The sequence below is a fragment of the Saccostrea cucullata genome, unplaced genomic scaffold (assembly GCF_032062105.1).
Source record: "Saccostrea cucullata isolate Sc308-1 unplaced genomic scaffold, CSIRO_AGI_Scuc_v1 ctg1275, whole genome shotgun sequence".
In the NCBI taxonomy this organism is placed as follows: Eukaryota; Metazoa; Mollusca; class Bivalvia; order Ostreida; family Ostreidae; genus Saccostrea; species Saccostrea cuccullata.
The window spans coordinates 4747-76835 of NW_026939992.1; the positions used below are offsets into that span (position 1 = coordinate 4747).

The following is a 72089-nucleotide window of genomic DNA, read 5'->3' on the forward strand; positions in this document are numbered from 1 at the left end:
ATTACACGGAACCGGTTAGAAATCATTGAATGGATCCGTTGAAAGAGTTTGCCACACCGAGTTCATATTTGGAAAATTTAGTTACTATTGCTGATAAGGGACAACTAGTAACAAAACTGTATAGCAAACAATATGGATTCAATTTTTCTATCGTCAGATTTCCTTATTCTAGTATTTGTAGCAATACCCCCCACTTGCGTATTGTGTTAACATCGACAAAGTTACTTGGTACTCAAGAAAACACTCCATGTACAATAGTTCTAAACAGAGGCTGACTGCTGATAGATAAGTGAATGTTACAGAAATTTCAACAAACTCGTTTAAAGATAGCATTAAGTAAATTCTTTGCTCGCTACAATGACCTTGTTAGCAAGTATAATCTATCATTGGGTCGATATTATATAGCTGACTTATCTGACTTGACATACTATGTTAAGACCTTTGTTTCTATGAATTTGACAACGATATGATCTGTTTACCAGATGATTTACATAGGGCTCACGGCGGATGTGATCGGTCTACAGGGGATATTTACTTCTGCAAGACATCTGATCCCACCTCTGGAATTCTCCAAGGGACCATGTGAAGCCCTCTTTACAGATTTTATTGTTTAAAGGTGTTTTGAGATCAATGACTATTCGTTATCTTTTTTTAAAGTAATATTTTTAATCCAAAGGGTTTGAGTGATAAAATGTCTGACATATAAGCATAGATTGTACTCACTAGTGTAACACATTGGTCCAACACCAGGTGCAGAACGTACCATCGGGATGCATCGGTTTTTGAAGAATGGGTCGTTTGGGGGAACTTTTATAGAGAAGCATTCATGACTGAAATCGTATAATTTCCATTTCTTATAAATTTTAATTATTTTATTTATTATACTGTTCTTAAGGAGGCTGGGAGGTCAACAAATTAGCTACAAATTAACCACCAGATTTAACTTATTTTCTTATTTACGGTATCTTAAGCTGTCAACTATCATTTGGCAAAGAAAAAATTCATACATTTTAGTTTTAAAATTTGATCATTTTTGAATATCTTTATATGGTGCTCTTCTTTTAAAGGAGATCGAAATAGTCTGAAAATGGCTGCCACCCCCAGTCTCTTTAAATAACGATTTGAAAAGCACTTCCGAGAATTTAGATGACTTTATTTGAAAGAGTATTCTTACTTGTTCTTGTCTCTTCCACAGCAATCTAAAGTCTGGCCATTCTTGTCTATGAACCAAATATGAACCAAACAAAGTAACATTCAAGTAATATACATATTCTGATTTTCATTTAGGAGAAAATGCTTGTAAATACATAGGTATGTTTTATCACCATTAATTTAAAAGACATTGTGTCTATTTAAAGCAAATTCAATACGAGTTATTAAAACTTGCGATCAGTTCTTTACAGCAATAAATATATGTATTTCAAAAACGTTATGATATGATTTACCTCTGTATGCAGGTACAGATAAAATATCATGCTCCAAAAATTGTCCCCACTGCATAACCATAGCAGATAGAACCAAGTTCATATCCATAACATCACTTTGTCTATGGAATAAGTTACTGATTTCCCTTGCACTGGGAAGCGGTTCTCCAGTGATGTCTAAGGAGATTGGCATTTCTATTCCTTGATTAAAATATTAAATGAAGTTTAGTTTATACTAAAGTATGTTTGAAAATGAGATTTATGACAAAAAACCTTCTTTTTTTTGATAATTTAATTTAAAATTGAAAATTTGTTGGTTTTTTTTATTTCATTCATAAGCATGCAAAGAAATTTGTGATTTTATCCTATATAGTTCACAAAAATATATAATTTTTTTAATGTCCTTAAAAAGTTATGAAATTGGTTTCAACAATAGTTGAGTAGATGCATATGATAAATTATTAAAGAAAATTGCATGAAGGAGGACCTTTCTGGAAATATGACGTCATTAATTTGGTACATTTCTAAGTTTAATGCAGAAAAGCTTCAAAATGACACATTTCTCTGCTAATTTCCCAAAGCCCACTTTAAATTTTGATATATTTTAGGGCGACAAAATTTCAAAGAAAATTCCACTGAAAATTGATGTCTTCTGCAACTTTTTAAGAAAATACGGGAAAATGCACAAGTTAATGACGTCACAATTAGTATTTAGAAGGTTATATGAGAAAAATCATTTGTGTTTTCTTACTGGAGAGAATTCCTATGATTCAGAAAGAATGAATTTTGATTTCATATATCACTTTCAAATTTTAGAAAATATAGGGCATAATTTGTATTGAAACTGTACCTTCTTCTTTGTACATAAACAAAAAAAAACGTAGAATTTGATAAAGTATTTTTAGCTTTACTTTGATATATTTGTCAATGGTTATTGTAATTCAATCAGAAAAGGTCCTATCAGAGAACAGATAACACAGACTAACCATCATGATACCCAGGGGACAGATAGCGCCGGAGAACCTGTCCAGACATGCCCCAGGTTGGGGATACCATGTTATTGCAGGAACCGTCCAGTGATCTGTATTGGTCATCGCTACATTGTCCATGAGATGGACCCAGTTCACAATCCTTTTCTGTAAACTTTAAATGTAACGGTATAAGGAACTCGTCGTTTTCAATCAAGGCTGAAGACGTTGTATTTTCTCTAAAATTGAATAAAACAAAATTACTTTTTTGATTTAAAATTGTTTTGATTGATTATTTTTTTCTGTTGTTGAATTCATAATTTTATTATTTATGTTGATTAAATTCAAGTAGCGTGCAATGAAATGCATATCTAATAAACATCCTCTGTGTGATTCTGCTGTTTGAATTAATTGTGTTGTATCCGTAATATTAAAAAAATGTCATGTTTGTCACATTTTGTATTGACACTGAAGGAAAACATTTATATTACCATAGTTTATCCTTTTTAGTCTAATTGATATTTGCTCATGTACTTACAAATACATTTAAAAATTTTTACAATCATTGAAAGATTTTATAAAAATTGATCATTTTCGGATAAAGTGCATTTGATTGCACAATATTCATTGTATACGAGTTTCTGCATGCATGGCAATTAATAATACAATCTTTGGATTTTAATTTCACTTAAAAACTAGGGTAGTGGACAATTTGTCGAATCATGAGTCGTAGAACATTAAAATGAAATATGGAGATTATGGTTAGTGTCCAAGCTTAAAACTCCATTCAAACAATACTTATCAGGAGGTACGCAAGTACGGACCTCTAAAACATAAGAGGTGGGACCATGGAGGAGTAAGCATCCCCTGCGGACAGGTCACACCTTCCGTGTACTCTTTGTCATGATCGAAAAAATGGGAAAATCCGTAGGCAATTCATTATGTAAATAATGTCCAAATAATTTGTATGTAAAACGTCCATCAGCATTTGACTTAATGAAAGATTGTTAAAATGATAATTACTCGTAAGCAATCTCCTCAATGACGTCATGAATGAAGTTATACTTCCGGGTCTCATACAGAACAGGGAACATGTTGCTTGGTAGCGGATTTTCAGCATTAAAATCTGTGGATGTCTTTAATTCAAAAACAGCTACAATAGAGACAATAAAGGATTGTTATCTTTTGAGTATTTATTGACTCGAAGTTTAATCTTACATTTAATTTGAAAGTGTAGTTAATCTCATCAGTTGAGAACTTATTTTTACTATTTGCTTTTCTTTATCAGATGAAAGGACCCAAGAAGATTCCATATTGAAACATAATGATATTGCCTTAAAATTATACATATATACCATTTGTCTGCTAGCAATTCAATGTGTAATACCCAAGATTTTATATTGAATAATACCTTGAGTGCAGAATTTGTAATCGTTTATATACCGATAGTACATGATTACATGATTTTCTTGAAATGAACATTTGATTTTAAATTCAAGAAATCCACATACTCAAGTTTTCATATTCAGGCTGGTTTTTGATGACAGTATAGAGGTCTTCAATGACAGATATATTAACACACTCCGAAATCACGAAAAGCTGGAAACATATTGTAAGGAAAATCATCTTTCCTAGTCTGTTGGCAACTCTACAATTGAAAATTGAGATGTTTTTATGTTATGCTGATATGATGATGTAGAGTTTACAGATAGTTCAAGGCAAAAATATAATGCTTAAACTCTCTCTCTCTCTCTCTCTCTCTCTCTCTCATAGTGTTTTAGTTTTGTAGAAAATATGACAATTTTTAAAAAATAAATATCTAAAGATGAAAATTATTCAGAGAAGTGCTGAAGAATAATTTTTATCAATTGTAAAGCAGTGTGTAATATCAATTTTATTAACATGAAATTCTTTTAAACTTTTGTATAATCAACTCAAAAAAGGTAGAAATAATTAATTGGATAAAATCTTAACTGCTTCAAAAGAAAAGGTTGACATAAAATACAAAATTTGAGAAGTTTGAAAACAAGAAATACTAGTACCTTATGCATACGTTATTCAGATTTTATGTTTCTGAACAAAAAACTAGTTCTATATAAACTTTTTAATTTGAATATATATAAATTTTATTTGAATGAGACTCATATCTGCAATTACTTTGCATCGATGATGAGACAACATGATATTATGGAATTTAATTATCATTCAACATTAGGAATGTTTAATGTATAATTAGTAACAATCATTAAAAAAGTGATTTTATTTGACACAACTTATAAATATATATATTTTGTTTAATTTCCGGGACTTTCATGAAATATACATTGTTGCTTATTAATAAAAGTTATTTCGATAAAATTTACGGAGTTAGTAAGAAAACATATTCTAAATGGCACACAGACTACGAACACTAAGGCCATACCAGACATATAGAAATACCATTGCCAAAACCAAAACCTTTCAAGAAAGTGTACAACATATTATTAGGAAGTCAAAAAAGTGCCTGTAAAGTCCTCATGATAATAGTTTAGTATTCCAAGCACTTTTTACAATACTTTACGATTAAACTATGGTAGAAAATATAAACGCAAAATAGATGATTTTATAATCAGAAGGCCTCTATATGTAGTCTTGGTTTGACATTTGATTGGAGTGCATCCTTAGAACCTTGCATGATACTTCACTTGGATATCAGGCAATTTAATTAGTACAAAATCCACTACTTCTGAACCGAGAACAAATATTGCATAAAAAAGATTTCCCCGTAAATAATACTACATGTAGTACCTGGTATGTCTCGTTTGTTTGAGAGAAGATATAAATTTAATAGACTGAGAAATTTGATGAAATGTTAAAATACCAAACAGCAGACATGTTGTAAGCAGAGTAAACACTCAAGCAAGAAATCGAATCAGGTGTCAAAGAGGACTGAGCATCCCTTCGACCATTCAATCTGCTGTTTGTCAAGATTGGATAATAAAAACGTCTGTAGTGAATATAGTTTTAAAATAATGCTTTAAAATCTGCTTGAGAGACATTTCATCTTATGTTTTTAAACAAAGTTATGGTCCATAGAATTTGCAAAATTTTGACTGAATATGAAATGGTTGATATTCCTTTATCGTCAACGTTATTTTTCGACATATCATGCCTTTTATTAGACGAATCATATGGAGAATACGAACAGTATTTAAGAGCAAAAGTCCATAAAACAATACAAAGTCGGAGCAGAGCAAACACGGACATCAAAAACATCATAGGTGGGAGCAGGTACCATGGAGGAGTGAGCATCTTCTGCCGACCGGTCACAGTCCCGTCGTGTGCTCTTTGTCATGATCGGGAAATTACGGGAAAATATCTATCGTCAATTTAGTGTATAAATAATGGACTTAAAATTAGTATGAAAAATGTCAGTCAGCATTTGACTCAATGATAAATTGTATTTGCTGACAAGGTCATGTATCGACCATAGAACTTACGGAATGATGACTTTAAACGAGACTGCTGATATTCTTGTTCCTCGTTTTAGAAATTGTTCATACTAAGGTACTAAGGGTATGCTCTTGCGTATTGAATCAACTGAGATATACAAACTCCGTTTGCAGGTGATGGAGGTATATCGCTGCTTAAGTAAGGGAAGCTGACGATTGTAAAGTTAAGGTCACCAAGTTTAACATAGAATTTTCTTGTCAGATTACCATTAAAGTCTTTCTCAAGTAAAATATCCAAATATGAAACAGATGTGTCAGACTCTGTGGTTTATTTTATTTGAAGCTCACCGGGATCGATATCGTATCGACATGAGAATGGAAGTTATCATTGTTTATTGACAAGACATCGTTGATATAATTATGTAAATGTCGAGTTGAAGGCCACAGCAAGTGTTTTCTTCTTTTCACGCATAAGATTTTGGACAAATTCTGTCATATGAATACAAAAATAGGTCTGCTAATAACGGGGTGCAATTGGTACCCATGGAAATTCCAATAGATTGTTGGAAGACCTGGTTTCCAAAAACCTTATAGATATCGCCAATCAGAAACTCGAGCATACGAGGGTTGTCCCAAAAAGTCGTAGACAATGTTTTTAACTTTTTAAACATGCAGCCAATACTAACCAAATTTTGCATAGACATATTATATTCAATGTTCTTTAACATTGTAGATTTTTAAATATTCATCTTTCATATCAATAATATTAGGACGATTTAAATGATTACCGATAAGGTATGTCGGCGCACGGACAAAATTCGGAATAATTTACGCATATAACTATTACATTTGCTTTTATTTCTTAAGTACTATGTAAAACATTGAACTCTAATTTAAATCAGTGAAATCAGAATCAAAATCTTAATAATATGTCAAAATTTCATATAAATAGCTTTGGAAACAGATGATTGGTGTCATGATTTTCAAAGTGTTGTTGGAATTGAGTTTGATGAAAATGACGTAGTCAAACGCGTAACCGGCGCACGGATATATAATTAATTGTTTTGAATAAGGTTTGTATGTATCAGAGAGAGAAAAAAAGAGTACAGAAGTGACATTATCACCTAGATTTTAATAGGGAAGTTATTTGTAAATGGCAGGAGATTTAATGAGAGTTTTTCCTCATTACCAAAAAATAGTTACAGCATGTTAGAAGTAGAGTACTGTTTGTAAAGGTAAGCAGACAATGGGGAACAGTCTTGGTCACGAACGACGTCAAACAATGCGTGTTTTCTGCTACCTGCAATGTATGGCGATCTTTCGACTAAATTTCGACTAAAATTTGAATCTACTTAAAAAAAACAACAACAAAAAGCCAGACAGTAGTGAATTTAAATAAGTCCCATAGCCAAGAGTGGTCTTTCACTTTAAAAAAAATTGAATGTTAACAGACGCGTGTGAAGCAGAAAAGAGATCATGACGTTATAAGAAACGTAAATTACGCTTGCTTTCGTGCGCCGATGTACACTTACATGCTTTCTTTATTTTTTCATAATTTTCTTATTAAATGTGATATCATCATGAAATTTGAAAAGCATGATCATTAAATATTACTTTTTGCTACGACAAGAAAAGAAACTTAATTCAACAATGAGAAAATAAACTGTTTTCCCTGTCTACGACTTTTTGGGACAACCCTCGTATTTTCGAAGTCAACTTCAGAGTACTTGTGTGTACAATCAGAATGTTTTTGAACAAAAAATTTTGCAAATGACCAATGACAAGGTAAGTAAATTACGAGTTCCATTTTTATTGAAGCAGCTGTCAAAAAGATATCAAATTAAAAAGCCTGGGCTTTGATATTGTTCGTAGATGCTCATGTAGAACGTATTCTTGCACATTGTCTTAAACTTCATATGCAGATGTTAATGATAGAATGCAAAAGAAAAAGGAAATTTATGACGGAGAAGTTTAAATCATTACGTTTATCATTCATGTACTTGTTGTGGAAGACACTTGCGAGTACAGTTTGAACTGGAATATTAGATGACAAAGCATTCTCACATAAGTTTTCATATTAATTTGCGATGCATATATACTTGTAGTTTATAATCATAAGTTTACTTCATCTTTTTATCATTTTAGAAGTACTAGCAATTTAAAACAAAAGGAGCATTGATACCATATAAAAGAATGTCATACGTTTGGGGGTTATTCTGTACAAGATTTAAAATCCCAATACATGTATAAGTAATACGAATGGCATATTTAGAATGCATTAAATATCCAAACATTAATAATTTGAATGCATATTAAATACTCAAATCAACATATTCTATTCTAATTATTGTTTTATCATTGATTTTAGACGCTAGGATTAAAATGAAAGTGTAGTTTTTCGTGTTGTTCCTCCAGTTGCGGTCAACCATAGTTAAACAAACACGAGTGATTTAATAAAGGAAACCACAATATGTCAAATAATGTTGTCCAAATGCGTGGTGTTTGTCAATCCTCAAATTCTATGCCTAGTCATGTCATCTCATAATTTTTTTAAAGACGTTCTTAATCTTATGAAAATCTTAAGTCCACTAAAGTACCTTTTGAGCTAATTGAAATTAATTTTAAATGGCATTGCGGACTCGTGTTTTGGGGAGATTTCTTTCTATTAAAAGTTGTCATTTATCATGCAATAAACCAGTCATATAAGATCCTGTTCATTTACTGTACTCATGATAATAAATTTATATTTTTAAAAAAGTAAACAATAATTTGTAAGCGAAGTACATGGTCCATAAAAACTGTAGAACGGAATTACGCACTTATTATTTTTAAGTCCTAGATTGTATCCAAAAGATAAGTCGTTAGTATGCGGTCAATTTGGTTGTTAGAAGGAAATGATTTACTAGAAGATTTTTTTTATAAAAAGCGAAGCACTTGAACTCTTAATGTGGTATATAAATTAACTATGACACTGAAGTTTATATTATGATGTTTATCATGATTACTGTGTTATTTGCCTGATATGATTATTAAAATAGTGTATACATAATGAAACGTACATTTGTTATGTGCTTTCCTGTAAGTTTCAGGAACTATCGAATAAAGTTGCTAATACTTTTTCCAAGACTAAATGAATACATGTGTATCTGATTTTTCATTTTGAATTATTTGGTATTCTGAAAGAAAATCAAAATCCCAAATAGTAAGAAAATTAAAACAGAAGAGGTTGACATTGTAAATTTGTACTGATGTTCACAAATTACACTTTTATCCCCTTTGACGCTTTGTACCAATTCTCTGTTTGTTTATGTGTTTGTTTTTGAATTCTAACAATCTAAAAATTCAAGTGTTTTGGTCAATATAGATCAGTTAGATTGATTTATATGGTACGTAACCGTAATAAAAATCTCTTTGACAAAAAAATCCTTCTTACTGAGCAGAAAAGAGTAAATTTGGTTCTGACATTTGATCTTTTTATGTACAAGACATCAATAAAACTACACAACACTTTTTGTTTCGATAAGAAATAACTTTTTAAGCTCTCCATTTGCCGCCAATATATGCCAATAAATAGAGCTGAATGTTTTCAATCAAATTATAATTAGAATATATATTGCATTTTTTTTAAATTAACTTGCAAATTCTATTCATAGGATTTGTCCCATGTTTATATTTTGCAAGTAAATGAATGACTATGCAGTTTGTTTAAAGCAATGTTCATTTTTAATCAAATTCATTTCATAAGAATTTTTTCATGAATAAAATCAAACAAGCAAATGACAATATACGTCAACTTAAAAATTATTTGTCTTCAAAGAAATGCTAAAATAAAATACAGTATAAAACTTGCTACAGAAAGGAAATATCGTTTGGAGACTAATGTATGTTTTTCAATAAGCGGAACACAATAAACGTTTTCAAGATTTTTGAATGCATAGACATGGAGGCAAAATGAAATCATATCTAATGTCCGATTATTGTTATAATTATTATTTGCTCAATTAATGTTATAGCATCTCACATCTCTCTCTCCCTCTATCTCTCTCTCCTTGATCTTATCTTATTCTTGCATAATCGCTTTTTATGTTTGACGATTTTATAATAATCTGATAAAAATGTAACTATAACATCTGAATTCATGGATATAACTATAAACAACAAATGTTACTCTTATGGACCAATTTATAGAAAATATACTCATTGGGTTGACCTTGGCCAGAAAAGAAAAGAAAAGATTGGTGTTTCTGGCCATGATTTATAAAGGGGCTATGGATAAAAAAAATCTTTTAAGATTCTGTTGGAATTTTTATCGTGCCCCTTTATAAGCAAAAACGTTTCTATATTTTTGAAGCAGTCTTTTTTGTGTTAACGTTTTATTTGAAAAGTACAAGCATTTTGTTCGGACATTTAGTTATTTATGTGTAATTAATATTTAGATATATCAACATTTTTTTTCTTCAGTTTTAGTTATATTTTGATTAGATATATGAGTATATCTCATTAATCTTGAAATAAAAATACAATAAAATCTGACGCATTTTAATAATATTTGGATATTTTTTACAAGACAATCGACCTCTCGAAAGTTAGAGACATGTACTTATATGCAGCAACCATTGCCATGAAAAATAAATATGTTTACTGTTTTTTGTTTTATTTTTAGTCAACACTACACTAGATTCATTGCAGAGAATTTGAAACCATAAGCCTGTCGACTGTTGTCTTAAATCATAAGCAGGATCATAGCTTTCTCACGTTTTTCGTAAGCTACAAAGTATACAATATAAGTAATGTAAACGTGTTATTTAAAGTCAATAAGAATTCAATTAAAGTAGTGATTTTACATATTTACAATGAAACAAATTGACATTGAGGCCCCATTTGATATTACAACCCCAAAGCAAAACACCTTTGCTTGCCGAACTTTGCAGCAAAATAATAAAAAAAGAATATATCTACATGTACATGTATATCTAGCATGTTTTTTTTTTAAACTACAAATTTTATACCACAAATAATTTAATGTGTCGTTCAGAAAGGTCCCTCACTATGATTAAAAATAATGATAATATGGTCAGGAATTGTTTTTAAAAAGAACTAGTATTTTGAAAAGCTTCATCCATTTCTATTTCCATAGAAATGTGTAAATAGCAGGAAGTTTTTTAATGATAACTTTAATTATTGTTAAATTAAAATGACCCTTTTTACGAAAAGAGAGAAAAATCTATCCAAAGTAGACTTTTTTAATAATAAGGATTATAAAAAATCACTTAATGGTTACACCATTTCTTTATCATTATATTCGTTATTTACATAGCACTTTGTGAAGTCTATAATTTTTATAAAGTTTTTTAACACTTACATAGAAATCCAGCTGATATTAAGTCCGGCTACCACTGAAGAACGTTAATATGTAATTAAATGTAAAGGATACAAATATACCATGTTAATTAGACAATCTATTTGGAGACAAAGAAACCGTGTCAGATTGCAAGGTTCGCTGCGTATTGCTTCAACTTTGTGGTAAAAAGTTCAAATGTTAAAAAAAATTGACATTCATCGGTTTGAGATGTATCAAACCCACGTAACTTCGTGAAGGATCTAATGATTTTAGTTAACACCTAAACGGCTATATGTCACAGTGCTTACCTGAGTAAATCATTCTCTTTCTTGCAAAAGGAGGTAACGAACAGTAATCAAGATAAAAAGTTCATTGTATTTATACAAATAAGGAGCAAAGTAAAGAAGAACCTCTAAAACATCAGAGGTGAGGTGAATAGCCATAAAGGTACAACCCACTGAACCTTTATACATTCTATCTATACAAAATTACATTTTTATTGAATTGGATTTCTGTATATTTTTATTCATTTTTTATATCAGCAGTCTCTTTTAAAGTCATCATTTCGTCAGCTCTATGGTCGATGCAATGACCTTGTCAGCAAATACAATTTATCACTGAGTCAAGTGCTGACTGAAATTTTTCATACTAATTGTTAGTCCATTATTTATACACTGAATTGACAACGGATTTTTTCGTTATTTCCCGATCATGACAAGGAGCACACGGCGATGTGACCGGTCAGTAGGTGGTGCTCACTCCTCCATGGCACCTGATCCCACCTCTGATGTTCCGGAGGTCCGTGTTTGCTCTGCTCCTATTTTGTATGATTTTTATCAAATTTTTATCAAATTTTTATGGAATTTGAGATTGAATACTGTTCGTTATCTCCATATCCTTCCTTATATCCAAATCGTTGCCTTAACATATCTACACAATACTTCCGATCTACATAAACTTTTCGGGATACCAATGCCTTTAAAACCTTTTATACGGAATTTTCCATTTCTTGCTCCGTGGACCATTGTTTTATTTTGTATTCAAGGATCCTCTATTTTGCAAATTCATGCAAATAAATACTATCATTTTTCCATTATAATTTCACTTCATCCTGTTTGCAAACTCTTTTAAAAATGTTTTCTTAATTTTCTCATGCATAAATTTGTCCCTGGACCATAATTCGAAAACATTCATAGTGCACTTTATTGAGAACCTTATTGCATTAATTTTCATGCACTGTTCTACGGTTCTGGTTATTTTTTTTCTTATCTTCATATATATGTCTCCACTATAACCCAGAGTAATGCTTTGAAAAAAATACCAATGTCCTTCCATACATGTATAAATATTGTGTTCCTGTAGTCCTTTATAAGATTTTTTAATTATCAAGGAGTCATAATGGGAGGAAAACGGATTCTACATCATACCGAGGTGTCTGATTAGATCCTTGTGATGCTTAGATCTTTTTAATAGATTTAATATATTTTTTCCTATTATAGCTACATATAAAAATATTGTTGCTCTATCCAAGCTCCGAACGTCATGACATGCACAATCATGCATTCACTCCTGCTGATCCTAAAATGCATTTTAATTTTTTTTTTAAGAAAGCACACTTCACTCAAAGGACCATGATTTTTTACAAAATTATACCTACAATCACCAAGGAAGCTTTCTTTCGGGGTGGGGGTGGGTGGATAACGTTCTTTAACGATACAACACTGTTTTCGTTATTTCCTTATTTTGTCTTCTTTAAAAAAATCGCTACACTCGATAATTATTATTCACCTGAATTCCCCTTTAAGCAACATAACTTTATGTCACTCCTAAGCTATTGCAAAGGTGAGCTAAAATATTACTCTTGGAATGTTTAATTCATCTTATTTAAATTAGTTTATTCCACCTGTCATTTATTTATGATCTTTAATACAGGAAGAAAAATAAAAGTTTGGGGAAAAAAATTACAAACGCTGTACAATACTTTAAGTTATTGTTGAGTACCACTCATTATTTTAACATCGTCTAATGCACTACAAGTATGGTGTTTCTGGAGTATATCAATGCTAAGATAGACATTTTATTTCATATGCTTCAACCTTTGATGTTTTAAAGGTCATCGTTTCATCTTCTCTCCATTTGTATTGTTTCAATAGATTTTAGATTGATAAATATTTGCCATTTCCAAATTTTATTTATTCGATTCAAAAGAAAAGTTTTTGTAAGACTTTTTGGAAAATTATTTCATGACCTTAATTTTAGATATATATTCAGAAACCTACATTAAGTGACATATATATGCATTTATCTCCATCTTTTGATTTCTATAATGGGATATACCCCTTAATCAATCCAATGCAATTAACTATAATTTTACTATATATTACTATTTGCATGCATCATGTCCAAATTTAATCAATAAATATCATTAAAATGAAGGTTGATGTCACCATTATTGTCTCTTTAAAAACTCGTTAATTTTTCTTTTAAAACAAACTTTCAAGATCGTTATTGAAATGAAACTTATCTACATGAAAAATATGGAGATTACAAACAGTATTCAAGATCAAAAATTCCATAAAACAATACAAAATAAAAGCAGAGCAAACACGGACCTCCAAAACATCAGAGGTAGGATCAGGTACCATGGAGGAGTAAAAATCCCCTGCCAAACTGTCACACCCGACTTGTGCTCCTTTTTTTGATCGGGGAATAACTGGCAAATCCGTTGTCAATTCAGTAATTGAAAATTTTAATATTTTACTACACCATATACATATAACAGAAATTTAGGCGTGACTTACATAAATTATTATAAATTATGAGGCTGGTTCAAGTAGAGGTGTATAGATGTTTTCTTGCTTGACCATCCTTTTTACGTATTTTTTAGACTGTGTTCATGTTATTCCCTGGTATTCAGCATTTCAAAATCAACATACACAAATATCGACAACAGCTTTTTTTCTCATTTACGATATATTTTCTATTATGTTTTGTTTATCGGAAAGTGAAAGTAACTGTTTTCCAAGACCTTCGCGCTTTTTCTTTTCTTTTTTTTTTTCTCAAAAAAAAAGCTAGAATAACTAAGGTTTCATGCCATGCAGACTTCCCGTAGGTCTAAACCTAGTCAACTAGCGAAGATTCTGTGACTCAGCAGACGATGTAATTCGGCCTGTCATAGAACAGATTGCTAATTAGTACAAATGTGTTACAGATGTAATATAAGTTAATGTTCTTTCATAAACTTTTTACTTTAAGCGCTATATTCAATGTCATGCATTTATCATTTGTCAACTAAAATTTAGCTTAATCTTACTAGAGGGAATAAAATTAATTTGTACATGTTGAAGGAGTTCAACACAATAATTTGATTTTAAAAAAAGGAAATTGTACATTCAATTTAAAATTGTTATTCTAAACAAGAATTCTAAGAGCATTAGCAATACTAGTCCCCTACCGGCAAGTGTGATCTAGTTCCCGATAAAACTTGGTCTGTAACTCATCAAGATGCACTCACATAGGGAAAAAGTGCGGAAAACCAAGTAGGACAGACTGACAGACAGACATAGGACAGACAGACGGACGGACTCAGAGGAAACCTATAGTCCCCACCGGTTTCACAGGAAGCGGTCTAATATACATGTAGTCATCTATACATATATAAATATTTTTAATGAAGAAAAGGACATTGCTTTGCCCGATTTGTATTGTTAAAATAAATGCAGTTCTTTATATCTATATTTCGTTATATTAATATTCCTGCATTCATTATAACACATTTAAAATTGTCATAAAAATTTTCAGATAATTTTTAAATTTGTTATATCGAAATAAATTCGTTCAAACAATCACTTTAGTATTTTTTTTGATGCTTGAATTTCGTTCCGCTTTGATGACTTAAATGGGAAGTGTGTTAATTTTAATTTTTATGTACGGAACCTGATTACACACACCAGTAGGGTACTGATATTGCTAATTTAAATTTATATATTTGTTGAATATCCCGTTGTTGAATTTAATAAGGCATATCATCCTAATATGACTAGAAAGTCTAATACTAACAAACCAACATATCATCTTCAAATTAAAGATTTTTTGACATAGAACTGTTTGTACAATATTAATGATTTAGTACTCCTCCATGGCACCTGATCCCACCTCTGATGTTGTTGAGGTCCGCGTTCTGCTCCTATTTTGTATTGTTTTATGGACTTATGATCTGGAACACTGTTCATTATCCCCATATGTTTCATAAGAATAAGTCAAAAATTAATTTTTTTCGGTTTGTCACCAGTCAAACAATGTAAAACCAATTTACGTATAAGTAATGTTTATTTCTTTCATGATGGGGGGGGGGGGGAGGTGGTTCAAATTTTTGGGCCGAAGAGAAGATCTAGTTCATGAAAGGTGTCTGCAGATCTTTAAAATTTGAGAAAAGAACTCTTTTAGTGATCAATTGCAAATATAGCTTGGTGTATCGAGAGAAAGTTTTTAGGTAAAGTAAATGAATAAACATATTTTAAACATTTTATTCATAAATATGAAGAATAGTATAAATTTTGGCGTTTTTTCCATCTTACAGAGAGGAAATGTATTGGCTTTATCCATTGTCTGTGAGAAAACGGGCTTTCATATTCCTTAACATCTATGTTAAACTGATAATTAACTGAAAATAGGTATCTGGGTGTCTTTCGACATGATTTCAGAGTTCCATACAAATGCTTTACTTTCTCTATTTATTTATTACAGTCGTAAAGACAGAACGCTTAAATCGATGATGATGTCATAATGTATCTAGCAGTCTAGACAGTCTAAACGCTTTTCCTAGTTTTTTGACCTTAAAACGTTTTATAAAACGAATAAATTTGATTTATGTCCGTTGTCTACAAATAATTCAACATTCATTTAAATCATTGTAAATGTTATGATTCAAATCCTTAATTAAATTCCAGTGATTCATACTCATTACAATAAGATTTTACTTAAAATTGCATGGTAACTAGCAAAAGAAATAAAGAATTACTTAAGGGTCATAAACCCTCTGCTCTCTCATATGAAATTTTCCTTTCACCTTTATGATTTTCCAAAGGAAATGAATATTCTGAATAAAATACAAACAATTATAGCATGGCTTGCGGGGCAAAATTTGACAAAAAAGACACTTAAACTTGACATATATTACAAAGGAATAATAGACATTTGTGTCGTTAAGAGTTATCTCTATTATCAGAGTATCAATGTACCTTAAATGAAAAACAGTAATCAAGCTCAAAAGTTAATTGAGACAATACAAATTTTACCTATAGCAAACAATGACCTCTAAGCACAGCAAAGGCAACATAGAAGAGTAAGCTTCACATGCTGACCGCTCATCTCTTGTCATGGTCGGGCAAACGAAAAATTCTCTGGATAATTCAGTGTGTAAATAATGGCCCTACAATATAGGTTCGAATAATGCCAGTCATCATTCAACTTTAACGATAAATTGTATTTGTTAACAAATCATTGCATCGGTCATAAAACTTGCAAAAGGTATGAAAATGTCAAGTTTAAGCTGGAATGAGACATACTGCTACATTTTTATCATATTGATTTTATTTTATTATTACTGTCAATAACCTCATATTTATAGTCCAAATAAAAAACGTACCTATGTGATAAAGAATATGTTTTAAAGATTGCGTTTTCCATTAAATTTTTAAAGATATATAAGAAGGGTAAAACAAAAGTAGGCTAAATTTCATGCCTCGTGTTATATTTTTCCATAAAAATAAACTTATATATAAATATCAGTTATTTTTTCCGTCGAATTTGCTGATTAATAATTTGAAGCATACGAGGGCTGTCCAATTAATAATGTCCTCAGTTCTCGGAAAGAAACAAAATCTGCTTTTCAATGATTTAGTCTTAATGATATCACTTAGATATTCTTTTTTAATTAAAACACATGTCCGTAACTTTTTTTTTATCCAATTTCTGATTGTTTTTAGAACATATTTTGAGTATGGCCCTTCGTATACTGGACTATGGCAGATCCTATGGTTTCCTGGGCTTGTTTCTTCTTTCTGAAAGGTGATTTTTTTTTCCAAGTTTTCAAAATGAAGCAAGTCAATGAAGAACATTGATTTAGTGGATTCATAATTCTGGTTCCACTCTCTCATAAACTTTTCAATTTTTTTTTCAAAAATTTGCTTTCTATTTCTTCAGAAATTCATCTGCCTCCCCGAATAAGATTTGAACAACAAGACCACTAATATTTAAAACAAATGGAATATAAAACTGTTTTTGTGCTTTTGTAATTCTTTGCTCTTCTCAGACCTTGGTTGTTTTTATCAAGTGCACCTTATTGTAAATTTATTTTGAGAGTTTAAAACAATTGATTCAAGTTTCATTATCTGTTTAAATTTCAGACAAACATTGACAACTACAATTTTTGATTTTTTAAAATAATTAATTAGATATTATTACACGCTGACGTTTTTACTCAGTTTTTAAAACATAGGGTGACCATTTAGTACTAAATTTTTTTATTGTCAAATGTTTCTTTAAAACAGAGTAAACTACCCCAAAAATGATGCCTATTTATCTTGCAATGCATCTTAAAATCAATCAAACATCGTCAGTGATAATTTGTTGACTTTATGGCAAACAGTATATTGGTTGTTATTAAGTTCTTGTCGCCAAGGACGGTACCCGTTTTTGATGCCCATTATATCATTTTTGTTCATTGAAATACACCTGCTCATGTGTTTATAAAACAGAAATTGATTTCATATATTTCAGTGAATATTTCTTTGGGATTCTTGACGAGTTTTACAGCAGTTTTAATGAAGCATTTAATTTCACTCTAGTTTAATGATTCTTAACCATTCATTTTTTAATGCAGTGTCTAGAAGAGCTCTTGTTTTCCAGCTTTTTACAATGAAACTATGTGATGTAAAGTGGTCATATAAACTGTAATCAATTTATTAAAGATTCAATCATAAGAGAAAGTCAAGCTTTATGTCAGATAATTTATATGTTGTATTTCATAGAACTCAGGACATTACTTATTGAACAGCCCTCGTACAAGATACTTTTTCGATCATGACCCCGATCAACTATAACATTACAAAACAGACTAACTTGTAAAATAGATATTCATTGAAATCCACCTGCTTCTCTATATATTTTATAATTACACCTGATTAAAACTAGTAAATATCTGTCATTATCCGTTTATTTAAAATAATGATTAAAAAGATTATTTAAAAAAAAAACATATCATTAAAGTTCCGTGTCTAATAAGGATTTTTTCTTTTGAATCGGTAAATTGGATGGAAATGTCCTATTGATTGGTAAAACATAAATAAAGTAATCAAGTTTGGATTGAATACAAAAAAACTTAACATTTATGAGAAAAGCGCTTAAGTAGGACTATTCAATGGGAAACTTGACGATGATAAACGCTGCTGTGGTCCTATTTGTCGTATAACTTTATTGAAAATTGACCATCAACTCCTCAAGTCAGTAATTTATCCAAGAATGAAATATAGAAGGCAGAGTCTGTTATGTCTTTTTCTTTTGATTTCCAGTTCTTTAAAATATCGACTTGATATGCATTGTATGTGCGAGTGTGAAAATAATTACTATTGAGCAATAAGCAGTCGCTGATATATAGTATGCAATTAATTTCGTATATAATGTATTTATTTTTTAATTTGGATAACCAAAATTTAAAAAAAATGATTTTTATGTTTTTATTAAAAAATGTTTTTAAAAAGTTAATAAAGAGCATTGTTTTGATAATTGCACTTACTGGAATAATTATCGAAAATAGTAAATAATTTCTTAACATAAATCCACTGAAAAATGAAATCATTTAAATGGTAATCACTGAAATATTAATTAACTAACTTGTAAGTGTAATTTGAATCCTTTTGAATTATGAATCCCATTAAAGAACTAGTATCTGTCACACAAAAATCATCCTATTAATTGTGAATTAAGGTAGGATTCTTCTCACAGAAGGATATGGAGATAACGAACAGTATTCAATCTCAACGTCCATTAAACAATATACAAAATAAGAGCAGAGCAAACACGGACCTCCGAAACATCAGAGGTGGGATCAGGTGCCATGGAGGAGTGAGCATCCCCTGCCGACCGGTCACACCCGCCGTGTGCTCGTTGTCATGATCAGGAAATAACGGAAAATCCGTCGTCAATTCAGTGTATAAATAATGGACTAACAATAGGTATGAAAAACGTCAGTCAGCATTTGACTCAATGATAAATTGTATTTGCTGACAAGGTCATTGTATCGACCATAGAATTTACGAAATGATGACTTTAAACGAGACTGTTGATATTCTTGTTTCATCAACTTGCTTGTCAATAATTTACCTCGTTTAAGAAATTGTTCATACGTAGAGCACGCTCTTGCATATCGAATCAACTGAAATATATCTATACTCCGTATGCAGGTGATGAAGGTATATTGCTACATAAGTAAGGGAAGTTGACGATAGAAAAGTTGAAGTCATCACGTTTATCATATAGCTTAGTTGTTAGATTACCATTAGTGTCTTTTTCAAGTAAAATATCCAAGTATGAAGCAGAAGTATCGGACTCGGTGGTATCTTTTATCTCTTGAAAGCTCACCAGGATATATCGTATCGACGTAGGAATGGAAATTATCATTATTAATTGACAATACGTCGTCGATATATCTAAATGTCGAGTTGAAGACCACAGCAAGTGTTTTCTTCTTTTCACGCATAAGATTTTGCATAAATTCTGCTTCATATGAATATAAAAATAAGTCTGCTAATAACGGAGCGCAATTTGTACCCATGGGAATTCCAATAGATTGTTGGAATACCTGGTCTCCAAAAACACATAGATATTGTCAATCAGAAACTCAAGCATCTTCTTGATGTCAACTTCAGAGTATTTATGTGTGCAATCAGAATCTGTTTTAACAAAATAATTTTTCAAATGACCAATGACGAGGTAAGTAAATTTACGAGTTCCATTTTTGTTGAAGAGGCAGCTGTCAATGACACAAATCTGTATTTCTTGTATTTAAAAATAAATGAAATTTTCACAGAATCAGGAAGACAATATTATTAAGTGATGGTATCAGATAGATTAGTTTTGACCGTTTTATATTAGAGTCAAGGTCAGGTCAATGTCATTACCTTTACGTTTCCCTGGATATTAAGAATAAAAATGACTGCATCCAATCATGCGATAAGGTTTTCTATTACAAAAGATTAAATGTTTTTCTTTTTGCATAAAAAGATATTACCATATAAGTGCTATAAGATGATATTACCAAATTGACACAAATAGTTTAACAAAAAAGGATTTTGTCCTATCCGAATTTTCTCTATTTTTCTTAAATATTTAGGATAATTAAGTTATTTTTATATGCGCCTTTTATTTATTTTTTCTTATTTTAACATATGGTGAAGAAGTCATATAGAGTTACAAAATGGTACAAAAACAAAAAGTTTTGACCGTTTACTAAGAGAGTAAAAGACTTTTTTGACTCATATCTGTGCTTAGATTGGAAGCTTTTAAAAGCTAACATAATTGTAGTTTGTTTGGAAAATCATATTTATTTGATATATTTTAAAACTTTAGTCCCTTATTATTAATTTAGCTAACATTTGAAAAATTCTTCAAGTCTTTGATTGTGTAAAAATTATAACTAAATTCGTTGTCTTATAATAATTTTGAGAGGCAAAAAAAAGATATTTTCATACGCCACCATTCCGCCAAACATATAGTCCCTGCTAGTTTTCAAACGCAGTTTACCATTTCTATTTAAAGTTGTACAATTGTGAAAGAAAAATGTGGTCTTTTAAATCTCTTTCACCTAAATATATAAGACATAGAAGCAAATATACATTGAATATTTCATCTACTCAGAAACCAGAGAAGAATCCTACCTTAAAGATTTAAATCCCACTTATATATGAATCCCATTTTAATATAAATTAAATTGAATTATAAATTCAAACCACGGCAGAACATATCACCAAAACGAATTTATATGAATCCCCTATCGGTCACGGTAGCCTAGTGGTAGAGCGTCCGATTCGTGATTGGGAGGCTCGGGTTCGATTCTCGTTCGCGACGGCGCTTCAAATCTAAGACGTAAACATAGGTAGTGACTGTTCTCTTGCAATGCGCTTGGCATTAGAAGTGGAAATCACGGGTCTTTCGAATATGACGTTAAAATCGTAGGTCCCGTGGTACGTTAGGCGTTGGCACGATTAATAACCCTTACTGCTCAATGGCCGTGAGTGCCGAGTAAAGGGCTTAATTTGAAGCCCTTCACCGGCGTACGGTGACGATTCTATATGCGTAAAAAATTCTCGAATGGGGAGTTGAACAATATAATCAATCATTATATGAATCCCACTAAAATATGAATTCCGTCTCATATAAAAAAAATAATATTTAACAGTCACTTTATTATAAACTACACTTAAATTGAATCCCACTTAAATAAAAATCAACTAATATTGGTACATACGAAGTACTTAATTACCTTGGATTTGTATTATCTAGGGTTAAATGGAAGAATTTTATAGAGATAATGTGATATAAAAGGTTTGATTTAATAATCAAGATCATCCGCGCTTGCTCATTATGAAAGTAGACCTTTTAGCAAAGAGGGTATTAATATATATTTCATTAGGATCCCGTTGTCTTCTGTTTCCTGTTCTATAAGCCATTAAGTACACTAGTGTTGTAAACAGTTTGGGCATACTATCAAAACATCTCTTCACAGAAAAAGGAATATGATGATTGATTTTAACCTTTGCATATTTCCCTCATTAAAGAAAAAAATTGCATGTTAGCCTTGATCAATGGGAAGTTTGGCAGAGAAGGCTTAAATAATAGGTTGTCGATTTCTCACATTTCCATTAATAAAATATTATTTCTTCTCTCTGCATGAATGAAGCAAAAACAATTTTAATCTGCGTTGGAGGAAAAAAGAACATCCACGCACACCAAATTAGCTATCAATTCTCTGAACTAAAACCTATCATCATTTTTTTAAGATTCTGGGTCCACTGTGTTGAAAATGTCTGTTTTATTTCAAATGTGTCTTTTTAATTGTAATAATCCGGTGATAGGTTTCAAATTCTGAGAAGAATGTCTAAACACTGTCCTATCATGGAGTCTGTCATGTTCTATACGTAAGCTAAGTGGCCAGTATTTTTTAGAATATCGATTCCGATTTTTTTTCCTACGCCTTTTTTTTTCGTCTCGGAGTTATAAGTACTTGTGTATGTTTTATCGTCCTTTCACTTCAATATTAACTTGTCATTCAAGGGCTTACGATAACATAAGAGGTATGTAGCTTCTAAGTGTTTATAAGAATGTGAAACAATCATAATTAAATTAGTTAGGATATAGTTTAAATATATATTTATTTAAATCTCTTCGATATATTCCATTGCAAATTACATGGTTAAAAAACTTTTTTTTCAAATTTGGTCTTTTGTCTTCTTTTTTGTAAATGCTAATATTTTTTGGGGAGGGGGGTTTCTAGGAAGAAAAATATATTCATCTGAAAATAAAATTTGCAAATACTTCAAAATCCAGCGTTAAAAATTAGGCATTAGTATAACTGATCCTTTTCTGCTCATCTATAAATATATGTGTAAGGATATTGTCCAAATTTCATCAAAATAAATTGACAAATAGCATGACTCAAAAATACATAATAATGTTTTAAAATCTAATATTAATAAGTTTACCTTTAAACAAAAGTCTAATGTATAAAAATATCTTTTCTTGGCTATAAATGGTCATATTGGTCGTAGATTAATGCTTGACATTTAATATTTTGATACTGTAGAAAGTAATACGTTTGGAGCATAAATAAAAATCTCTCATTTCCTCTCCTTATCTTTTAAAAATCTGTAAAATAGAAAAGAAATATCAGAGGCTTGGGGAGGATGGGGGTTAATGATAATTTAAGCATCCTCATTTCAGCCCACTGTGACTCCTAAACAAGGGAACATGCCCCAAGACCATAATCTGAGAACAGACCTTAAAGTAAAAATTTTGATTTACAGTATATTGAGTTTTATTTACTTAAAACCTTGCAATTTTATATGAAACATATGGAGATAACGAACAATATTCAAGATCTTAAGCCCCTAAAACAATACAGAATAGGAGCAAAGTAAACACGGACATTCAAAACATCTACAAAATACACATAAATAATGAAAACTAATGGAGTAAACGCTGAATCATCGCGTTTGCCATACAATTTAGTTGTTAGTTGGTTTCTTGCACCTTTAGTCAGTTCAACATCCAAATATGAAACAGATGTGACAGACTAGCAAGTGTCTTTTTTGTTCAAAATGGTATATCAAGTATACATATGGATGCAAACAATCACTAGCCTTGTTAAATGACAAAACGTCGTCAAAATATCAGAATATCAAATGGAAGCAAGTGTTTTCGTCTTCTCATTTAGTAGTTTATGAACAAATTTTGTTTCAAATTAAGATAAAATAAAAAGGAGCATAACTAGTGTCTATAACCATTTCAATAGTTTGATCGAAGACCTAGTCATTGAAGAATCCAGCATCTTTTTAATACCAACTTAGCCAGTATACCTCTATGTAAATTTATTATATCTTACACATGCTGGATTATTCTTGATAATTGTTTGAAGTTTCATCTTAAGAAGTATATTCCGTAAATTCATTGTCGTTATCATGTCTTGCCTTCTGGGCAAATATATTCTGTCGTTGGTTATACATGTATTTGACTTGTTTTATACTAGTTGTAAGGCTTTTGTTCTATTCTTAATCTGTCTAAGAAATTTCCGTCTACCTTTTCTATACATAAAGCTCAAATAGGTGTTACCGGTCGACAGGGGATGCTTACACCTCCTACACAAATTATTCTATCTCTCTTTAGAGCATCCATATTTATGCTTGTTAACAGATTGGAATTGATTGTAGATTTTTTTAGGACGATCGCATGCTTTTTTTTAAATACTTTTTCATATATATATATTTGTTTACTTAGCAAGATTTGTCTGACTGTTTTCTCCTCTGTCAGACCCTCAATGATTTTTTTAAAGATCTAAGAAAGGTGCATTATCAGATCGAAAAGGCTGTAATACACAAGATTCCAGACGCTTCATACATTTTTATTTTTCTATCTACTTACACAAGTTTTTTTCTATCTATTTACATAAAACGTTTTAGTCACCTGCGTGGCGCATGCAATAGTTACATATGCACTGCCTTTATTCTATACTTGGGGAGTGATGAGCTGATCCTTACGTTGAGATTTGGAATGCATTGAGGGACGTTGAGACGGGTGCTTCGAAAAAAGACCGTAAATACTGAGGTTAACTGTTGCAGTAGATGTTGGTCGGAGTTTCGAGTAAAGGTTTAAATTTACAGCCCTCCACCGGCAAGTGGTGGCGCTACAAATGAGATTAAAATTTTCAAAAGGGACGTTAAACAACAAACAGAAAAAATAAATCGTTTTGAAAGCATGAATGAAATGATCTCCCTCAAATATATTTTCTTCGTGTGATTTCTTCTTTTTTTGCGATAATATAGTATTTTAGATCTTCAAATTATAACTTAAAAAAAAAATAGTTTGCAACCTTTCACATTTTTATTATCAGTGTTCAAATACTATAATCATCATTTGCGTTCGGAGCAATATGAATATATAACAAGGAAAAAAATAAAAAAGCTAAAACGGATGAATAAGTTTTGAAATTAAATGCAGATTATGATAATGGGAAATAAAGAAAGTATGAATTTTTTGTTTGATTGATTGATTGTTGTTTAACGTCCCTCATGAGAATTTTTCACTCATATGGAGAAGCCACCGCTTGCCGTTGGAGAGCTGCAAATTTTGTCGTATACTCAGGGCCACTGAGCAGGGAAGGATCTCCTTTCGCGCGAATACCTACTGTGACATGGGACCTATGTTTATAAGTCTCATCCGAAGGACCGGTCTCCACGTCCCACAGTGGGATTCGAACCCGCGACGTAAGGATTAACTCTTTACTCTGCGACTCTAGAGCAAACACTCTACCCACTGCGGCACGCGGGCGACAAGAAAATTGTTTAATGAAAAAATATTTTGTTTCACGTTTATCACATTTATATTTTCAAATGTCATTCATTCTCAAATGCGTCAACAAAGTTGAAAATAGAAGACATTTGTTTTCTTTTTCAAGAATATGCCAATCAACATTTGACATTAGAAACTAAAAAAATTCTCTTTGCTCTTTTAACTATTGCATTCCGATAGAAACAAAGAAGTTCTATTACTATTTCATTTTCATGGGAAACGAAGCAAAAACTCTAACCATAAATTTCTTTAACGACAGTCATTTCATCACTATCTCGACCCATAAGCCAAATTAATCCCCCTTTTCTGGTAAAGTAATTGAGTCGTTATTTTAAACCCGTCAGCAAGTCACTATCACAAAAGATATTCTAAGCCTCATTTACAGGTGTTAATTTTTATTACTCGGATTTACGCTAGGTTGTAAATTGTTAATAATGTTTTTCCAATAATTTATAGCATATCTTTTCACTGTATGACCACAAATATATACCCGTTACCTTGAAGTTAAGATACAGGTATTGATTACGTACAAGGTTAGATTGTTGTAATTTTACTCTTTAAACTTGTGTAGAGGTGTTCGGGTACATCCATGAGATTGCGAGTATTTTTTTCTCTTAATAATGAAATTAAATAATTATATCTGGTTTTTGCTACGTGTTGTTATTTTATCTTTAAAAATTGTAATTATGATCAAAAGTACATGTATTACTATATTCGCACCCAATATATTAAAGATTTAGTAAGGATAGTAATATCTAAACAGGAATGTAGCGGGGATAGTTAAATATAACATAGAATATGTGAATTCATGAAGGCACTTTAATGGCCATAAACGATGTATATTTATCCTGCGTATCAAGCAAAATAAAGATAACGAGTGAATAGTTTTAAAAGCCTATATAGCAAATTAAGATCGCAAGAAAAAGTTCAAAAGAAAGATGACAAGAGAAAGTTTGCAAGAAATAGATTTGAATGTGTCAGTATCAGCTAAGGTTGCATGGACTTAACCAAGTGTAATAGCAATCTTGAGTTTAATGTAATAAAAGAATGCGAAATGTAAGCAAACAATGCATGGATAAGCCACATATGCCTGTGGACAGGACCCCTACTAGAAGATGAAATCATGAAAATATCATTCGACCTGGGGTGTATATTCGGGGAGGGGGATTCCTGTCAACAAGCACCTGTAGCATATACCCCCCAAAAAATCAGCATACATTTAATTTTATTTTGCAATATGAGGAAAAATAACACATCGAAAAATAACACATCGAAGATAGCCTTAAAGAGTAGTGTATGTTTCACGAAATTATCAAATTAACTTTTCATTTCAATACTGTAAACGTATTATATTTGGCTGTGTATTCTATTTAGTGCCTTTCGCGGAAAATATCAAGTAAATCGCTAAATGCTTTGTTTTCAAATATTCATATAAAGCATATTCAAAAAGCGCTAATTCAAATCTACGCTAACTTGTTTAAAAACCAACTTCCGCCAAACATTGTACACGCCAAATAAAATACATTTACAGTATTTCATTGCTATTTTAAAGTGCCTTTGACTTTTCAGGACCTGTTTGAACCAGACAATGCTCTGTAAATTTTGGATCCAGCTATTGGTTGCCGTTAGTCTATTGACAGTATCATATGGTCAAGTCAGTTTCTCTACGAACTGGGGTAGTGGGAAAAGGTCTTCTGATACAGCGCCACTGGTCAACGACATCTGCCTAGCTAAAACAGACACGAAATTATTGTACGATTTAATGAGAGTTATACAGGTAGGTTTTGTATATTTTATGTATTCTTCATTTTACTTCAATGTCTGCAATTAGGAAATTGATAGAAAAGAAAATTATTGTAGAGTACTGTTAATTAATTAAACTAATTATCATTACTTATATTATCCTTTTACTATTTTTTTTCCCTTTCTTCGATCAATGTATTGATGTACATGTTTATGCTACAATATTATCATACTAATATATGGTAAGTCTGTTAGAACTTTTGATAGATAGGTGAAATTATTTTTCAGTGCAGAAAGATAATGATTTACTTTTTTTATTTTCAGAGGCAAGCAGAACGCATCATTGCCTGCAGTAGCAATTACGATGAATTAAAGCGGGTATGGTATGTAACAAACAATGTTATTTTAAATATATTTTTTATGAATTGTCATATCAGTATTGGACAACAGGAACTGCGTATATAAGTCCTCTCCATAAGCATTTTTTGTTTGCATTTTAACACTCTGGAATCTGTTTTTTACAAAAGACCATACGACTAAGACCGATATTTAGTTCTAATTTACATGTAATTGAAAATAAAGTTATTTTTTTTTAAAAGAATGTAGAAAGATATTTTACAATTTTAAACAGAATCATTTATTCTGCAAAATTTTATAATAAACTTAAGTTGTTTGGTCTTAGTCGTAATTACTTTTGTAAAACGGGTCCCTGAACTACAATGATTTTTTCATTTTAAAATTTTATATTTATAAGTAGTTTCTTTTACTTTGCACGAAGAGAACAGAAAAAATAATAAAATCTTTTACTTTTTCAGACATTTTAATCTACCTGGAGGACAGTCGTCGTATCCTCTATGCAATTTTAAACGAGAATAGGAGAAGAGGAACAATCATTTATTTGTCGACAAATACTTCGAATTTACTATCACAAAATTTGGTTTCCAAGAACAAACTTTCTTAGCATATTTGGAAACAGAATAGTGATTTAGAAGATCAGTCACTTTAGAATAGAGTAAAATTTAACAAAACTGAAGATAAGAGATGATGTATTTTACATTAATTATGTCAAAATGTTTAATAATTAGGCATATATACATTAAGTATATCATACAACCTCTGTATATTATAAATTTGTGGAATTTTTGTTAACTGTTAATGCACTATTTACATATTTTGTTCATATTGTCTCCTGAAAGACTCTTTTGAGTGGTCAGTTCATCTTTTCCAATTGACAATTAAAAGAAAACTGATTTTATCTCGTATGTTTAAAAAAATTATTCATTGATAAAGATGACTTAGACATATTTTCTTTTAATTGTCACAAATAAAACCATGTATCAAATATTGATATATTGTTGGAATTCATACTCTTCAGTAAAATAAGCTCAACACCTTAAGTTAATTTTGAATAAAATTCGTATAATTTTGTTCGTTGTTGTTTAATATATCTCAAAGAAATGACTTCTCTCATAGCGTAACCACTTACAAAATTCTTATTGAACATGCGTTACAGTTTTCAAAAGAAAGCAATATTCAAAATTTCTTCTAAATTCTATAACAGTGAAATCAAATCCACTGTGAAGTAATCGAATATCTGAAACATAATTGTCCATCGTTTCATGCTCTTCACCCTATAACTATAGTCCTACTGGACATGTTGTTACTGGTGACATAAATAAAGATAATAATGAGGACCAATCCTAAATTTAAGTAACCCCAATCCTTCAACTGGCGTCGGAATTTCATAAATATTATGGATTCTGTAGAAGATTACGCCAGGTGATGGGCCAAATATGAAAAAGAAGAAGTTGACACTTCGACAGAATGGATTAAATGTATCATATCTATGTTACAACCGCGCATTTAAAGAGCTACGGTCAATATGAAAACATCTATCCTTCTGTATTCAATAATCCAGAAGGGAAAAAAGAATTAGATAGATTACATTATCTGTACGTACTGGTCCCTGCTGGTAAAACAGATAACAACATTGTCTTCGTTTGTAAGACCCATTATATGTATAAATTGTATTTTAGAAGAACTCAGATTTAATTCTCCATGTCGTGATCCAATTTATACTTATAGTTCACTTCTGAAGGAAGAAATTCCTCAAAGTCGTATGTCAGTTTTGAATATGCTTGATATTCCAAACTACCAAAATAAATCTAAATTACCATACAATGAAGCGCATTGAAGTGGTAAAATTTTCCATTTGGACGAAACGTTCTGAGTTATGTTTTGAACGTCAATTATAACATAACGACACGCTCATTTCTTTAGAAACGAGAAAGGAATATTCGTCGTAATCTTTTAGGACACTGCACTTTCTGCGACAAGCAACATGAGTTACACTGAAATGAAGATATTTAAATAAGAAAGAGCTATGTATAGAGTTCCTGCTTATGTAAAACACGCATTGCAACGATTTTGTATATAATCATGAATTTATAATGTTTATTGGAGTTAGCACAGCACATGTATCAATAGAACACGTGCTTACTCGGTGTTTATGTAGACCTTCAATTTCATTGTCTATTATATTTATGAAATACCTGTTCTACAGGTATTCGATTGAATCATTTGACCGATTTTTCTTTTCTAAAGAAATGGGCGTGTCTAAAGATAGCTCAAAACGTTCCATCCAAGCAGAAAATTTTATCACTTCAATGCGCTTCATTGTATCTATCGTGGATTCCGAAACTCCATAAAAATCATTACAAAGATACATAGCGGGTTCCAGTAAATGTTTAACCAAGCCTCTTTCTTCACTCCTCACTAAGATATTAATAGATATGAAGGATGAACGTCAACAGTACTATGCAACAATATATTTGAAAAGTGGTGTAAATCAGATGTGGATACTTAAAAATTCAAAGGAACTATTGAAAAATTTCAAATCCGAAATTTTACCAAAATCAACAGCTTAAAAACTTACGACTTTTCAACTTCATACACTACTGTTATCCATGATATATTAAAGGTCAGACTTTCTTACATTATTGACAGCTGCTTTTTCAATAAAAAGGAGTCGTAAACTTACCTTGTCATTAGTCATTTTCAAAATTATTTTGTTAAAATCATTCTGATTGTACACACAAGCACTCTGAAGTTAGCATGAAAAATGCTTTAGTTTCTGATATCTTTGTATTATTTGGAGACCAGGTCTTCCAGCAATCTATTGAGATTCCAATGGGTACTAATTGCACCCCTTATTAGCGGTCCTATTTTTGTATTCATATGAAACAAAATTTGTCAAAAATCTTAAACGTTAAAAAACCGTTTGTTGTGGCCTTCAACTCGACATTTTGATATAGCGACGACGCATTGTCAATTAACAATGGTTATTTTCATTCTTATGTCGATACGATATATCCCAGTGAACTTTAGTGAAAGATACCACAGAGTCTGACAAATCTGTTTCGTATTTGGATAATTTACTTGAAAAATATATTACTGGTAACCTAACATCTAATTTCTATAATAAACGTGATGACTTTAACTTCGCAATCGTCAACTTTCCTTACTTATACAGCAAGATACGAGGGCCGTTCAAAAATTACGCGGACTGGGCTATTATTTACTCTTAAAGACGTCATATAGTTATGAAATTTCACAGAAATATGTATCTTAAAGATTCCAATACATTTTGAGCAAAAATTTTGTATTTTAAAAACTTTTTACTAAAATTATCGGAATGTTGATATCGCTGATGGAGAGGTACGGAGCAAGACAAAAAAAATTAAAGCAAAAGCATGCGGAATCCAAATTTTAACTCATTTATTTTCTATAATTCGCAACATTTTTCGACAATTTTCTCAAATATATCTTTAAATTGTTCTATGATTATGTATTTAGATTTCTGACGTGATATTTGAAGTATTAAAAGAAATATAGTTATTTTTCTCTGATGCGATTCCCGTGAAAACCACTGTGAAAATTACGTCTCCTGAATGGACGGCGCACCACACGTTTGTTAAATTATGTATAATGCTCGAAATATCGCCAACATAGATCCAAAATACGCATAATAAAACATGTAGTAAACTAGGGTATTCGTGACATTCGTCCACAAATAGGAATTTCATATTTTAGACTGTTAGACCTCTGTAAAAAGGCTATACCTGAGGACGGGAAGAAGATTTTCGACGAAAACTTTGTCCGGACTGTAAAGAACATGATTGAGAGTCACTAATTAAATATTACAATATATCTCATAAATACCTGAAGTTTTTTGTTTTTATAACAAAAAAGAATATTCTTTACTTGTTTAATAGATTTTAAGCTTGAAAAGAAATGGTGTTTGGATGTTGAATAGATAAGGTAACTCAAAATGTACAGGTACTCTTGGGAAAATTTGAGAAAATGAGAGATCAATCACATACTTTTTATAATGCCTGTGACGTCGAAGATTTTGCTGCTCCGTGACTTAATGATATGTCCTGAAAAATCACTCAAAATTGATACCAATTTACAACATTTTTATGTGAAATTTTGTAGACCATATAAGAAAAGATTCTTTTATATTATGTGTGACATTTTGCCCGATTATGTTGTCAAATATTTTTTCTGTGCAACAAGTCCGCGTAATTTTTGAACGGCCCTCGTACCTTCATCACTTGTATACAGGGCTCATATCTCTCAGTTGATTCGATACACATACACTATAAAATAGGAGCGGAGAAATCACGGACCTCCAAAACATCAGAGGTGGGATCAGGTGTCATGGAGGAGTGAGCATCCCCTGACGACCGGTCACACCCGCCGTGTGCTCTTTGTCATGATCGGAAAATCCGTAGTCAATTCAGTGTGTAAATAATGGACTAAAAATTAGCATGAAAAACGTCAGTCATCATTTGACTTAATGAGAATTTTTTTGCTAACATGGTCATTGTATCGACCACAGAACTTACAAAATGATGGCTTTAAACGAGACTGCCGATATTCTTGTTTCATCAACTTGTTTGTCGATAATTTTTAGAAAGTATACATATGAAGAGCATGATTTTTCGTATCTAATCACCATTTCGATCCCTGATGATGACATGAGTATATCTAACAGTTGTCGTAAAATTTATGTTTTTCTGTTAAAGGAGAATTCATTTTACAAAAACGAAAACAATTTTGAAAAAAATCCACCTTTGCTAAATGTTATATATATCGAACCTTATTAAGCTTATTGGAAACATTTACATACATGTAAATTCAGGGTACATGCACTGAAATGCAAAATATGTGCCTTTTACATCCTTATGTTGCAAATACTCTCAAATTATTAACGCATTTTTATCTACCACAGAAAACTTCAACTTTTCTTAAGTAATACAGAGCTTAAGATTGATTGATTGTATATTGTTTAACGTCCCTCTCGAGAATTTTTCAGTCATATGGAGACGTCACCGTATGCCGGTGAAGGGCTTCAAATTTTGAAACAGAGCTTAAGTACTCTAAAACTCGCTTGTATTAAAGTGTCTTTCGAATCATTATAATAATGAAGAAATGCATGTGGAGATTACAAACAGAAATCAAGCTTAAAAGATAAATGAACAAATAATATTTGAGAGCAAAGCAAACAAGAGCCTCTAAAAACATAACAGGTGGAATTAGGTGCCACGGAGGAGTAAATAGCTCCTATTGACCGATCAAACCCGCCGCGCTGCTTGTTATGATCGCACAAATGGTTAAAACAATCCAAAGACAATTCAGTGTGTAAGTTATGGCCTTAGAATTTGTTTGAAAACGTCAGTCATCTTTCGACTTAATGCTAGATCATTCATTACAAAGGTTATTCAAAGATCGTAAAAATCAGTTCAGTACAATGTATACTGATCACACTGGAGAAAGTTTTGATTTACATTTAAAACGTTCAATTGGCAGAAATAGATTGAAAAATAATTTTTCAAAACGCAAAAAAAGTTTTTAATACTCATTTTAGCTTTGCTTTTTTTAATATTATTTTTCCAGTGATAGTTCCTTGATGTGCACGTATAATTAAGGTACATTGTATGTATAAGGTACAAAGAATCTACCATCTTAATAATTCATGCTATCAGAAAATCAAAGATATTAGATTCATTTCTCATTTCCGCATTAAGAATCTATACCCTGTGATTTATGGTAGTGTAATAAAGAATATTTCTTCTTGAAGCAGGTTGAAAACAATATCCTATGTATCCGATAGCCTCTGCGGTCTGTTACAGGCATTCAAATAACGGTGCTAATATCTAACTGCGGAAGCTAATTACTTACTTTTTAATTTGTTATAGCTGAAAAAAGGCAAACTTGTCGTATGCACAGAAAAATGTGGAATAACAACGGTGCAGTGTTTCAAACCTGATATTTATAATGAAAAGTCATAACAAAGTTCAAACAATAGCACGAGTTGACCTTAGTTTCAGTCATTCGTTTCATTCGTTTGTTTTGTCAATTAGACACTTGTATGAATGAAAGTAAATAAATTCAATGAACCCCACTCGATCTTGTTTTTCGTTGATAATCACAACTTTGCTAACCGAGGGTTCTGATCAGCTACTCTCCTTACAAACCCTTGGCCTACGGTGCTATCAAATGTCGGGATCGTTTACGTACTTCACGTAATCCCTCACGTGATCATACGCACATCTTAATTACCACATACGCATAGATTACGTCATCAACAGAAATTCAAAAAGAAGTATTTAAAAAATTATAATTTGAAGAGAAAATTAGCAAGAAGTATTTGAAGATGCATCCTCGCAATACCAGGGGTCCTGAGTCCACATGTTGCCCTTGGATAACGTGTTAACTCAGGACCCCTGGCTTGCGAGGATTCGGCTGATGTTTATTTGTATCTTATGCAAATCTATACCTGCAATATAGATTCCCAATCACATTATTTGTAAATGAACTTCAAACTGGATGGCACCATTGCTATTTGTAGAAAAGCATGCTATCATGCAGATCTTTGTTTACTTATGTTTAAATTTCCAAGACTAAATTTTAAAGATGTATATATCCCGGACGCAGATATCGTCAATTACAAAAACTAATTGCTGATTGGTCGAACTATGTCAATCATTTAATCACGACTCGGACAAAAAAAATCATGACCTTTGACAGCACAATAGGCCAAGGGTCTGTGAAAAAAGGAGAGGATACGAAACCCTTGATAAGCAAAGATTAAAAAAAACAAACAAGCAAACAAATTGCCGCAGAAAGGAATTTTACAATAAGGCCTTATCCATGCTAGTCAAGCAGTGATATCTGAACAGAGAGCGCGCGCTCCTCGCTGGGAACAATATTCTGTTCAAAACCTATTCTACGTATTTGTTATTAATGTAGATAGAACGCAATGTTTATGAAATATATTATGAAATAAATATTTCATAACTTTGATGCTATAAAAAAATACAAAAAAATATAATTCGGGAAAATTGCAAAACTGGCAATATTGGCATTTTGACCTACATATGCAGATAATCCATGTTGGAAATAGATTGTTCGATTGTTGTGTTATATATATAATAATCTGGGGGTAAGATTAAAGTTAGACCAGACATAAGGTAAATTATATAACCTTTATGTAAGACCCCAGAATTTGAATTTGAATACAAAAACAACTTTAACATTCAAACTTATAGGTTCTAAACTACTCTGACAGTGAAACCTTTTGGCTCTAAACTACTCTGACATTGTAACCTATAGGTTCTAAATTACTCTGACATTGTAAATTATACTATCAGGTTCTAAATAACTCTGACATTGTAACCTTTAGGTTCTAAACAAACTACTTTCACATTGTAACTTATAGGTTCTAAACTACATACATTTAACATAAAAGTAGGATTTTTAGTTCATTGACAGTTTCCCTTTAATTGTTGCATTAAAAAAGTGATTGTCCTGAAAAGTAAACCTACTTTGTCTCTAGCATACGGCTTCTGTGTGTATAAAAATACCTAATACGTTCTGGTTGGTAACCTATAATTGTGACACAATAGTATGTTCACTTTATAAAAAAATTTTTAGTGAAAAACTGTAAATTATTTCGCATTTTGTATTATAATAACCTAGATCTTTGCATCCAAGATAAATGTAGTCTACAAAGTACTGTAAAATTTATTTTAACGAGCCCTAGATAGATTGAACTCGCTACAGAGAAATTTAATTTAGTTTTGTTTTCTTAAATTAAATATATGGAGATAACAAAAGGTATTCAAGCATTAAAGTCCATTAACGAATACAAACCCAAAGCAAATACAGACCTCTAAAGCATCAGGCTTGAATACTGTTCATCCATATGTTTCGTAGTAAAACCAAATATGTTTTGTTGGGGCGTGTTTTTATAAATCGACCTGTGTATATATTCCTTTGAAGCATCATTTAAATTCAGATACTTCTAAATGAGAAGATGGAAATACCCTGATGTGACTTTCAACGATGACATTCAGATATATTGACGACGTCTTCTCAAATAACAATTATAGTAATATATATACTTCCGTATTCTTATGTCGACTCTTTGAACTTGAAAATAAAAGACACCACAGAGTCTGTCACGTTGTTTTTATACTTGGATGTGTTACTTACTTTGGGTGATAAGAGGGCGGGCGACTAACATCTAAACAGTATATGTTGTTTACATCTCTTAACTTAATGCTCTTGAATATGTCCCGATTACGATCAATTCTTAAACCAATTCAGGCTACCTTACAGATGAAGTGATTTGCAGAAATATTCTTGAGTCATCAATTTACAAAGCTATTGCACTGAACCATGCACTCAATATAAAATGTCTGCAAAGAATACAGAAGGAAGAAACTTTTGAAAATTATAATGCATATCAAAAATCAATAGAACCCCACTCTTATTCAAAAATTCTTGACCTGTAGGTCAAAAATTCCGCAATTATTGAAGACGGCTCAGTTTAGCTGCTTGATGTCTTGGACTAAAGAATACATTGAAAGATTACATTTATTTTGCATACATCAGATCCCTTTGAGGTGGGGACCAGGAATTTCGTAATTTATGTTTCCATAATTTACACAAAAATAAGATATTCGCTGAAATTGATTCAATATTCCAGAGAAAAAACTGAAACTGTTCATATTCAAACACATAAAGGACGACAAAACAAAAACAGATATAGCAATGGCAATCGCAACTTCTCGGGCATTTCCGACAAAACAAAAACAAAGTTTTGCGTAGAGGCCATGACAGCCCGCACCCACCTTTTTTACAAACTTTGAAATGAAATACATGGAGATAACAAACAGCATTCAAGCTCAAAAGTCCATCAAACAATACAAAATAGGATCAGAGCAAACACGGACATCCAAAACATCAGAGGTGGGATCAGGTGCCATGGAGGAGTGGGCATCCCATGCCGACCGGTCACACCCGCCTTGTGCTCCTTGTCATGATCGGAAATTAACGGAAAAAATCGTTCGTCAATTGAGTATGTAAATAATGGCCTGACAATTTGTATGAAATACATCAGTCAGCATTTGACTCAGTGATAAGTTATATTTGCTGACATGGTCATTGTATCCACCATAGAACTTACGAAATTATGACTTTAAACTAGATTGCTGATATTCTTGTTTCATCAACTTGTTTGACAATAATTTACCCCTTTTTAGAACTTGTACATACTTAGAGCATGTTCTTGCGCATCGAATCAACTTAAAGATATAAACTCCGTATGCAGGTGATGAAGGTATATTGCTGGATAAGTAAGGGAAGTTGACGATTGAAAAGTTATAGTCATCACATTTATCATATGCATAGAGCTTGGTTGTTAGATTGTCATTAATGTCTTTTTCAAGTTAAATATCCAAATATGAAACAGATGTGTCAGACTCTGTGATATCTTTTTTTATAAGCTCACCAGGATATATCGTATCAACATAAGAATGGAAATAACCATTGTTAACTGACAATACGTCGTCGATATATCTAAATGTCGAGCTGAAGGCCACAGCAAGTGTTTTCTTCTTTTCACGCATACGATTTTGAACAATTCTACTTCGTATGAATACAAAAATAGGTATGCTTGTAAAGGGGCGCAGGTGGTTCCCATGGGAATATATTTAATTCCAATAGATTGTTGGAAGACCTTGTCTCCAAAAACCACAAGATATTTTTGATGTCACCTTCAGAGTACTTGTGTGTACAATCAGAGTGTTTTTAACAAAATAATTTTGCAAATTATCAATGACAAGGAAAGAAAATTTACGAGTTCCATTATTGAAAAATCGGCTGTCAATGATATCCAAAACTTATGGATTTTATTTTAATATGGGGCAGGTATTTTTTATAAAGTCGAAGAGTTTTAAGTTTTTATGTTTTTGATTTGTGAAAAATTTTGTCATTTCAATTTTTTAGTTCCTCTGAATTTTTAAGTATTCACATCTGATTTACACCAATTCTTGAATATATTGTTGCACAGTACTCCTGAAGTTTCTTCTTCACTATTATTATTATTTCAGTGAGAAATAAAAAGAAAGAGGTTTGGTAGAACATTAACTTAAACCTGCTAAGTATCTTTCTTCGAAAGAATTTTTAGGAAGATTTGGAGTCTTATGTTGAATTCAGTGTTGATTGTTTTAAAATATTCAAACAAAGACAATATTGTTACCTGTTTTTAGCAGGGACCAGTACATACTGATCGTGTAATCTATCTCATTCTTTTTCACTTCTGAATTACTGAACATAGAGATAGTTTGTTTTTTATTTTGCCACTCAAAAGCTGTTCACATAAACGAGATTTTTATAACATGCATCTGATACATTTAGTCCATTCTGACAATGTGTCAGGGTCTTCTTTTTCATGTTTGGTCCATCTCCTGACGTCTTCTTCCACAAAAACCCCAATAATATTTATGAATTATGACGCCACATCGAGGTTCCCTAAATTCTGGTCCTTTTAAAATTAATGATTTGAGGTCCTCAATATTTACTATATTTATGTCATCAGTAATAACGTGTCTAGCAGGACTAAAGTTGTAGGATGAAGAAAAACATGAACAGGAAGGAGGATTATGTATTATATGAGGCCTCTGTAATATTTTCTTGTTATTAAAAAGTTTGGAAGCAATAGTCGATGTATATTTGTAGGAACGATCCTAAAGTGTAGTCTTCAACTTGAAATATGGTGGAATACAAGAATGGAACCTTCTGTGAGTAAGAATATTTCGAATATTAACCGCGTCAATTCATTTGTTGGTATATTGAAGTTTAAAGCGCTTTCATATTGTACGAAATTTTAACATTTTAGTGGTGATACTTTTTACATTTAGGTTGTTTTTCCGACATCTGACGAAAAGGCCCGAGATGACGCTATTGATAGCAATGGGTTACTTGAATGGTTCAGGTGGCTTAAAATGTCTTTTGCTTTTAATTCAATATTAAAAGTTAGTTCTAAAGAAAGAGGAACTTCTCCCCTTCTTTTCTTTACGGCTACTCAGCTCCCTTGGCTGAAAACCAATGATTTAGTGATATGCCCATTTAAATAGAGATTGTAATATCAATGCTTACAAACCAATAAATATTTTTTAAAAAGTTTTTAATCATCTTTTTAAATGCGACAGAACTTTTTAAAATGTACTTTTCGACCGAAAGAAATAAAGCATAAACACATTGTCCTCTATATACAAATACCGAATGTTTTCTTAACATTTTAGCAAAATATTTATTTTTTATTCAAGGGAAGGTGAATTGAAGATTACGCTTTTGCACTAATAAATATCGGATAATTTTCGCGTGTGTAAACTGCTTTGTATCAAATAAATAGCGGAAATCCCCACCTCGTTAACTCGAATTGGAGTTCCCAGCAACACTTAATGGCCGTTAACTGTGATGGGCACAGCTAATGTTCGGTGGTTTACTTTGATTCCTATTATGTTTTCTTTTCGTTTTGATATTATGATTTAAAAAGCTGCACATTTTTCATTTCTCCCGGAAAAAAACTTCGCTTACTTTTGGGTTAAGCTATTTTATCTTCTACAATGGGGGAGATTTTCCTCCATTTACGTTCTTCTGTTTCTTTGACAAAATAACATTTATTTTGAAAGTGTCTTTGTAAACAATAATTATTATAATTTTTAATTAGGTTCCAAATAAGTCCCATATCTGATTATGGCTTTATTTAGAAATACGGATGAAAAAATAAGTTTTCGTTGTGTACAAAGTAAATAATAGCTATTCAACAAGTGCGTTGAGCATGAACTACGGTAACTTTTGGGTTCGTTAAAAGATGAGCAAATAAATATAAATACCCCCCCCCCCTCCAAAATAGATATATTTCTCGCTATAAAAAAATGAGATATTCGGCTAAGTTTTTCTTCTACTTCAAATGCCAGTTTGCTTTCTTGTAAGATGAAGAAAATCATTTTTTATGTAAGAAAAAAATATTTCAAAATCAAATTAGTAGAGTACACTTCAAAGAACACATATCATATCTGTTTTTAAAAAAATGCATATTTATAGAACTTCTGAAAGATTTTTATATCTAGTTGAAATGATTAACATGAACCTTTTATTCGGATGTCGGATATATAAAAGTCATTTTAAGTATGCGGCTTCCTCGATATGCCATGCATTTGAAAAAAATTATGAACAATGTAGGTAGTTTTACGATTTAAAACTTGGTGCAAAAAAATTATTACAGTAATGAATAGGACAAATTCACAATAATGGAGATTCGTCAGTCAAATTGTCTACTATGTGAAATAATAACTGTAACAGGTATATTATCAGAAAACAAGCATCCATTCAAAGGAAATGGTCGGGAAACGAATTTACACCTTTTTGGGGCCGAATTACGTCAAAAGTACAAAGTAACACAAAATAGAAAACGTGACCGAGTGATAAAGATACGCGTGGATTTAAATCAGAAGTATTGTACAATTCTTCTTGGAATGTAAAACACGTTATATAATATAAAATTTTCAGAAACCTGCAAAAAATTAATACACTTAAAATTAACTTGAAATTAAAATTTATTATTTGAAGATAATTAAAAAAGCGAAGACAGCGAGCATCGATCAAATCAAAAAAATAATAATAATAATAATGTCATCAATTCTAGTTTTTTCGCGCAACAATTTAATTGAAGATCGATGTCTTCAAGTATAAAAGAATGACACCTTCAATTCTGAATTATTGTGCTGATCTCTACAACAGAGTCTGACACTTCAGTTTCATGTTTGGATATTTTACTACATATGACGTTCGTGGTAATCTAACAACCAAAGTTTGTGATAAACGTAACGACTTTAACTTTTCAATTATCAACTTATTATTTTACTTGCTTATGTAGCAATATACCTTCATCACCTGCATACAGGGTTCATATCTCTCATTTGATTCTATGCGCAAGAGCATGCTAGCTCGACGTATGCATGAACAATTTCTAAGGCGAGATAAGTTATTGACAAACAAGTTGGTTTAACAAGAATATCAGCAGTTTCGTTTAAAGTTATCATTTCGTAAGTTCTATGGTCGATACAACGACCTTGCCAGCAAGTACAATTTATCATCGAGTCAAATGCTGACAGACGTTTTTCATACGAATTGTTAGTCCATTATTTACATACGAGTTGATGACAGATTTTTTTCCGTTATTTCCCGATCATGAAAAGGGGCACACGGCGGGTGTGACCAATCGGCAGGGGATGCTCACTCCTCCACGGGACCTGATCCCACCTCTGATGTTTTATAGGTCCGTGTTTCCTTTGATCCTGTATTTTATTGTTTGATAAACTTTTCAGCTTGAATAGTGTTCGTTATCTTCATATATTTCATTAATCAATTGCTCGCGATTGAATTGTTTGGTTCAGAAAAAAAAAGGTCCATGGGCCTTAACGGTCACCTGAGTAAAAAACAACAATCCATAGATGATCCATAGAGTACAAATTGAAAGCTGTAATACCAAACCAAAGTTATACAACATAAATAAGACAAATCATGGCTTTCTTATTCTTGAGAAGAAGACTCTTCAAGATTTCGTACGTGTAAATCTCTTCGATCATCTATTGTGGCCCCACTCTAATCCCAGAGTCACGATTTGAACAAACTTGAATCTACACTATCTGAGGATGCTTCCATGTAAATAAAACCAATCATGCTTTTGTCGTTTTTTAAGACTATTTTTTAGAATTGTTCCTACATATTCCTATGTATAACTGGGGATCATGATTTAAACAAACCTGAATCTAGGATGTTTCGACATAAGATTCATCTTTCTTTGCCAAGTGGTTCTGGAGAAGATTTTTCCAATGTATTCCAATGTTAAACTTTGATCGTTCAGTGTGGCCCTGTCCTATTCCAGAGGTGCATGGGTTGAATAGACCGTTTTCCGTATTTTGTCTCAGAGTTATTCCCTTTTGTAGTGAATTTTCCTCTTTGAGCATCCAATTTTAAACATGCATGCATGCAAGAAATATATGGGGGGGGATATGTATAATCTTAACAAGATGAATTAATGGAGGCTTTAACAAACGTATATTCATAAGAAAAATAGTGTTATCTCTACCCCAGTAACCAGCATAACAAATTAAACGTGGCTGAATAATGAAATGCTCTATAAACTTGAATCTACACTACCTAAGGATGCTACCACATAAAGTTCAGCTTTTCTGGCCCAGTGGTTCTTGAAGGAAGATTTTAAAATATTTTTCCTATATATTTCAGTGTTTTGGAGAAGAAAATTTTTAAAGATTTTTCTTATGCACTCCTTGTAAACTTTGATCTTCCACTGTAGCCCCACCCTACCCCTGGAGATCATGATTTGAACAAATTTGAATCTAGTGACTGCACTACCTGAAGATGTTTGCATGTAAGTTTATTGACTTTCTTGCCCAGTGGTTCTGGAGAAGATTTTTCCTATATATTCATATGCAAAACTCTGCTCTTCTATTTTGGCCCCACCATACCCCCGGGGGTCATGATTTGAACAAAATAGAATCTGCACTACCTGATTAAGTTCTCAAATAAGTTTCATCTCTCTTGGCCAAGTGGTTCTGGAGAAGAAGATTTTAAAAGACTTTACCTATGTGTTCCTATGTAAAGCTTTGATCGTCCATTGTGGCCCCACTCTACCCCCGGGGGTCATGATTTGAACAACTTGAATCTATACTATCTGAGAATTTTTCCATATAAGTTTTATCTTTCTTGGCCCAGTGGTTCTAGAAAAGATTTTTAAAGATGCCATGAGTGACTCAGGTGACCTAAAAAAAAAAAAGAGCTAAGTCCACTCTTTCCTTAAAATGGCCATATAAATATGTATATATACACCAATTTTTTTTACTTACAATCTTAATCTATGTACCATTTTAAACATCAAGATAAGAAAAGACTTATATTTCCTATTTAAAAAAAAAATAAATACACTATGAAATGTAAAATCAACAATAGGATTTTTATTTTTCTTCATAAAGAAAACTCACAAATAGAGACATTTTTAGTTAAGGTTTATTTAAAAGCAATTTCAACAGTCAGCAATACATATAACAAAAAACCCTAATTATCCAAATGATTCTACTTATGTGGTTTTTAACATAAAACTGTATCACATAATAGTTTTTGAATCACAATATATTATAAGTCTGGGGAGAAAAAAGTATTATGGCAGAAAATGGTATCAATTCTTATCCTAGAAAAAACCTACTTTAACATAGGTTCAAACTAAGAATTAATTGATACAATTATGAATTAAAAAGCAATATAATATATTACAATATACTAAACTTCTTCTGTAAAATGGGAAACAAAACAAAATTCTAAAGACAAATAAAAATGGCAACAGTCAAGCACTAATCGGAGTACACATACTGGGGTCATGACTTCTGAACTTATTTTGCTTTTCCTTGATTGGCTACCCTCTCCATGGCAGCCTTGACCTCTGCCTCATCAGCTAGGTAGTAGTCCTTTACATACTTCATGTTTTCATCCATTTCAATCACCAGGGGGATTCCTACAAAAAGAGAATTTGTTTTAGTTCTTAAAAATAATAGTTAGAAAATCTCACCAAGGCACTGAAAAATAATAACAGACAACCGTAGATCATCAAATATTCGCAATACATTATTTCCATGAGATAATTATTTAGTATTTAAAAGTGAGACAAAATTTTTCTGAATGGTTATTTCTTAATATCCTCAAAGCCAATAAAAATATACGGGAGAATGAAATTTTTGCGAGAAGGCTGTCTAGCATAATCACCAAAATAAAAACAATGCGAATAAAAATTTAATTGCAGTAGTACAGATTTTCAGTGATTATCTGTAGGGATATTGTGTACTATATAACAAGTGTCAAACTGTTCAATGTAACAGTTTTAACTGATAGGGTAGGAGACAAAATGGTACAATGTGTCAGAATTTACCTGTAGGGATGTTGAGTTCTGGGATTTCCGCATCAGGAATGTTCTTGAGGTACTTGACCAACGCTCTAAGACTGTTTCCATGAGCTGAGATTAACACCCTTTGACCAGACTACAACATACAACAAAAAATTATATTTGTTATTAAGTAAATTCATTGGAAAAAAAATTCTATCAGCTGCTAGGGTAAACAATACAACAAAATTAATGACCTTCATATTTGTCTGAGTTCACTACTTTGCTTATTTTGATCCATTTGATGGTTTGCTTGGTATGCACACTATAGTATTCCAGTGTTTTCCCTTTATTTCAAAGTAAAGGGTTAGAGATCATTTGCAAGAGACTAGGGTATGAGGTTTATGAACAAAATCTCTGTGGACCTTACAGCAAATTTTTATTTCAAAGCGGCATATTTGTATATAAATGTAACATTACCTTAATGGTTGGAACTATGATATCATGCCAGTATGGTAGTACTCTGGCTACGGTGTCTTTTAAGCATTCACAGGCTGGGACAACTGCTGCATCATATTGCTGTAAATAATAATAAACATGTAGAAATAGAATAAACAAATATTTCACATACATGCATTTTTACATTTCAAGTTTTTCCGGTATAAAAAGAAATTACAAATGATGAAAATTTTGATTTCTTCATAAAGAAAGACGTCATTAAAATAAATAGTGTGTGGGGTGGGAGTGACAGATACAGAAAGCTAGAGAAGTGGGCAGAGCTTTAAATCAATCACATGGATTAATAACACATGTAAATTTATGGATTGTCAGGTTTATTTTTGTTTTGTTTTTTCATGATCAATTGGCTTGTTTGATAATGCCTTCAGAAAATCAAAACAATACACCACTCATGTTTGCTGGGAGACAACTCTAGTTCTATAAAATATCTATTTTAATTACTTACACTGTATCGCCTATCGTTAGCCGACCATCTTGGATCTGAGGGTTCCAATGCTGGCGGTGGGGTATCATAGGACCTACGCCAAATCTGAAAGACATAGTCAATCTCTCTTCAAATACAAGTATAATCGGCACAGATCTTTCTCTTCCCGGTTCACCAATATCTTGATGGTCTTTATAAATTTTACATTTGTTATATACAAGCTATAAAGATATAAATTTATTCATTTGCACATCTGCCATTAGTATAATTTTTGTCATAAACTTTAACAATGCAGTGAAAAATTTTCCAAAATATGAAGTGTAACCTATCATCACATAGAAAAAAATACACCTACTGCAGAACATTTTTTGTCAAGGTATTCTAACAATATTGTTTCTTTGGCTGCTGAAATCTCAGCAAGATTTGTTAAGACTAAAAAATTTTTGTACCGTAATTTTCGGATTATAGGTCGATGGGGTATATATCTCTTCAGCCAAAGAGACGAACTTACTATATAGGACGAAAAAAATTTCAGTACAACGTATCAACAGGTAAACTCTAAAAAGAGATTACCACGTATCAAGAAAATGCTATTTTAATTACAGCTTGTTAAAACCTGAATTGTGCCTCCAACTTGCCTGTTCAATGCCTCTGTAGTTTCATACTGTTGTTAAACCACAGGCATAAATAACACGTAAATACGTTCTTATTTTTGTTTAACCCAAAGAATAATAATTCTGATTTCAGAACAACTTGCATTCCTCAGACATTATTTACCGGTGGCGCTTCGATGTCCGCCATTTTCAGTCAGGGATTTCCAGTGCCATTGAATGTATATATAAAGCAACAGTAAAGAACTGAAATAATATTACCACGCTATAAGTTTAATTCATAAATTTAACTGAGAGTAAAATTAATACTATTTCAATTTATCAATCTACTAATAAATGGTAAAAACCATGTAACAGTATTTTAAATTTTTATGGCTCTCTTCTAACTTTACAAGATGGCTACCGCATGATGGCAATGGATAACAAGGAACTCATAAGCCAGTTTTTTCCTTTGTCACAATTTAATGGAATTTATTTTGTAAGAAACAACAAAGATTTTATTGTTTAGGTCAAAATAAGAAAAAAATTATGAAAGTGGCAAATTTGCTTTGAAATTGACGTAAATTTTATTGAGCGTGTAAAGATAGAAAGGAACAGTGAAGCGGTTCTAAACTGACCACAAACTGGGTACTAACATCTCTGGCAAGGCAGTAAAAATTTTTACTGTTACTCTAAAGATTACCACTGCTATATTACCATTCTATTTTTGTGGGTGTGACGTTCATTCAGTCTCCAAAGGGGAGTACTAATTCCTCCTGAACCATGTACAGAGTTTTTATGGCTCTCTTCAATGTACTGGTGAATGCTATATCAAACTCATAACCCTTCTCTTTTAACATCTGAAAAACAACAAAGTCAAGGTCAAGATGGTTAAATGTTTTTATGCTCTTTTCACAGATTTGTATTGTTTATATTTTATCTAGATTGATCACTGTTCTTTATCTTTACCTTTTGATTTGTATTGTTTAAGTAGATCACTGTTCGTTTTACACCTAACTTCCTAAATACCTGCCAGTATTTGAATTCTAAAACATAATTTACTGGCACATTAGATATGCCGAGTCAAGTCTATGCTAGAGAAAATTCGGGTTTTACCTTTCCTGCATTCTGAGCTTCTACAATTCCAGTCTCCGACAAGTCAGCGTCATGCCAACCACAGAAAAGATTTTTCTTATTCCATTCGCTTTCTCCGTGACGCACACAAACTAATGTGTACTTGGCCATTTTCCTAAGTCGATGGAAAATACGATATTCTTCCTTTGCCGGTGGTGTCAACCTGACCTTGAATGCAAGTGGCCTTGAGATTCTAATATCTTAACCAATACGAGGCCAAAATCCGGATTTAAGTTGATACTAAACACGTAGGCCTAACGGTCATAGAATCCGGATAGCCAAGCAGGGGAAGAACTGTCAGTAGACATTAGTACAAGTAGTATAGATATTTTTACATTGGATATAAAATTTATGAGAAAAACAGTATTAATTAAACTGAAGTATTTTCACAAAAGGTTTAGGTATTTGCTGTCATTTATTGAGAGGAAATCATATAGTGTTTATTACAAAAATTACTAACAGAATATCAAAAATATGTTTAACTCTATATGACCTCAAATTCAGTTGGATAAATTTATTATAATAGGCAAAGTCTGCAATCTTAACTTTTTACCCATTTTAGAATTACAGACATTTTCTTCTCCCTCCTCACCGTTTTGAGATCAAAGGTGAATAGGAAAAAGAATAAAAGCATTTAAATTGTTGTATTGTATGAAAAAATATTCATCTGACAACCCAAAAGACAAATCATATACATGTACAGTATGTTGTTTTATACCCTGTTCAAAGATTTGTAATTTTTTTTTTTGATTGTGGTTTGTATATTTTTTTTCACTTGACACAGCGAATCATCGGAATGTGATTCACAATCCTTCATCAATAAAGTGAACTTGAATTTACCCTAGCTGATGTAAAAATACTGGAGTCACGTAGTGTACAAACAGACAAACTGACATGCACACAGCATCTCACAATGACATTGCCATATCTGTATAAAGGCATCAATATTTAAAGAGGACATCTTTAAAAATAAGGAACAAGACAGAAGAGTACTGTATAACAGTTTTATTCATCACTGGATAAACTACTACTGGACGAGTCACTGGACATAAATCCCACATCCTCAGTCTCTGTTTTGTGTCCTTTAATGTCTGACAGAATGTGGTTCCCACTGGCTCCCAGGCCAAGCTCTGATGACGAGTGCCACCCCGAGGAAGTGGGGGTACCCTCTATAAAAGACAAAAATTATCTCTGAAGTACCAAGTATGCCTAATATTCATATCAAGTCAAGTGGATCCATTTTTATAAATGATGACTTTGTCTCATTTTTAAAAGAGATGATTTTTAAAATTTTTATTTGTTTTTATCGAAGCATTATACTTAACAACTAAAGAGAGACAACTCAGCGTTTAACAATTTAGCAAAATATTTTCATTCGCATGATTGTTAATAAATCTTTAAGTTTTTGCATTTCAATCTCAATAAATAAAGTAAATTTTACTTTAAAGTACATGTGTCCAAGGTGACTTCACAGAAACCTGTATTTTAATGCATTGTACACATGCAGTATTCCTACATTTAAATTACCAGTATAAGTGGAAATTTGAGTGAGACAAAAATTTAGCAATTTTTACATAAAATCTGGTATTTCATTTTTAGCGAGAAGTAATTTTAGCGATTTTAAAATGCTAACTAAAGAAGCTATTACAATTAATAAGCAAATAATTTTTAGTGATATTCAATTTTAGCGATGTCAGCACCCTCGCTAATAATGCCAAAATTAAATCCTCGCTAAAAATTCTACATGCACAGTAATACTGACCTGTTTGAGCCCCACTCCTGTTACTAGATATGGGATCCCCATAGGAACCTTGTGATTGTAAAACAGGGGTATTTAAGGGGAGATCACCAGCTTTTCCAAGAAATCCAAGTCTCATTTCAAAATCTGTAGGATATGGCCTTCTGGGATCACCTGAAGAAAAGAATAATCTATGACTCGATTTTTTCATATTATGCCATGGACTAATAAAGGAAAGTTTCATATATGCTTGCCTTAACACACTAAAAAATTGATAATCAAATTGTGAAAAAACAACAAAAAATCATGGGATTGCTTCACAATAAATCAACATCAATAAATATTAAATACTATAGCAATTAATTAATACCAATCCATAATATATTTTCATAGTTTTATATTTTGTTTGTCATAGCAAGGGAAATGTCTTTACCCTATGATATTTCTGTCAATGCACATGCATGTATCTGTTATAAGCATTTATATTAAAGATACAGTGGACATGTTTTATGAACATTTAATTGACAAGCACAATTTAATAACACTTGAAACCTTTGGACAGACTCCTAAAAGATTTAAGATTCCCTATCTTGACACACCCCTATCTTGACATGAAGGTTCTGTACATACCTGGGGCCCATGTTGGGGGTGAAGCCACGGCATTACTGGCACTGATTCTGTGGGCAAACTTGATCAGTTCTTCGGATGAGATCTTCTTTTTGTTTGCCTGATTAATGGCTGTCAATTTCTGTTTAGCTTGATATATTGCAGTAGACTGTAATATTTGAAAGACATATATTATACCTGTAATTTAGAATGGATACTGTTAAATTTGGTGGTGCATAATCTATATAGCACCTTTGGCAGAAAGTACCTACACTGCTAAATTTAGTACATGGCTAAATGTCTTGTGTATAAAAATCTAGCATCTTCAGAAAGTGCTAGATTAAATCTAGTTTAATTTTTTACAAAAATAATTTCTGCCAAATATCATGCACACCAAATATAATACAATTAAAGTACTTACATGTACATGTAAAAATTCGAATTGAAACCTGGTCTCAAAGGGTGATTAATATTTTGTTAAAAAATCATATATAGTATAAACATTCATTAGATTTACATGATTTAAAGTGACTGAAAATTGCAAATATATATATCACAAACCAGGATTGTTTCTGCTTCTTTGAGATTCTTCTGTAAATGTTTGATCTCTGCATCCCGTTTGTCCACCTCCGTCCTCAGTTCATCGATTGTCTTCTGGATTTCTGCTTGCTCAGCAGCTATAAATAGCATAAAGAATACATGAAAAATATCTATCTTTTCAAATTAACAATCTCTAACTGAACTATACCTGAATGATTCCCATATTGGTCAATTCAAAATCTGATTTCATGGTGACAACCAATACCTAGCTGCTATATTATTAGATTTGATAGCAAGAGCACTTCATATATAACATACAGAAATTCTATGATTATTTACATGCATCACAATGATTCAATGCTGGTAACTGCACAATGCAATCTTGAGCTTTTTGATGTACAATAAAGGCAAAAGTGTATTTATAAAATTCTGTAAAATATAATATCTATGTAAGACAATGTGCAATGGCTACCCAAAGTCTGATGGTCTGCGTCAAACCCTGATGGCTTGCTGTCTTCACAGATGCCAAAGTCTGATGAGTGATGATCACAAAAAATCTATGCTTCTTTTCAGACAAGACCCGATGCTTTAAAGTGGGATGGTCTGATACCCCAAGGACTGATGGTGCAGAGGAACAACCAACATCTCAATAATCCAACGTGAATCTGTTGCATGTCAACCCATCAGAGTTTGACACAGACCATCAGACTTTGGCATGGCCCCTGGACTTTGGAGCTCTACATATATAATAATTTGAAAACAAGAGGCACAGAAAACTTTATGCTAGAAATGAAAATTATGTTTGATACCTAATTTTAAAGTTTCTTTAATTTCTTTGTCTTTCATTGTCACCAACTCAACCAATGTCACAGAATCCATTGCATCTGGCTTCTGTTGACTTTTCGGTGTAGCTGCCACTTCAAACAGTTCCCTGGAAAGAAATAAGAGCATTAAAAAATATCTAAATTTTATTGAACACTTTTTCTCGTTGTCTGACTAGTTGCAACAAACAACTTGACACTTGGCTAGCGATGATGGTCCCTGGTACAGTAAAACTCGTTTAGTACGAACACGGATATAGCGAATTCACGGATATAGCGAAGTTATCTTGGATCCCCAGCTATGTGAATTTAACGTATTCCTTATATGGATATAACGAATTACGGAAATAGCGAAGTAATTTTATAGGTCCCAGTGACTTTGTTATAACCGAGTTTTACTGTATAGCTAAAAAATCAAAAGTTTATTACTTTATATTTACATTTGCTGTGTTTTTCTACTAAGCCAACTGAAATTGATTTGAAAACCATTTTCGTTTATACTCACACGTAGAAATATACATGGAGATATGTGCATTAACGTGACGTCACAATAAGGCTACAGCTATGTTAGTAAAAGTACAATGATATAGGGGCCGGCAGTGAGAAATTCAAATATTGAGTATATTTTTGGTGCTTCCAAACATGTAAAATGTAAATATAAGGAACTTTTCAAGTTTAGTGTGAATTATTGGCGTGTGAATCACACAGACTTGCACGTAGGCATATTTTTCATGAAATGCAGCGCGCTATGCCTACGTGACAAGTCTGTGTGATTCACACACCAATAACTCACACAAAACTTAAAAACATTCCCTAAGTACATGTATATCTAGTGGACCATTGTGACACTTTGTCAAGCTGATAAAAAAGTGTTAAAGAAAACCTATTTGCAACACTGGATGTGTAACATTTTTCACATCTAATTCAACAAATATAACTTGACGTATTACAGAAAATTTTACAATCATGTACAATTCTTTTCAATACTTAGAAATGAGCTCCACATCTTCTATGAGTGAAAGCAACTTCTGTTTTGTACTGATCTCTGCCATGTTTCATCTATTTACAATCCTGTCCAATGAAATAAATTCTTTCAAAGAGTGCATAAGATTCTAACTAATCAAAATTTAGCTTACAACTCTCATGAAAAGTGAAACCGGAAGTACATTAATAAATTTAGAAACCATGAACAACAAATTTGATGCGTGAGTATTTCACGTTTTAAAACCTTTTGCATGTCATATTTTTCCTTTTAGGTAATTGCAAAAAGTAATTTAAAATTTGTGCCTTCTTCTTGTAAGATTAAGCGACAGGCATCATGCACTTAATTAGTGTTAAATCAGGCGAAGTCTTATTGTGCATGTGACGTCAGATTTCCGAATTGCTAGACTATTGACACTAGTACAGACACGTGTGATTTTGTTTAAAAATGCCACAAAAAATCAAGTCTTTTGATGTTTTACGCTCTGCAGCTGAGGATAATGAAAATGGGTATGGAATATTTATGTTGAATACGTGTAATGTTTTACGAATTGTGTCTTAATGAGGAGTTAGAAAACAAAAACATACTTTCACGGTTTTAAATTCCATATGTGATTGGTTTGAAGATCTTTGTGTATTATTGGTAATAAGTCAATGTTCATTTTAAGGTTCAAAAACATACCAATAACTGATAAAAGGTACTTAGATACCATATCTTTATTGATTCTATATCTCATTTTGAGAATGCCTATGGTTGCAAATAAACTAAGTCAAAAACCTAATTCTATTCTTTTATCATTGTTTTCAGTTGTTTCCAATTTTAAAGTTAAGTCAAAAGTTCCTATTGCATATCAGGAAGAATTTTAATTCTGGCAATAATTCTTTCTTTAACATGTTTAATGTCAATAAGTAATTTCACTAAGATATCATGGATATTGGATGCTTTGTTTGCTTCAGTTGTTTTATTAATCTCTGAAAATTTTCTTGAATTCATCTGTTCAGAATAGTAAACGGTAAGTTATTAATAGTAAAATTATATCATACTTTAAGACATTCATCATGTTCATAGATCACACAAATTCTGAGATCTGCTATATTAAATGCTAAAAATATCTGATGAAAAGAATGATAAAATTCTTTCCTTTAAGTTTATAGTCAAACAGTAGTATTGTGACAATAAGTAATTTCATTAACATATATGCATATCATGGATATTGGATCTTCAGACCCTCCCCTGTAAGTCTGGAAAATCAAAATATAATGATAGAATCTTCAGACCCTCCCCTGTAAGTCTGGAAAATCAAAATATAATGATAGAATCTTCAGACCCTCCCCTGTAAGTCAGTTACTGGAAAATCAAAATATAATGTTCTAACCCTCCCCTGTAAGTAGTGGAAAATCAAAATATAATGGTAAGTTATTGGAAAATAGTAAAATTGAAAGTCAGTTATGGAAAATCAAAATTTAAGACTGTAATGGAAAATCAAAATATAATGATAGACCCACCCCCTGTAAGTCAGTTACTGGAGAATTAAAATATAATAATGATAGAATCTTCAGACCCTCCCCTGTAAGTCTGTAAAACTGGAAAATCAAAATATAATGATAGAATCTTCAAACAGTGGTATAATCTGACAAACTTGTTTTGCCACCTGTGGAAACTCTTAATCTTATTCCAGTTTTAAGGACATTTCAATATATAAACAACATTGTGTTTAAACAGGTCAATTTAAAAACTTTTTATGTATATACAACAAAGACATTTAAAAAGTGGAAATGTTAAAGGCATGTTTCCGTTCATACATATTAATTATAGTTAAAAACCTTGCATTCATCAGTGTGCTTTTGTTACATTGAAATTCTTTTAATTTTCATTTGAAGTAATACATATACAGTGCCTGACTATTATCCTTTTTAATAAAGAAAAAAATGCACAAAAATACAGTTTCATGGTAAATAAAATTAAGCACAGAAATTTAAGTAAGAACATGTTCACTTTCATATGTTAATAAAGTGGTCAGCAGTGTAACCCCCCCCCCCCTCCACCCCCCGGCCAACTTAATTAATCAGTAATAAACTTATTTGCTAATGTTTTTAAAGTCTGGTTAATTATATTCTTAATAAAGCTGTCAGAATTTCTATGTAACATACACAGACACACAAATAAAATTAACAGTTGACCAGAGAGATGTATTTACAGAGTTGAAAATCATTCCATAACACAATATAATAAGTCTCTTGATAGTGAAATTCACAAGATAATCATGGCACATGAAGCACTTTGTTTTCACAAGAGTAACAATTAGGGCTTCTCATGGAATCAAAATCTAAAAGGTGTGTATTTGTCTAGCTAGAGGAAAGTATCAATTGTAATTAAATTCTTTTAATTTTTCAATCGGCGATCTTGAAATATAATTACAAATTGATCTAACAGGACAAATATTTTTTTTTTTCATAACTACAAACAGAGTTCAGGGTATCTTAAAGTATATTTCTTAATTGCATTAATAGGTTAAATTTACTATCGAGGATATAATTACCCAAGCCAATGCATTTAAAAGATGTGATAAGACCGCAACAAATGATGAAATGGCCGCCTATTGCAGTGTCAATAAGGCTATTGGGGGAGGATTTGGGTGGCCGCTGGCCGCGTTACACAGGTGGCTGTTTATTCCAGTTAAAATATATAGGAAAAATCGTCAACCGCAAGTGGCCGTTGATTTCGGGTATAGTTTGACTGTATAATGATAGAATCTTCAGACCCTCCATTGTAAGTCAGTTGTACTGAAGAATGAAATTATTAAAATAACAGAATTTTCAAAACACCTTCATAAGGCCTAAAATAAAAATTAGTTTGTTTGCAGTTGCCTACCGACCCACTGAAAATGCACCCGACCCAAATTTTTTTTTAGCCATTTTGTAATTTAATTTTTTTTCTTCAATTTTTCAAAATATTGTAACTGTTTCATTTTCAATTTTTGACTTTTGTTTTTATCTATCTGTGGTTTATAACAAGAATGGATCTTACGCATGTTTAGTAGGCCTTTAAAAACATTGAAAAGCTCTATTATTTGTAATTTAACAAAAATCTTAATTTTACGTTTTTTTTTTCCAAAAAAAAAAAAAGAGTGCCTGCATACCTACTTAGTCTGAAAATATAGGTCGGCAACTGCAAACAAAATATTTTTTAAGCTTGGCCTAAGAAGTTACTACTCCCAGTAACTTGACAAATAAAGGATGAATATTACAATCTTTACTCATGAATGATATGTACACTTTTTATCCAAGACTAGAAGTTTGATAACACAAAATTCAAATAGTTCACCTATCCTGTTTTTTTTTCTTCTTTACGAACATGTTTTTCTAAACTTGTTAGTGTGAGAAATGTGATACTGTTTAGCTTTTGTATTGGAATTTTGTTGTATAAAACAATATATCGGTATTCAATACTGTAAACTTATTTGCATGTGAGAAGTTTTCGCGAGAGCCTCGTAATCGCCAATATTTCTGGCTGTGAACAGATCCTAAAAGTCTGTGTCTTAAAACAACAGGTCAAAAAAAGGCTTCGTGATGAAAATTTATCATCGCAAACTAGTTTACCCTCATAAAATCTCGAAATAAAGTCCTTGCGAATAAAAGTTGGTTTACAGTAATCAGAAATGCAATGTCACTCCCTTCACACAATCAGGGACATCACAGTAGTTAATTATTTACCAATTTTTCTCTCTTACACAGAAGCCTGGCCCTGGGGAGCATCCATTACAGTTCAACTACTCCCTGTGGTTCTCCAGGAAAGCACCAGGAAAACACTCTACAGCAACTAGTTATGACCAAAATCTCAAGCTTGTGGGAACATTTGCATCAGTAAGTATTTTATAAAATATAATACATTAGCTGTGTACAATAAAGGTTATTGCCCCTGATGGAGAAGGTTTTGATTTTTCTTGGATGGAAAACCATCAGAAATGTTAAATACATGTACATTGGACAATTAGGATTAGATCAATTTGTTGTTGAATGTTGATACACTCTTTATGCATTAAAATGCATTGCACATAATGACATACTGTGATACATATACTACCGGTAATATGATATATAGCTTACATTTGGTATGTGATTTCTTTACATTTTCCACCATCCTTTAATTTGTTGATCAGCACCAATTTTTTTTTAACGAGCTACTTTTTGTCGACATAGCCGTTTCAGAGAGCTCTGTAAAATTTTTCACGCATTCATCAAGGTGATCCATACGCCAAATATAATAGTTCTAGCAAAAATGCTTTGGTTTCAGTGATTGTATAAACTTGAGAAGTAAAAACTGTATAAAATTTCATACTTTAACATTATTATTAATGCCATCATGCTTTTAAAGAAATTTTTGATTAAATACCTGTATGATGTACAATTACTGCGTATGAATTAATATATGTTCAAGCATGTTAGGTAAATAAAAAAATCTTCCCATCTGAAGTTTATTTATAATTGACCTAGAATACTTGAAGGATTCAACACAAACACCTGCTGCTCTCATTAGCTGCAGCTAGTTGTTGTTGAAAATCTATTTTTAGAATCCAGATTTGCTGTGGGAATCTTTAACCTAATTATTCCATAACACTGACCACTTCAGCTAATGTGTTGAAATTCAATATAGAAGCCAGTCAAAATAATATGGAAGCCCATAAGTGCCAACCTGTATTTATAAAGGAAAAGCAATATACACTTTATTTATGAACCAAACATGGATCAGACATATAATATTCAATCTCTTAAGATGCAAAATAAACTGAATATATTAAGGTATGGTGCTTAGATGTATGAAAAAGCTCAACTGACTCGAGCGAGTCAACTCGCAGGCCCTTCAGGCCTTTGATTTAACTATTGTTATTTTTCAGGTGGAACAGTTCTGGAAGTATTATGCCCACATAGTGCGACCCAGCGATTTAACAGGGCACAGTGATTATCATTTGTTTAAGGAGGGAATTCGTCCAATGTGGGAGGTAAATTCAACTTAACTTAAACAAAGTGTGTAATCATCTACTACCTACATAGATTAAGGATGCTGAGTGGTCAAAAAATTATCCAAGAGATTTTCCATAAAATATCAGATTTTTAAAATTCAAAAACAGTTTGTAAATAAAAAAATTGACATTTAAGTAGCTTTCTGTAATTGTTCTTATGCATACTTGAAGGATTCAGCAAATAACAAGGGAGGTAAATGGATAGTTCGACTGAAGAAAGGCCTGGCCTCTCGGTGTTGGGAGAATTTAATTCTAGCCATGCTGGGAGAACAGTTTATGGTGGGAGAGGAGATATGTGGGGCAGTCATCTCAATACGATACCAGGTACATTGTAATTTATTTTCTAGCAAAACATCCTTGCTAATATTTATATCCCCCAATATGCCCTCCCTTCTTTAAAGGGGGATATCTAGGTTTTGATTTTAGTTCTGTTTTGTGTATGATCAAGCAATTTTGACAGAGTTATGCCCCTTGGACTTAGAGAAATAATAGTTTCACAAAAATCTTTTTTTTTAAGAATGATTTACAGCAACTTTCTATTATATTTTAGAAGCAATTTCTGAAAATGGACTATCTTTTCTTTGCTTTATGGATATCTAAATCTTTACTTTAACTTTCTAATTGCCAGGAGGACATTTTGTCCCTATGGAACAGAACAGCAAGTGATCAACAGACCACGTCCAGAATTAGGGACACGCTTAAACGAGTTCTCAACCTTCCACCCAATACCATCATGGAATATAAGACACACAATGATAGCATCAAGTATGTTCTGTTGCATTTGACACGCAAACTTATCCAAATCAGTATCATACATGAGATTATTAATGGTATTTTTTCTGGGGAGTTAATTTACATGTTCTGAAGACACCCATAAATTCCTGTCCTCCAAAAATTGTGAAAAATACAAATTTAGGCAACTCTGCACTTTCCCAAAAACCCACAAACCTCAAAAATTGCCCCTCCTTAAAGTAAACAGTAAGGAAACGTTGCTCTCTCTACAATAACAGCTAATATGCAGTATACATATGTTGATATTTTTAATGTACGTTATATTTACTTGTAAAATTTAATTGCTTTATTACTTAATTACAGGGACAATTCAAGCTTCAGAAATACAGATATTTTCATGAGGTGACACTGGAACAAGCCATTCTACCTGTAGAGAAAACTGTTTAACAAAGAGACAAGGTTAACAAAATGTCACTGTGCTCTGTGTTTGGAAAAAGTAGACATTTTTTTCTTTCATTGCAATATTACAGAGGCACAAGAGCAAGAAAAATTAAACTTTGTCAGTGCATATTACCACAAGGCAAAATGGACGCAGTGTAAGAGAGTACTTGATTTATGCCCTACTGTTTTCAACAAACAAGTATTTGTGACAAACACTGCAGTTCATGTGGCTCATGATGTTCAGGATTGAATTTTTTTGTTTGCAATTTAAAGAAATACATGAAGGAACAGGTTAGATCAGTATTCATTTGATAAAAATTGTTCTTTTTTAACATTAATACTTTAATGCCATGCAGATACAAGATTTACAAAATGTATATAAAAACCTTGTTAAGTATTTTATATCATATGTTTTAATGTTGCAATGTGTTTGCATGTGTAAACAAATGTTGTTTTAAATAAAAAATACTAAAATCCATTTGTTTGGTATTTATATTTAAATTTTATATGCTTTGTGCAAATGAAAGATATTCCAGCACGCGTCTTTACATATAATTTCAGGACTGTTATTTTTATTATACTAAAGATGTATCCAATTATGGCACTGTTTTAGAATAGATTCACTGGTTGGAAACAGCTTTACCCAGGATTGACTAAGTCTTATTCTCATGAATTACATTGTACTTTTGAGTAAACTAATGTGAAGTCCTAAGAAGATTTGATGATCCTAGTCCTTAAAGTAAGCAAAATATAAACGTTTTTATTAAGTGTAAATTTAGGTCAACTTTGAAGTGACCTGGAGACCACGCCCTTTGCCCCAGGGTAAATCCCCATGCAAATTTTAATCTTCAACTTATCCTGATCCTTGTATGTATGGTGAAAATCTGCCTGGTGGTTCTGGCACTTTTGGTTTTGTTTTCCTGATTATCTCCCCTTGTTTAAGGGTCCCAGTCCTAGTTTTAGGCCTTTCAACTGCCGCTAGGGGTCGGTATTATGAACGATAACTCACAGCTGAAACTTGTTTAGAGCAGGCTCGGGGTATCTAACTGTTTACACGCAAGGCAGTTTTTAGCATTTCCCAAGTGAGTCTTTACTCTCAGTAGAATCCAGTGGTTTTAAAATTTATCACCAATGTTAAACTTATTTACTGTATAGTTGCGGACACCGGTTTACTGCATATAATTAAAATTTTTAATTAAAATAAAAAGTGAAATCTACCCTCCTTCTCAGTTCTAACCTAATTAAATTTTTATACTCGGTCGTTCCCCTTCGTGCTAAGTAACACAAATAAGATGATCAATTGTTGCATTTACTTGTAAAAATATATATATTTACACAGGAAGCGAAAAAGCGCGAACACAAAAAACATGACATTAAATTTTCTTCTTCATAATAATCGTCAAAGAGAGTTAAAACTATTGAATATAGTCTGTTCCCCATTCATTTGACCTTGTTATTGCAGGTAGAGTGAAGGCGTTCTTTCTCTTGGTCAGAACTTTTTGTGTACAAAACAATGTAAGGAACCCCTTTGTGTATATAACAATACCAATGCTGAAGCAGCCTATATGTCATTCCTATAAACGATAACTCATAAATCGGCACTAAGTTGGCCATTTTTCACACCTGAGTTACCTGTCATTAAACACAACATCGGAAAAGTCAATTATAAATGATTAAACTTTTTAATGATGTAATTAAAAGTATGCATAAGTTATTATCTTTTTTGATAATTTCATGTACCTATAAATCTATCTATACAATGTTTTTACCTTATGTGCAACTTGAAAAATTAGTTGAAAGGCCTACTAGTTTTAGTATAAATGGTAGCCCTTGGGCCAAGGATACCCTGTGACAGAATTTGATACTGATTGGCCAAAGGGTTCTTGTTATGGCCCATATTCTAAAAAGTTTACGCACACCCCACAAATGGCCATAGCACAAATGGCCTTTGGCTCAGAAGAGCTAATATATGGCTTGATCAGCATTCGAACCAGGGACCCCTGCATTACCAATTAGGTGTTCTACCACTGAGCTACCCAGGCTAATATCCACAATCTGTATAGCCCATACCTCTATAGTATACCAGTAATTGCAGGATTTCATAATACTAGTAGTCAAATATGTTATGAAAATTGTTTCATTATCAGAATTCTTTCAAAAGTTACTGTAATTTGAAATTTTGACTTGTCTGTTCTCAGTTATAAGCGTGTTGAAGCCAAACTAGTCACTCTGTCATAGTTTTTCATCTTCCAAACTAGAACTTCATTTACTGAAGTCTAGCGCTCGATCATCTTTTATAGGGAGGAAGGAGGTCAAACAGAACTTGACAGCACCCAAAATTTAGTACAATAAACAAATAACTAAAATAAATGTTGCTTAAAATATTTATTTTCTCAGAAAAAGTCATCTTTTATTGAGAACTAAAAACTTTGACATCATATGAATGTAAAAGAATATAGGAATGTACATTGGAAGACAGAATTACAAAGCAAATTCATTTAGTCACAACATTTTGAAAAAAAAGACTTTCTTTCTGAGTATTTACCTTTTATATTTTCTTTCCGGTATCAATATCAAATCTCACTGAATAATTGCTAAGATAATAAATAATTTGTAGAAAAAAATCATTTAGTATTTATACGTACATCAATTTACAATGAGTTACAGTAACTTGATCACAGTAACTTGACTAGACATTAAGTCTTCCTGTAATTTACATCCACAAATAGTGAATTGTTAAACTCTGAGCACTTAAAAGAGTTAATTGAAATATCTCGCCATCTTCTCAAACATACGAAACTGTACCTGAACACCTAGTAAAACAAATTTTTATGTGAAAAATAATATAAAAAAATAAGTGAACTAAATTAGTTCATAAAGCATGGTGCATTTAAATTTACATAAAAATATAAAAGCATGCACATGTAATATAATAATCACCATATTTCTCAATGCCACTACCTGTGTAGATGGTTAATTAGAAAAATTGTAATTATTAATGTTAATTTATTTAATTGACATACCTGGTAATCACAATTTTGGCACATTGGTCTTTTTAAAGCTTTGTGTTGTCTGTGATACTGGGTTTTAATTGAATTTGGTAAAATGCACATAAAATTGTTCACATATGAAAATCTATTATTGAATGAAACCCATGGGGCAAAGAGCTCACTAGTCACTTTGGTCCTGCTGTTTTTGCCAAAAAAAATTTTCTTTTAGCAAGATATTTCCCCCTCTTTACTGGTTTTTACATTCAAGATTTTTTCAACAATTGAAAATGAATGTGTTTTAATTTATTTTCCCCTATATATATGCATAATATGTAAAACTTGCTTAATGTCCTAGACATCCTAAAGACATAATTAAATTTGAGCAAATCACAGTCTACATTATTTATATCATAAAACTTTCACAAAAATTTCTTCTTGTAGGTGATTCTTGAGAAATTAAATGATCCATCAATTTCTTCCTATTTCTTAATAATCTTCCGTTGAAAAAAAAAATTGCCCTTCTTTGAGCAAACTTGAATCCCTTTCCTCATAGATACTCTAGCTGTAATAAGTTTGATTTAAAAAAAAAACATTAGTTTCAGAGATTAAAACAACAAAACAACTGAATGCCAATAAATAAATTTTGATCTAAAAAGCTCACTGAGTTTTTGGCTCAGGTGAGCTAATAATGAATACACAATAAAATGGGACTATATTTTGTACACATGTGTGATAATCTACAACTGAACACATAGAACATCAAAGTAGCAATGCAAATACATGATAATTTAAAACTTACCGGTACATGTACTGTAGATCACTAAATTTTCGCGACACCTTATTTTCGCAAGAAAGTCATTGACTCTTGATTAGCGAGACAAAATTTTTACGAATTCTGGTTATTGCTCTATATAATCTTTAGAAATACTATCATGTGCGAGAATTTAATTTTCGCGAGCATACTGTCTCGCGTAATTACGCGAAAATAAAGTTCTCGCAAATAAAAAGTGATTTACAGTATAAAATTAAATACTTAAAATTTTAATGCTGGGCATTAATATCAAAAATATAAATTTTATATTTTATATATGTACCGGTGTAGCATAATATTTTGATACCGCAATATATTGAACCCGGGTTCGAAATATCGCATAATATTTTGAACCCGGGTTCACTTTTTCGCTGCGATATATTGAACCCCCTTATAAAATATTGAACCCCTACCTTTTTCATTAAAGAGGTAGGGGTTCAAAATATTATGGCCATAATATACTGAGTCCCCCTGCCCATTTAATTTTACAGGAAGTTCAAAATATTATGGCCATAAAATCAAGTCCCCCTGCCCATTTAATTTTACAGGGAGGGGGGTTCAAAATATTATGGCCATAAAATATCGAATCCCCCTGTCCTTTTTTATTTTGAAATAATGAAATAAAATGAATCATTAAACTGATAATCTGACAAAATAGAAATGTTCCTTTTTTCATAGAGGGCAAATAAGTCCTTAAAACCAGAGACCAAAGGGTCTTAACCGTCACCTGATTACAACACAACAATTAAGAGGATCCATCAATTGATAAATGAAGCTTTGTTGTCCAAAAGCAAGAAATATAGTATGATTACATGTAGCATCGACATAATAATTTGTCTAGTAATTATCTGTATACCATTTATTACTATTGCTATGCAGCGTATTAACAGAATATTTATTTTTTAATCCACATTGGCCCCTCTTGGCCTTTGAAGAATATATTTAAAAAATGTTGTCTCATTTTCATTCATCGTTTCCAAGTCTACCTGATCATTAAACCTATGAAATTATGTTTGTATTATACAATAAATATTCTTGCAAAATTCTCTTATTCTATCACCTTTCAAATACATTATATACACGTATGAATTATCAAAGGTGAGTGGCAAAAGGGAATAACTTTGCCCAGCAGAATACAATTTAAAAGAGCTCTGGCCAGGACCTGAACAGTTGACTAATTGGTCCTGATGTTCAAAATGCTGGTAAAAATACAATACTCTTGTATACCAAAACTTATCTCTGTTTGCCTTTGTTACCATGAAATTGATATTTTTTTGTTGTTCCCCTTAACCCATAAATGTATATTCCAAATTTGGTTGAAATTGGTTTAGTGGGTTCAGAGAAGAAGCTTAAAATGTTAACAAACGACACACAACCAAAGTCGTCATTAAAAAGGATATATCAGTTGGTCCCCTGAGTAACTGGTGACCTTAAGACTTAAGACTTTAGAACACAAGACTTAAGAACACAAAGTATGTAATATTAGTCATTTCACTTTCATCATTATCTAGCAATGCATTTTAACTAGTTTAGAATGATTCAAATTTCTTTATACATTGAATACCTTCTAATCATCATCCTTGTCCATATACTTTCAGGAAAAAAAATAATTTTAAATTGCATGGATATACTAGTATATATATCATCATTATATATTACTTCCAACCAGAAGTCTTTGTCTAGACTGTAGCTCTGCTGGTTTGTATTCTTAACAAATTAAGAGAAAAATTCTTGTGTCAGTAAGAACTTGAATATAGGAGTAGCATTTTTAAAAAATTATTTACAGATAGATAGATGCTGCTCTATGCATAAGCTTATTTCTGGTCTCTGACCAGTTGAGCTAAAAAGTATACAAACATTCAAAGAGAAGTAACATCTAACTATGGGTAATGTATAAAAATAGTTTGAATAAAATAAAATCTAATTACACTTTTTATTAATGCAAAGTAGCTCCATGCATGCATACAGGGGTGAATTAAAAAACCAGAAGTCTCTGTCGAGACTGAAGCTCTACTGGTTTGTACTTATAGCAAAGGAAGAGAAAAGTACTTAAGCAGTAAGAAATTGAAACTTTTCAACAGCAATAAATAGAATAATGATCCTTGATTAAGTCTCTTTATGTTCTTAGTGTAGTCTACTTGCATGCCGCATTATATTATAACCAGACTAAAACTGTTATTTGGAGTAGCATTTTGAGAGTATTTAACAGAAATTTCTATTTTTAGTAACAATGGCAACATCGTTCATCAATCAAAAACCGATACACAGAATTATGTATCTTAGTGTAGTCTACTTGTGTGCCAAGTAATATTGAAATCAGACCAAAACTGTAGGAGGAGTAGCATTTTAAAAGAAATTAAAATTAAATACTATATTTAGTAACCACGGAAACACCGATCATCGAAATCAAAAACCGATACACAGAATTATGTATCTTAGTGTAGTCTACTTGTGTGCCAAGTTATATTGAAATCAGACCAAAACTGTAGGAGGAGTAGCATTTTGAAAGAATTTCACAGAAATTTCTATTTTTAGTAACCACGGCAACAACGATCATCGAAATCAAAAACCGATACACAGAATTATGTATCTTAGTGTAGTCTACTTGTGTGCCAAGTTATATTGAAATCAGACCAAAACTGTAGGAGGAGTAGCATTTTGAAAGAATTTCACAGAAATTTCTATTTTTAGTAACCACGGCAACACCCATCATCAAAATCAAAAACCGATATACAGAATTATGTATCTTAGTGAATTCTACTTGTGTGCCAAGTTATATTGAAATCAGACCAAAACTGTAGGAGGAGTAGCATTTTGAAAAATTGTTTACAGACAGACAGACGGACAGACAGACAGACAGACAGACAGAGGGACGGACGGACGACGGACGCATTACCATCGCATAAGCTCTTCTGGTCTCTGACCAGTAGAGCTAAAAATGACCAAACACATTTTTAATATCCACAACTTGATAGAAACAAGAGAACAAATGATGATGTTATTTTTACCTCACAATTCTAATTTAAAGCCTCCCATTGTCTTGGTCAGGAGTGCAATAAAACATAAAGAAAAAATTAATAGGAGAATGTTTTTTGGTATGACCTCATAAACATTTATAGGGAATAATGCAAGATATTAACCATTTAAATAATTTCATGCGTTTTAATTTTTAAGTTTAAGACTAAAAATATTGCACTTTTTTTTTTATAACTCGATGGTGTCAAATATTTAAACCCTTTCCTGGGTTTAACTTTCATTTTTACTGCAGTCAGAAGTGCAACAATTACATTTAACAAAGATCTTATTTTTTCACTAAAATATATTAAATTGAAACTATTTGATGTAAATTATTTAAACTGCACCTTACTACTACTGCTTTCCAAGCTGAGAATAGATTATTGTATTTTATAATTAATTTTTACAGCAATGATAAATATTTTTAATACACATCAGTGGTCAGGAATGCCAACACAATAATTTCAATAACTTAAAATAGGATAGATTCAAAATTTAGTATTTTTAGCTCACCTCAACGAAGTTGTTTTACCCTCGGCGTCGGCGTCCCAGGTTAAGGTTAAGTTTTTTGGAGCAGTTTTCTTTTTAAGTACTTCTATGCCCTATGTTGATTAGACATGCATGGAAGACGGTTCTAGTGTGTTTCATTGTACCAGTCAAAGTTTCAGATGCTGCAATTTCAGCAAAGGAGTGACCAGGTTAATGTTTTTGGAGCAGGTTAACATTTTTTGTTCAGTTTTTGGTGCAGGTTTCATTCCCAAGTAACTATAATCCCTATGTTGACCAAACTTGCATGGATGATACATCTAAGGATGCATACTACCGGGCTTGCTTCGGATGCTGAATCTGACCTACCCGGTATATTATCCTACCCTCAATTCTTTAAGAATTGCATGTATATGAAAAAAAGTTTTATAATAAAGATACCCTACTTTCAAGTAGTGGAAGTGTGTAAGTGGGAGAAGGATTTTAACCAAATTATTTGCAGGCATATATATCCTCACTCCCTTTTCAAAACAGTTATAGGGTGACTGAATAATATATGAGCCATAATATTTTAAGCCCCCATCCCTGTAAAATTAAATGGATGGGGGAATCGATATTTTATGGCCATAATATTTGGAACCCCCTCCGTGTAAAATTAAATGGGCAGGGGGACTCGATATTTTATGGCCATAATATTTGGAACCCCCTCCCATTTAATTTTAAAGGGCAAATATTTTATGGCCATAAGATTTAACTCTTAGATTTAAAGGGCATTTCTAACATTTTATGGCCATAAAAACCCCCCTCCCTGTAAAATAAAATACTCAATATTTTATGGCCATAATATTTGGAACCCCCTCCCACTTAAATTTAAAAAAAATATTTTATGGCCATATAAACCCCCTCCCTCTTGGATTTAAAAGTCAATATTTTATGGCCATAAATTTTGATCATAAATTAAATGGACAGGGACTCGATATTTTATGGCCATAATATTTTGAACCCCCTCCCTCTTGAATTTAAAGGGCAGGGGGACTCAATATTTTATGGCCAGAATATTTTGAACCCCCCTCCCTGTAAAATTAAATGGCACCGATATTTTATGGCCATAATATTTTGAACCCCCCTCTATTAAATTAAAAGGACAGGGGGGGTTCAATATTTTATGGCCATAATATTTTGAACCCCCTCCCTCATAAATTAAATGGACAGGGGGACTCGATATTTATGGCCATAATATTTTGAACCCCCTCCCTCTTAAATTTAAAGGACAGGGGGACTCAATATTTTATGGCCATAATATTTTGAAACCCCCTCCCTGTAAAATTTAATGGGCAGGGGGACTCAAATTTTTATGGCCATAATATTTGGAACCCCCTCCCACTTAAATTTAAAGGGCAGGGGGACTCAATATTTTATGGCCATTATATTTGGAACCCCCTCCCTCTTAGATTTAAAGGGCAGGGGGACTCAATATTTTATGGCCATAATATTTTAAACCCCCTCCCTGTAAAATTAAATGGGTAGGGGAACTCGATATTTTATGGCCATAATATTTTGAACCCCCTCCCTCTTAAATTATAAAGGGCAGGGGGATGGAAATATTTTATGGCCATAATATTTTGAACCCCCTCCCTCAAAATTAAAAGGACAGGGGGACTCAATATTTTATGGCCATAATATTTTGAATTATTTTATAGGGGGGTTCAATATTTCGCAGCGATATTTTGAACCCGGGTTCAAAATATCGCGGGGTTAAATATATTATATGACACCGGTATGAATACATATTAAAAGTGTCATGGTGACTTTGACCTTTCACTGTTACTATGAATACATGGATATCATAGACTAAATTTGTTCTCTCAGTGACTTCAAAAACCTTATATGGCACATACCTGCATAACAACAACATAATTTTGTATACTGCACAACTTGACAAAGTTAAGTTCTTAACAGGTTAGTTGGTAACACATTAAAAATAACATTTACAACATGTACGTACAACGTAGCAAACTTTTTAAAAAAAGCAAGGTTGTTATCAACTTAATTGATGGGGGAAGGGGGTATTAAAAATAAACTATACGGTGTACCAGCAAACAAGAAGCTGTCAAAATAATAAAGCTGAATAAATATATCTTCTAAAAATATTACGAAAAATATCACTTTCTTTGGGAGAATAGATACTTTTTTACCATCTTGAATATAACTTTCCCATGCACTGAGTCAAAATTGTATAGATTCCTGAAATTCAATATATTATAAATACCTTAAGACCATCTTTTACAAAAATGTTTGGTTACCCTCTTCCGACCAACTGAATAAAAATGGCTGACTCAAAGTCAAGGACTCAATATATCTTTTTTATCCAGTCAACAAATATGTTGAAATTTTCTGGAAAAAAGATTTTCCAACCTACTGATTCGGGAGAGGGCAAACAAACATTATTTTAAAGATGGCCTAAGTTTTACAATGGCATTAGTCAAAGAGCAGGAATAAGTCTTCTTCTGTTAACTATACCACTCCCGCGATCTATGGACAGCCTTCTCCCACTGTACAAATCTGTCCTTGTACGTCGGCCAGGCGTCTTTTTCTGCTGTGAACACAGTCTCTGAGTCACGTATATTTCTCAGTTCCGACTTGTTCTTCCATATCCCTAAATTACACGGAGGGAAAATTTTTTAAAAATACATGATGAGGTAGACTGAAAAGCATTAATGGATAAATGTACATTTCCAGTATTTTTAAAAACATCAGCATCTGAACAAAAATAATTATTTGCATAACTTTCTTTTTCTTTTTTTTTTTTTGGCCTAACCCAGATTTCTTTTCAAGCAAATCTGTATAACCAGATTTAACTGAACATGTAAGCATGTCTAACTTTTTTTCTAAAATGTAAGATAAATATAAAGGACTGTAAATACCCTTAGCTAGCCCTGCTAAGAATGCTGCCCCCAGACTTGTCATGTTGGCCCTTTGCTTGGCTCGGTCTATCGTTTGATTGGTGAAGTCAGCTATCATCTGCATCAGGAAGTCATTATTGCACACACCCCCATCTGCCCTGAAAAAAAAATATCTCAGATGTACATTTCAATTAGAAAACTTTCTTTCATGAATATATACTTAATAACAAGAGGCCCATGGGCCACATCGCTCACCTGAACACTGTGGCTAGGAAAAAGGAATATATACTTGAAAAATAAAAACACATCATGGCTTTGCTACAGTCTAAAGAATTTTCCCATACATTTCTATGTAAAATGATTTTGGCCCCGCCCTACCCCTGGGGGTCATTTTACAAATTGAATACACTTCAGGATGCTTCCATATAAATAGCTTAATGAGGAGAAGATTTTTAAAGAATTATCCTATATATTTCTATATAAAACTTTGGTCGGCCATTTTGGCCCCGCCCTACCCCTGGGGGTCATGATTTGAACAATTATCTACACTCTCCCATAAGTTTCATCTTTCCTTGCACAGTGGTTCTTGATAAGGGCACCAAATTTTCAATAATTATTACAAAGCGTGGCCCTTCATTTGAATCAATGTTACCCAAGGATACTTTGTGGCAAGTTTGTAATCAGTTGTCTTGAGAAGAAGTGAAAATTGAAAAGTTTACAGACAGATGGAGACACATGCTACAGAGCACAAAATGTGATCAGAAAAGCTCACAGGTGAGAAAACAGCTGAAATGATTCTTGTTTTACAAATTGAATCATTCAATCTTTTAAAGCTTAATACCGGTAATAAGATTTGTAAAAGAAAAGTGGCACAGGTAACAGTATACAAACACAAATACACATAACTGCAATAAAATGTTAACAAAGGTAATGCAAGATATCCAGCACATTCCATGCCAATACCGTGACAATGAAGCAGTCAGGTGTAACTAATGCGAAGGTATACTCTGTATTGATATCGTGGCATATGCCTATATTAATTTCACAAGTCATTTTTATCTTTAAACATGTATGTTTCTGAATCAACAAAAAAGACTCAATTAAAGGGGAATTTTACGCCTGGGAAACCCAGTTGAAATTATTTACCTGGCACACATGCAATGACTTCCCCTGAACAAGGGAAGTAACTTTGATACATTTTTAAAAAGTACATGTAGCATATCTGGACAAGACAACTACATAAACTATTATTTTCATAAAATGAACTTGTAAATGTATCATTAAACACTTGAATTCAAAAATCTGGAATTTCTACCTGATATGGGACAGAGGAATTTTGGTCTCTGATAAGATGGTTTCATACAGTAATTTAACCCTGAAGGCCAGGTTTTCTAGGAGTGCTCGGACTATGTGAGCTTTGGTTGTGGTGGGTTTTAATCCAATCAAAGTAGTTACTGCTTTATCATCATTAATAGGGGCCTAAAAAATAAATCAACGAAAAATAACAAAACAGTGACTTAAGTAATAATATACAGTGATGCTGATACAATATATAAAACATGCACAATGTTCATGCATATATTTATAGCAAATGTATGAGTTCATATTATATATTGCTCCCAACAGTGAAAATTTCATTCAGTACATGTATATAGCAAATATTCATTTATTTTTAATTTTTCCTTGACTTTAACTTTTTATTACAAAGTTACTGTGTTCATACATATATGTACAAAATGCAAACATACAAACAGTGAAGGAAAACAAAATTATATAGTACAACTCCAAATAGGTACATTGTTGAGATTTTCATTTTTTTCACAACAAACAAGATATGGTTTTCATACTGTTAGTATCCAAGCTTCATAATATGGCCATATCAACATTAGGAATTTTTCTTAAAAAATGCATCAATTTTTTCTTCAACACAATGTTGACAATATGTAAGAGAAATTTTTGTGAAATGCAAAGTTATACATGAAAATTTAAATTGCAGGTACAAAATGTACAATTTTTCTAATCTTCATTAATCAATGCCTGGTTTTACAATTTGTAAACTTTACCATTGCAACACAAAACAATGGAATAACTAACTCTGTTTAAAGTTAAAAAAAAACTAAGAATTAAAACAAACAGTGCCCAAAACTGTAAAACATGGCAAAATTAAATCACAACCAGGGCAATATATTCAGAAATTAATAATTGTAAGATTTGTTGTAGCCTGTTGTATGAAATAATGTAATGTTTAAATATGAATAAAACTGATGAATGGGTAATATTTTTTTAAGTAAACACACAAAGGAACAATTGGATAAGTGGTTTTCATATTTTTCTGTAATGCGTTTTTCACCAAGTTTTGCTCTCCACATGCCCAAGTGCTAAAAATGGCCATATAACAACGGAGTAATTAAGACGGCGATTGACACTTAGTTCCTATTTTTATCGAAAAGAAAATAGCAATAAATGAAAATCAGTTTTTCAATTTTTTCTTAAAAAAAACACAATGTTGACAAGCACCAATTATGAGAAATTTTGAAATGGTGAAATAGTGGTGACCGACCTTGCATCATGAATACCATGCTTCAACACTTCGCACCTGATCTATTAATTAGCACTATTGTGTCCCCTACACACCACGTTGTATAAACAAAATTAACAAAACCTGTCATCAAAATGCAAGTTTTAAATTCTAAAATTTAACCATGGCGGGCGCGGATTTTAACCATGGCGCACACAAATTTAACCATGGCACACCTCCATTGTAAAACCCCTTGTGGAGATAGATATATTTGTTACACTTTCACTATTTTATGCTTTGCTGTTGGATTTAACAGATTTTTTTTTTTTTTTTTATGGAGAGATGTTAATCATATATTCACATAATCCTTTGCTTGGCAGCTTTAAAGAAATTTCTTTTAGGGGGGATTAACTTTATATTCTTTGTCTATAACATACCTAGTGATTTAGCCCATTCTATAATGGAGCCAGTGTCTGTTATACTCCCCTCTGCTACAAAGGTTGTCTCACTTCCAATTTTCCACCCCACTATAGGATACAGTCCTAAAAAGAATGTGTTATCATTTGTTATAATGATGTCAATGTTATCCATGAAGAATAAAAGTCTAGGCAATTTTTAAAGACAATAAATGATTTTAAAACCAGTTTATGAAAAAAAAAACCCATAATTTTAAGTGTTCCTTGCTCAGTTTACTTAACTCTAATTCAAAAACAATGTTAAGAAATTTAAACATTCATATGAATGTCTAACTTCCAAAAAGAACACAAGATTTTCTATTACCTCCAACAGAGGCATGTGGTGTGTCTCCACAATTCAAATCAAGAAACGTCCCAGTTCCCATGGTGCATTTGATGTCTCCAACTTCAAAACAGCACTCACCAAATAATGCCCCTGTCTGGTCAGAAACCTGTTTAGAAACAAATATATAGCTGAGAACTTATGTAACAAGAAAGAAAATTAACATGATGGACGAGATCAGGACTCAAACCTGAGGCCCCTGAATATCCAGTCAGGTGCTCTATCGACTGAGCTATATCTGCTATTTTATAGAACATGGCACTTCATTAATATTAAATACTTACCACTGCAGTAATTGGAATGGCTGCCCCAAATATTGCAGGATCTGTGCTTCCAAAATCTCCACTACAACATAACAAGGTCACCATTCATTTATACTACTGGGTAATTCACATCAAAATAAATTATCATATCATATGAGTAACATAATTCAATTTTTTAGAAGACAAACCCTGGATTCAACATAATCATTAACCTTGAAATTTACTTTTAAATAAAAATTCTTCTTTGGAATTTAACACACTCTTAAGAAATATTTCTTGCTATTCATACCTCGTGTCTCTGATCTCTGGTAAAATTTCCATAGGAATGTTCAGTAAGTTACAGACAATGGTGCTCCATTCAAACTGAAAACAAATTAAAGTTTACACAGATACACATCTTAGATTACATCAAACCATAAGTATTCAACTCAGTATGTTGATTTTCTAAAGTAAAGATAAGTTTAGAGGGGACCTTTATATCCAGCAGGTCCAGAGAGGGCAAACTCACAATATTGTTAAAGAGGGACTTTATATAATAAATAGGGTAGAATAAAATGCTGTACCTGGTAAGGATCAAACAGCCCGGTTCCGCTAGCACAGGAATAGTCAGTGGCTATAAGCTTTTCTCTTGTCAGTTTATACAGCAACCATGTTTCTATACAACCTAGGCACACCTCATTTACAGCTAACTTGGCTCGAAGCTTTAATAAAAATCAATATATTTTTAATAAGTGAATTCACTTTTTAAACTGAAGGGATAAAACACTATATTTCTTGCAAATAAAATCCTTATTTTGCTATAAATCTAATGAAAATCAATACAGGAGTCAAAGTGGTTTTTAATATCGACACAATTTTAGCTATTTTAAGAGTTATTTCCCATTAGATAACAATAAGCCCAAATTCCTTCATCTGTTCAACCAATTTAAACTTGTCACATTGGGCATTGCTATTAAAACATAAAATATTATCTACCTGATATTTTACTTCATAAATTCAATTATTAACATTACAAATATTTGGTACATATACAGTATCTGACCTAGCTATACTTCCACTTCACAGGCTCATTATAGGAGTAATAGTTCAGTAGATGTTAAACTCACCTCTTCCACATTTTCTAAAACCCAGATCAACCTCATTGTAACCTAAATAAAGAGACGAATGGATCATTTTCTGACTAATCTACATTTGTATTCAAATCAACAATTTAATTTCAATACAGTAGGCCTATATGTAAATCTATTATACTTAAAAAATTCAAGTTTAATATAAAACTCCAACAGAATTAGGCCAAAATAAAAAATAGTCTTGTTTCCTGCTACCCGACCTACCCTATTTTTTTGCATCCGACCCTAAAGTTTTTTTTAGCTTTTGGGGAAAAAATTCGAAATTTTAGGAATTTCATGTTTCTTAAG

At 32.0% G+C, this 72089-nt stretch overlaps 6 protein-coding genes across 6 annotated transcripts in view; 2 read left to right on the forward strand and 4 right to left on the reverse strand.

The window, feature by feature from the left end:
• Window positions 1-11378, reverse strand: part of LOC134254417 (peroxidasin-like) — a gene marked incomplete at its 3' end in the record, with an annotated part of 16118 nt that extends 4740 nt beyond the window's left edge. The window contains exons 1-7 of the mRNA XM_062736941.1: window positions 11186-11378; window positions 3904-4040; window positions 3416-3545; window positions 2411-2631; window positions 1446-1625; window positions 1175-1220; window positions 724-830 (exon numbers count right to left, since the gene is read on the reverse strand). Coding sequence (XP_062592925.1) covers window positions 724-830; window positions 1175-1220; window positions 1446-1625; window positions 2411-2631; window positions 3416-3545; window positions 3904-4018 — 799 coding nt within the window. The remainder of the gene's footprint in view (window positions 1-723; window positions 831-1174; window positions 1221-1445; window positions 1626-2410; window positions 2632-3415; window positions 3546-3903; window positions 4041-11185) is intronic.
• Window positions 11379-21893: 10515 nt separating this feature from the next.
• On the forward strand, window positions 21894-28277 carry LOC134254418 (adipokinetic prohormone type 2-like). Its single transcript, XM_062736942.1, has 4 exons — window positions 21894-22515; window positions 26855-27062; window positions 27353-27406; window positions 27844-28277. The coding sequence occupies exons 2-4, from the start codon at window positions 26874-26876 to the stop codon at window positions 27850-27852; spliced, it is 252 nt and encodes an 83-aa protein (XP_062592926.1). The 5' UTR covers window positions 21894-22515; window positions 26855-26873; the 3' UTR covers window positions 27853-28277.
• A 14180-nt stretch (window positions 28278-42457) lies between these two features.
• On the reverse strand, window positions 42458-46121 carry LOC134254419 (probable phosphoglycerate mutase). Its single transcript, XM_062736943.1, has 6 exons — window positions 45990-46121; window positions 45638-45733; window positions 44305-44388; window positions 43821-43919; window positions 43389-43497; window positions 42458-42977 (listed from the first exon to the last, which is right to left on the reverse strand). The coding sequence occupies exons 1-6, from the start codon at window positions 46116-46118 to the stop codon at window positions 42856-42858; spliced, it is 639 nt and encodes a 212-aa protein (XP_062592927.1). The 5' UTR covers window positions 46119-46121; the 3' UTR covers window positions 42458-42855.
• Window positions 46122-47000: 879 nt separating this feature from the next.
• LOC134254424 (mediator of RNA polymerase II transcription subunit 4-like) lies at window positions 47001-50849 on the reverse strand. Its single transcript, XM_062736947.1, has 6 exons — window positions 50700-50849; window positions 49701-49822; window positions 48913-49028; window positions 48376-48520; window positions 47770-47919; window positions 47001-47176 (listed from the first exon to the last, which is right to left on the reverse strand). Exons 1-6 carry the CDS (start codon window positions 50762-50764, stop codon window positions 47013-47015), a joined length of 762 nt encoding a protein of 253 aa, XP_062592931.1. The 5' UTR covers window positions 50765-50849; the 3' UTR covers window positions 47001-47012.
• Window positions 50850-53282: 2433 nt separating this feature from the next.
• On the forward strand, window positions 53283-57085 carry LOC134254421 (eukaryotic translation initiation factor 4E type 2-like). Its single transcript, XM_062736945.1, has 6 exons — window positions 53283-53369; window positions 54429-54557; window positions 55589-55693; window positions 55886-56038; window positions 56343-56479; window positions 56810-57085. Exons 1-6 carry the CDS (start codon window positions 53283-53285, stop codon window positions 56850-56852), a joined length of 654 nt encoding a protein of 217 aa, XP_062592929.1. The 3' UTR covers window positions 56853-57085.
• Window positions 57086-66614: 9529 nt separating this feature from the next.
• The window catches only part of LOC134254423 (putative glycerol kinase 5), an 8840-nt gene continuing 3365 nt past the window's right edge, over window positions 66615-72089 (reverse strand). Inside the window, exons 7-16 of the mRNA XM_062736946.1 lie at window positions 71778-71819; window positions 71235-71372; window positions 70961-71034; window positions 70693-70753; window positions 70391-70517; window positions 70048-70152; window positions 69156-69187; window positions 68408-68571; window positions 67114-67250; window positions 66615-66845 (exon numbers count right to left, since the gene is read on the reverse strand). Of these exons, the coding sequence (XP_062592930.1) occupies window positions 66700-66845; window positions 67114-67250; window positions 68408-68571; window positions 69156-69187; window positions 70048-70152; window positions 70391-70517; window positions 70693-70753; window positions 70961-71034; window positions 71235-71372; window positions 71778-71819 (1026 nt within the window). The 3' untranslated portion in view covers window positions 66615-66699. The remainder of the gene's footprint in view (window positions 66846-67113; window positions 67251-68407; window positions 68572-69155; window positions 69188-70047; window positions 70153-70390; window positions 70518-70692; window positions 70754-70960; window positions 71035-71234; window positions 71373-71777; window positions 71820-72089) is intronic.

Coding starts and splice junctions, on each gene's coding strand:
- LOC134254418 (XM_062736942.1), top strand. CDS start 26,874: ATGCTCTGTAAATTTTGGATCCAGCTATTGGTTGCCGTTAGTCTATTG. Junction 27,063..27,352: donor ATTTAATGAGAGTTATACAG/GTAGGTTTTGTA, acceptor TTTTATTTTCAG/AGGCAAGCAGAACGCATCAT.
- LOC134254419 (XM_062736943.1), bottom strand. CDS start 46,118: ATGGCCAAGTACACATTAGTTTGTGTGCGTCACGGAGAAAGCGAATGG. Junction 43,920..44,304: donor CTAACGATAGGCGATACAGT/GTAAGTAATTAA, acceptor TATTATTTACAG/CAATATGATGCAGCAGTTGT. Junction 43,498..43,820: donor TCATAGTTCCAACCATTAAG/GTAATGTTACAT, acceptor TGTATGTTGTAG/TCTGGTCAAAGGGTGTTAAT.
- LOC134254424 (XM_062736947.1), bottom strand. CDS start 50,764: ATGGCAGAGATCAGTACAAAACAGAAGTTGCTTTCACTCATAGAAGAT. Junction 49,029..49,700: donor TAAAGAAACTTTAAAATTAG/GTATCAAACATA, acceptor TGCTATTTATAG/CTGCTGAGCAAGCAGAAATC. Junction 48,521..48,912: donor AAGAAGCAGAAACAATCCTG/GTTTGTGATATA, acceptor CAAATATTACAG/TCTACTGCAATATATCAAGC.
- LOC134254421 (XM_062736945.1), top strand. CDS start 53,283: ATGGCCGCCTATTGCAGTGTCAATAAGGCTATTGGGGGAGGATTTGGG. Junction 54,558..55,588: donor TTGTGGGAACATTTGCATCA/GTAAGTATTTTA, acceptor GTTATTTTTCAG/GTGGAACAGTTCTGGAAGTA. Junction 56,480..56,809: donor ACACACAATGATAGCATCAA/GTATGTTCTGTT, acceptor ACTTAATTACAG/GGACAATTCAAGCTTCAGAA.